The sequence below is a fragment of the Rhinoraja longicauda genome, chromosome 2 (genome assembly GCF_053455715.1).
Source record: "Rhinoraja longicauda isolate Sanriku21f chromosome 2, sRhiLon1.1, whole genome shotgun sequence".
Lineage (NCBI taxonomy): Eukaryota > Metazoa > Chordata > Chondrichthyes > Rajiformes > Arhynchobatidae > Rhinoraja > Rhinoraja longicauda.
Window position 1 is genome coordinate 5,193,096 of NC_135954.1, and position 60,948 is coordinate 5,254,043.

The 60,948-nt window shown below is 49.3% G+C and overlaps 2 protein-coding genes across 5 annotated transcripts; both read left to right on the top strand.

The window, feature by feature from the left end:
• The first annotated feature begins 15,949 nt into the window (after positions 1-15,949).
• On the top strand, positions 15,950-42,299 carry sirt5 (sirtuin 5). 4 transcript variants are annotated; one of them, XM_078426801.1, is made up of 9 exons: positions 15,950-16,142; positions 19,227-19,323; positions 27,368-27,501; positions 32,058-32,283; positions 34,797-34,884; positions 36,796-36,849; positions 38,963-39,086; positions 41,185-41,300; positions 41,930-42,299. In XM_078426801.1, exons 2-9 carry the CDS (start codon positions 19,290-19,292, stop codon positions 42,003-42,005), a joined length of 852 nt encoding a protein of 283 aa, XP_078282927.1. In that variant the 5' UTR covers positions 15,950-16,142; positions 19,227-19,289; the 3' UTR covers positions 42,006-42,299. The 4 variants fall into 4 exon arrangements, with proteins under 4 accessions (XP_078282927.1, XP_078282899.1, XP_078282908.1 ...); XM_078426773.1 differs by having other exon boundaries at positions 15,956-16,173; positions 19,194-19,323; XM_078426782.1 differs by having other exon boundaries at positions 15,956-16,142; positions 19,194-19,323.
• A 2,238-nt stretch (positions 42,300-44,537) lies between these two features.
• nol7 (nucleolar protein 7) lies at positions 44,538-60,732 on the top strand. Its single transcript, XM_078426817.1, has 8 exons — positions 44,538-44,967; positions 47,139-47,199; positions 48,838-48,893; positions 50,273-50,304; positions 54,214-54,292; positions 56,293-56,414; positions 56,502-56,573; positions 60,219-60,732. Exons 1-8 carry the CDS (start codon positions 44,759-44,761, stop codon positions 60,317-60,319), a joined length of 732 nt encoding a protein of 243 aa, XP_078282943.1. The 5' UTR covers positions 44,538-44,758; the 3' UTR covers positions 60,320-60,732.
• Positions 60,733-60,948: the final 216 nt, after the last annotated feature.

Sequence of the window (60,948 nt, forward strand, 5' to 3'; positions counted from 1 at the left end):
CTACACTTAAATAATTAAGTCCTTCTGCTCAATAAGATGACCCACAGCACCACCTTATGACAGAGGCATAGTCTTACAGCCCAGAAACAAACACTTCACTCACTAAGACTATGTTCAGCATTCATTTACACTAATCCTACACATTTCCCATTTTATTGGCCCAAAATTCCGAAACCAACTACATTCCGCCAGGCAAGATTCCACCATTTACCTGCAAACTGGGGAGAATTTACCAACCTGTATGTCTTTGAAAGACTGAAAGTGCTGGAGTAACTCAGTGGGTCGGGCAGCATCTCTGGAGAACATGGATAGGTGACGTTTCACAGAGTGCTGGAGTAACTCAGCGGGTCAGGCAGCATCTCTGGAGAACATGGATAGGTGACGTTTCACAGAGTGCTGGAGTAACTCAGCGGGTCAGGCAGCATCTCCGGAGAACTTGGATGGGTGATGTTTGGGGTCAGGACCCTTCTTCAGCCTCTGGAAGGCGACTCCGGACTGTCAAAGCCGCCACAGCCAGACATAAACACAGCTTTTTTCCACGAGTAGTAGCTCTCTTTTTGCTCTGGTTTATTTCACTCACATGTTTAAACCGTGATGTTGTATTCTTCATGATTTAATGTTTTATGCTTTATTCTTAATTGTTTACTGTATGTTCGTGTTGTTACTTGCGAGTGGAGCACCAAGGTACATTCCTTGTATGTGTACATACTTGGCTAATAAACCTATTCATTCATTCATGGGAACATTCAAGCCGTCCACAGTGCACAGATACAGGATAACGTTTAATGCAAGATAAAGTGCAGTGAAGCCCGATTAAAGATAGTCCGAGGGTCTCCAATGATGGCAGCTCAGGAGCGTTCTCTAGTTGGTGATAAGCCGGTTCAGTTGCCTGATTACAGCTGGGAAGAAACTGTCCCTGAATCTGGGAGTGTGCGTTTTCACACTTCTGTACCTCTTGCCTGATGGGAGAGGGGAGAAGAGGGAGTGACCGGGTGAGACTGGTCCTTGATGATGCTGCTGGCCTTGCTGAGGCAGCGTGAGGTGTAGATGGAGGCGATGGAAGGGAGGTTGGTTTGCATGAAAGGTTTAGAGGTATATTGGTCAAATGTATGGAGGTGGGACCAGTGTAGATAATAGACAATAGACAATACAGAATACAGAGCTTTATTTGTCATTCGGTACCGAGGTACCGAACGAAATTACATTGCAGTCACACACAAAAAAAAAAGAACACAAGACACATGACCCCAACACAAACATCCATCACAGTGACTCCAAACACCCCCTCACTGTGATGGAGGCAACAAAACTTCCACTCTCTTCCCCACGCCCACGGACAGACAGCTCGTCCCCAACCGACCCGCACAGTCCCCGCAAGGGGACGGAAGTCCCCGCGCCCGAGCCGTACCGGGCGCTGAAAAGTCCCGCGGCCGAGACGGGCGATTACCGGGCGCTGAAAAGTCCCGCGGCCGAGCCGGCGATGGAAGGCCCCGCGGCCGTACCGTGCGCTGCTAAGTCCCGCGGCCGAGCCGTACCGTGCGCTGCTAAGTCCCGCGGCCGAGCCGCACCAGCGATGTAAAGTCCCGCGGCCGAGCCGCACCAGCGCTGCTAAGTCCCGCGGCCTAGCCGCACCGGGCGATGTTAGGTCCCGCGGCCGAGCCGCACCAGTGGTGTAAAGTCCAGCGGCCGAGCCGCACCGGGCGATGGAAGGCCCCGCGGGCGATGGAAGGCCCGCGGCCAAGCCGCGCCCCGCACCGTGAGGAAGAGATCTAAAAAGGAAAGGTTTCCCCCACCACCCCACACATACACAGCCAAAAAACAAAAACAAAAACCATCCCAACATCGACACACAACAAAAAAAAGGAAAAAAGACGAACAGACTGCCAGCGAGCCGCAGCCGTTAGGCGCCGCCACACGTGGTGCAGGAGGAGGCCATTCGGCCCTTCGAGCCAGCACCACCATTCCATGTGATCATGGCTGATCATTCTCAATCAGTAATCCGTTCCTGCCTTCTCAGCTCGACGCTCCAACCGCGGACTGCGGACTTTAACATCGCGGAGCTCGCAGTTTCGGGTCGAGACCGAAGTCGGGAGCTCCAAGCTGGACGAAGTTCGACAAGACCCACCCCGGGTCTGATCGCCCGCCGCGGGGGAGCTGAGATTCCCCCCCCCTCCCACCCCCGATGGAGGAGCTTGATCGTCCCCGACGAGGAAGACCCGCCGTCGGCTGTTGGAGTCAAGATCGTCCAGTCAACGGAAGGTTAGAGGCCCCCGACCGCGGGAGGACAAAGAAGGGAGAGATTGAACTGTTTTTCACCTTCCATCACAGTGAGGAATGTGGAGGAGTCACTGTGGTGGATGTTCATGTTGAAATGTATTTTGTGTGTCCTGTTCCTTTTTATTGTTAAGACTGTATGGCAAATGAAGTTCCTCGTATGTTGTAAAACATACTTGGCTAATAAAGTATGATTGTGATTGATTGTGATCTTGGTCGGCATAGACACGTTTGGCCGAAGGCACATACTCTGTGCCATATGACTCTATGATAATGAGTCCAATGCTGAATGACATTTTGAACGATTTACGTAGGAACTATATAGGAACACAGCATAACTATATACATAGAAGTAGGGTTAAGCCATTTGGCTCTTTGCACCATTTTAGTTTAGTTTAGTTTGGAGATGCAGCGCGGAAACAGGCCCTTCGGCCCACCGAGTCTGTGCCGACCAGCGATCCCCACACACTAACACCACCCCACACGCACTTGGGACATTTACACCAAGCCAATTAACCTACAAACCTGTACGCCTTTGGAGTGTGGTGGGAAACTGAGGATCTGGGAGAAAACCCACGCAGGTCACGGGGAGAACGTACAAACTCCGTACAGATGGCACTTGTAGTCAGGATCGAACCCGGGTCTCCAGCGCTGCGAGGCAGCAACTCTACCACTGCGCCACCGTGCCGATCAATAAGCTCATTGGTGATCTTCGACCTCAGTACCACTCTCCTGTACTAAATCAAATCTCCTGGCTGCACTAATGGCCAGAAAAACGTCTCAATCTCCCACAAAATCATCTCAACGACGAGGACTTTAATAAATTATTTAAATGGAAATACAAGATCTATAAATACTGCACATTCTACAAAGTGCAGAGCAAACACGGTAGATTAAAAAAAATGCTAGCACATGACATGCACAGAGTCTCTTGCCCAGAGTAGGGAAATCGAGGACCAGAGGACATAGGTTTAAGGTGAAGGGGAAAAGATTTAATAGGAATTTGAGGGGTAACTTTTTCACACAGAGGGGGGTGGGTGCATGGAACGAACTGCCAGAGGAGGTAGTTGAGGCTGGGACTATCCCAACGTTTAAAGAAACAGTTAGACAGGTACATGGATAGGACTGGTTTGGAGGGATATGGGTCAAACGCAGGCAGGTGGGAATAGTGTAGCTGGGACATGTTGGCCGGTGTGGGCAAGTTTGGCCGAAGGGCCTGTTTCCACGCTGTATCACTCTATGACTCTATGACAAAAAAAGCAATTTGTACTCGAAATAAATCCTAGATTTTCAACATTAATTTCCGAAAGCAAAATACTGCAAATGGTGGAAATCTGAAATCCCACCTGCTCATCACCCCCATTCCCATCTGAAACCACACATCATTAAGGTTAGTTTGGAGATACGGCATGGAAACAGGCCCTTCGGCCCACCTAGTCCATGCCAAACATCGATCCCCCGATCACGCTAGTTCTATGTTATCCCACTTTTGCATCCACTCCCTGCACATTAGGGGCCATTTACACCTGGCCAATTGACCAAGGAATAGTTTCTCCCCAGCTGTTATCAGACAAATGAACCATCCTCTCATCAACTAGAGAGCGGTCCTGACCTCCCAGCTACCTCTTGGAGACCTTTGAACTATCTTTATCTGACTTATATCCTGCGCTAAAATGTTGTAGCCTTTATCCTTCGTCTATACACGGTGGCTGGCTTGATTGTATTCATGTGTTGTAGCGACCATAGAGAATGGTCCGGGTCGTCGAACCCTCAGATTGGCCAGCAAGGTCACGTGTGAGCGCGACCGTAGGGATTGGTCCAGAGAGCGACATCGCTGATTGGCCAGCGTTGTCATGTGCGCTTTTGGCGCCCGAAATGTTAGTTCGGCGAAGTCTTCGAAGAAGACAGTAAGTTTTTGATGGTTGTCCTTTACCTTGTTGTTTAACTTTGTATTCGAATATTGCGGCTGCAATAAACTTCTTCTACAACCAACAAGTTTTCGGACTCGCCATATTGGTGACCCCGACGTGATCTGGACGATCACCGACTATGCAGGAACACGACGCCTCGTTGTTGAATGCCGCGCCTGGCACACCGGAGTTAAGCGCGGTAAGCGTTCACCTTCCGTTGTTTTGGACACATTCACCGCAATCTTGGTTTGTCCACACCGAAGCCCAATTTCATATAAAGAACATATCGGCCGACTCGACGAAGTATTACTATCTCGTCAGCGCTCTATCACCGGAGACGACCACACGCGTGATGCGGTTCATCGTTAATCCGCCTGCGGAAAGCAAGTACGAGGCAATGAAGAAATTGTTACTGCGAACCTTCGGGTTTAATAGGCATGATTGCGCTGAAAGACTTCTGCACCTACCGGACCTCGGAGATCGACGGCCGTCCGTTCTCATGGCCGAGATGATGATGCTAGCCGGTGAGCATACGGATTGCCTCATGTTCGAACAGGCATTCCGAGAGAAGCTTCCTGAGGATGTCCGACTGCTGCTCACGGATTGTTCTTTTAAGGACCCCGAAGCATATGCAGCGAAAGCGGACGCGCTCATAGCGGCTAAAAACAAGTCAAGCGGTTCGATCAACAAGGTCTCGACATCAGTGACCACGCCACAGCGACATCAAGATGGCGCCGCGTCTCCCGCCAGTTCTCCAAAAGCCCGCCAAAAAGATCCACACAAGCGCGGCTGGTGCTATTATCACCTACGATGGGGTAGAGAATCCCGCAACTGCCGCTCACCTTGTACCTTCGCGGGAAATGCCTCGGCCGATCGTACATAGGGGCAGTTGCGATTGGCCAGAACCGACGCCTCTACGTCCACGATCGATTCACGGACACAGAATTTTTGGTAGACACGGGAGCCATCGTCAGTATAGTGCCGTCGACCGACCTCGAAACCAGAACGGGTAAGACAGGTCCCACCCTCATCGCGGTTAATGGCAGCCCCATTCGCACTTTCGGTATACGGAAGATGTCCCTTGTGTTAGGCCTCCGCACGTACGAATGGCCATTCATCATGTTAGACAAGCGATCCTAGGCGCAGATTTTCTCTGGGCTTTTTCACTGGTCCCTGATGTCCGCGGTAACGACCTCCGACCCTCCGCCAGCGAGGAGCCCGTCGCTCCGACAATCGCCTCCCCGCCCAGCCCTACTGTCCAGGCCGTCGTCGCGGCCCCTGACTCGTATGCTGAGATCCTGGCGGAGTTTCCAGAGCTGCTCATCCAACGTTTTGACACGCCTTCGGCCAAGCACGGCATGGTCCATCACATCCGCACCGAGGGCCCTCCCGTTTTCGCTCGGGCCAGGAGACTACCGCCAGACAAACTGGTGGTGGCACGGGCGGAATTTAGGAAGATGGAGGAAATGGGCATTGTCCGTCAGTCCGACAGCCCATGGGCCTCGCCGTTGCATATGGTCTCCAAGGCATCTGGGAGGTGGAGACCATGTGGCGATTATCGGCGTCTCAATGCTGTCACCACGGCTGTTCGCTACCCCATACCGCACCTACAGGACTTTTCGTCTGGGCTGGAAGGAGCGGTGGTGTTCTCCAAAATCGATTTGGTGCGAGGATACCACCAGATTCCGGTGCGGCCGGAGGACATACAGAAAACTGCCACGATTACTCCGTTCGGGTTGTTTGAATGGTTGCGTATGCCTTTCGGTTTAAAGAACGCGGCACAGGCTTTCCAACGACTGATGGACCGTGTGGGTCGGTGTTTACCCTTTTTGTTTATTTATTTAGACGACATCCTGGTCGCCAGCCCCTCAGTGCAGGAACACCAGGTCCACTTGCGGACTGTGTTCCAGCGGCTCCAAGACCATGGGCTCATTATCCAACCCTCCAAGTGTCAATTCGGCCTCCCTTCTCTTGACTTTTTAGGGCACAGAATTACCCCTGCCGGCGCCTCCCCTTTGCCCGAGAAGGTGGAGGCTATCCGGGCATTTCCCAGGCCCACCACAGTAAAAGGACTACAGGAGTTCGTAGCTTTGGTTAACTTCTACCATAGGTTCGTTCCGGCAGCTGCGCGGGTCATGCGCCCGCTCTTCCAGTGCCTTGCGGGAAAACCGGTAGAGTTGATATGGTCCCCGGCCGCAGAGTCGGCTTTTACAGCAGCTAAGGCAGCATTAGCAGACGCCACCATGTTGGTCCACCCGAGCCCCTCCGCCCCATGGCCCTGACGGTTGACGCCTCTGACGTGGCGGTGGGCGGGGTCTTGGAGCAGCAGGTCGGTGGCCGTTGGCAGCCCTTGGCGTTTTTCAGCCGGCAACTAAATTCGGCTGAGCTGAAGTATAGCGCATTTGACCGAGAACTTCTGGCCCTCTATTTAGCTGTTCGTCATTTCCGGTATTTCCTTGAGGGCCGCCCATTTGTAGCCTTTACGGACCACAAACCATTAACATTTGCATTTTTCAAATTGTCTGACCCATGGTCGGCCCGCCAGCAGCGGCACCTGACTGCTATCTCCGAATTTACCACCGATGTCCGTCATGTCGCGGGTAAGCTCAATGCCGTTGCTGACGCCCTGTCTAGACCTGCTTTTTCCCCTATTTCGAGGTGGATCCCCAGGAGCTTGCGGAGGCACAGCTTCTAGCGGATACCGCCTCGGCATACCAGTCCACCACTTCGGGATTGAGGTTGGCTCAGGTAGCCTGCCGGTCGGAAGGCACAAAAGTCTGGTGTGATGTTTCCCTTCCCCGTCCCAGGCCGGTAGTACCGCCCTCCCTTCAACGCCGGGTTTTTGATGCCATTCATGGGCTGGCGCACCCGTCCATCCGCTCCACCTCTGCTTTAGTAGCAGCTCGGTTTGTCTGGCATGGCCTACGGAAACAGGTAGCGGGTTGGGCGCGTTCCTGCGTTCCCTGTCAGACCGCTAAAGTCCAGCGCCATGTCCAGCCTCCCGTACAGGGGTTCGAGGTCCCAGCAGTTCATTTTTTCCACATCCACGTGGATTTGGTCGGGCCTTTGCCTTCCTCCCGGGGCTACACCCACCTCCTCACGGTGGTGGATCGGTTCACCCGGTGGCCAGAGGCTTTCCCATTGTCTGATATCTCGGCAGCCTCTTGTGCCAGGACTCTGGCCCTCCATTGGGTAGCTCGTTTCGGGGTCCCGGCAGTTATTACCACTGACAGGGGGCCGCAGTTCACTTCGTCCCTCTGGGCCGCGCTCGCAGAACTGTACGGTTCCAAGTTACAACCCACTACTGCATACCACCCCCAGGCAAATGGACTTGTAGAAAGGTTCTACCGTCAACTTAAGGCGTCCCTCAGTGCAAGGCTGGAAGGCCCGGACTGGGTAGACCAACTCCCCTGGGTTCTTCTGGGCATCCGGACTGCTCCTAAGCAAGATCTCGGTGCGTCGTCCGCGGAGCTAGTATATGGCTCGACACTTCGAGTACCCGGAGATTTGTTTCCGGACCCCTCAGACCAGCTGCCTCCAGTCCCATCAGTCTTAGCATCTCTCCGGGCACGGGTGGGTTCCGACTTCACGTCATGGGTGTCCCATGGTACATGAACCGCCTTCCCTGAAGGACTGTGAGTTTGTGTTTCTGCGAAAAGATTCCCATCGTGCCCCGTTGCAGAGGGTCTATCAAGGGCCGTTCCGGGTTTTACGTAAGGGAACGACTACCTTCACCTTAGACATGTGCGGCAGGAGTGAGCTCGTCTCGGTGTCCCGGCTCAAACCTGCACACTTGGATCCGGATCAACCAGTCCTGGTCGGCCAAACCCCTAGGAGAGGCCGACCTCCGTCAGTTCCGCTCAGTCCAGAACCCCCCGTTCCGGCAGTTCCTCCAGGACCCCCCGTTCCGGAGGTTCCTCCAAGTCCGGAATCCCCTGCTCCTGTGGTTCAGGCTGCCCCTCTCCTTACTCGTTATGGTCGCGAAATCCGGCTCCCTGCTAGGTTCCGTACCTCGGGTTCTGGGGGTGGTCATGTAGCGACCATAGAGAATGGTCCGGGTCGTCGAACCCTCAGATTGGCCAGCAAGGTCACGTGTGAGCGCGACCGTAGGGATTGTTCCAGAGAGCGGCATCGCTGATTGGCCAGCGTTGTCATGTGCGCTTTTGGCGCCCGAAATGTTAGTTCGGCGAAGTCTTCGAAGAAGACAGTAAGTTTTTGATGGTTGTCCTTTACCTTGTTGTTTAACTTTGTATTCGAATATTGCGGCTGCAATAAACTTCTTCTACAACCAACAAGTTTTCGGACTCGCCATAGTGTAGTCTTTTCTTTGACGATAGCATGGAAACAAAAGCTTTTCACTCGGTGCTAAAGTTGCCAAATATCCCATATTAGTCAGGACATCCCGTAATTTGGGCTAAATTGGTTTGTTCCATACGGGATAATCCTTATCCTGTATTTGGCCCGGACGGCGCTGTAGGTCTGGACACTGTGGGCCCGGACACTGTGGGCCCGGACACTGTGGGCCCGGACACTGTGGGCCCGGACGCTGTAGGCCCGGACACTGTGGGCCCGGACACTGTGGGCCCGGACACTGTGGGCCCGGACACTGTGGGCCCGGACACTGTAGGCCCGGACACTGTATGCCCGGACACTGTAGGCCCGGACACTGTAGGCCCGGACAATGTAGGCCCGGACACTGTGGGCCCGGACACTGGGTGCCCGGACACTGTATGCCCGGACACTGCAGGCCCGGACACAGTAGGCCAGGACACTGTAGGCCCGGACACTGTAGGCCCGGACACTGTATGCCCAGACACAGTATGCCCGGACACTGTGGGCCCGGACACTGTGGGCTCGGACACTGTGGGCCTGGACACTGTAGGCCCGGACACTGTAGGCCCGAACACTGTATGCCCGGACACTGTAGGCCCGGACACTGTAGGCCCGGACACTGTATGCCCGGACACTGTAGGCCCGGACACTGTAGGCCCGGACACTGTGGGCTCGGACACTGTGGGCCTGGACACTGTAGGCCCAGACACTGTAGGCCCGGACACTGTGGGCCCGGACACTGTGGGCCCGGACACTGTAGGCCCGGACATTGTATACCCGGACACTGTGGGTTCGGACACTGTGGGCACGGACACTGTAGGCCCGGATGCTGTAGGCCCGGACACTGTATACCTGGACACTGTGGACCCGGACACTGTGGGTTCGGACACTGTGGGCCCGGACACTGTAGGCCTGGACACTGTGGGCCTGGAAGCTGTAGGCCCGGACACTGTAGGCCCGGACACTGTAGGCCTGGACACTGCAATCCGGGGGCCACAGTGTAGGCCCGGGCGCCGCCTATCGGAGGACTATCCTACACACACGGGATAGTTTACAATTTTTACTGAAGCCAATTAACCTACAATCCTGTACATCTTTGGAGTGCGGGAGGAAACCGGGTGCTCCATCCAAGACCGCGAGAAAGTGCAGTGAATTGTGGACGCAGCCCAGACCATCACACAAACCAACCTCCCTGCCATTGACTCCATCTACACCTCGCGCTGCCTCGGCAAGGCCAGCAGCACAATCAAGGACGAGTCGCACCCTGGCCACTCCCTCTTCTCCCCTCTCCCATCAGGCAAAAGGTAAAGAAATGTGAAAACGCACACCTCCAGATTCGGGGACAGTTTCTTCCCGGCTGTTATCAGGCAACTGAACCATCCTACCACAACCAGAGAGAAGTGCTGAACTACTATCTACCTCATTGGTGACCCTCGGACTATCCTTGATCGGGCTTTGCTGGCTTTACCTTGCTCTAAACGTTGTTCCCTTATCAATAGACAATAGACAACAGGTGCAGGAGGAGGCCATTCGGCCCTTCGAGCCACCACCACCATTTAATGTGATCATGGTTGATCATTCTCAATCAGTACCCCGTCCCTGCCTTCTCCCCATACCCCCTGACTCCGCTATCCTTAAGAGCTCTATCTAGCTCTCTCTTGAATGCATTCAGAGACTTGGCCTCCACTGCCTTTTGAGGCAGAGAATTCCACAGATTCACAACTCTCTGACTGAAAAAGTTTTTCCTCATCTCCTGTATCCGTGCACTGTAATTGACTCCATTGTAATCATGTATTGTCTTTTTGCTGACTGGTTAGCACGTAACAAAAAAGCTTTACACAATAAACTAAACGGAACTGAACTGAAAACCAGGCGGTGACGGGGAGAACGTACAAACTCCCTACAGACAGCACCTGTAGTCAGGATTGAACCCGGGTCTCTGGCGCTGCAAGGCAGCAACTCTACCGCTGCGCCACCATGCCGCCCACCTCTATAAATTTAGATTCGTTTCTTATTGTCAAGTGTACCGAGGGACAATGAAAGGCATTTGTTGCCTGCTATCAAGTCAAAGTGAAGACTATACATGATTATAATCGAGCCGCCCACAGTAAACAGATTCAGGATAAAGGGAATAACGTTTAGTGCAACGTTTAGTGCCTGGGCACCGGACAGTCACGGTGGCCCAGCGGTAGAGTTGCCGCCTTACAGCGAATGCAGCGCCGGAGACCCGGGTTCGATCCCGACTACGGGCGCCGTCTGTACGGAGTTTGTACGTTCTCCCCGTGACCTGCGTGGGTTTTCTCTGAGATCTTCGGTTTCCTCCCACGCTCCAACGACGTGCAGGTTTGTAGGTTAATTGGCTTGGTAAATGTAAAAATTGTCCCTAGTGCGTGTAGGACAGTGTTAATGTGCGGGGATCGCTGGTCGGCGCGGACTCGGTGGGCCGAAGAGCATGTTTCCGCGCTGTATCTCTAAATTAAACTAAACTAAAAATATAACAGTAAAGTCCAATAAAGCCCAATTAAAGAGATAGTTCAAAGGCCTCCAATGAGGGTGATTGGAGGTCAGGACCGCTCTCTAGCTGATGAGAACACGGTTCAATTAGTTAACAGATCGTCCCTCAGTCTCTTACGCTCCATGGAATAAAGACTTGGGCTGTAAGCCAGTGTTTACAGGCTGGGACTTAGAAGGACGTGCCTGAAAGCACGTATCAGCGATGAAGCTCGCACACACACATATCGATTGCCTCTCACATAGTCTCCTCTGCCTACAGCCTCTGCTCAGTCACGGTGCCATTTTAGTAGGCAGAAACTTGCAAAACCATTGTAAAAGAAAAATAACAAAAATCTGTGAATTGATAGATGCGATATATTCTGCATTTTAATGGTATCATCACAGATACTGTTCCCCCACAACACTGCGAGAGGCATAGAGAACAGCGGGTTTTGCTTACTAAAATGGCTCCTTTGCGTACTACTTTTCAGTATAGGCGATTTCAACGGAGTGGTCCATCTTGTTCCTATAGTATCTTTGGTTAGGAGGGAGAGATAGATCAGCCATGATTGAATGGAGGAGAAGACTTGAGTCAGTCATAGAGTCGTACAGTGTGGAAACAGGCCCTTCAGCCCAACTTGCCCACACCGACCAACATGCCCCACCTACACTAGACCCACCTGCCTGCGTTTGGCCCATATCCCTCTAAACCTCTCCCATCCATGTACCTGTCCAAACACTGCGATAGTCCCTGCCTCAACTACCTCCTCCAGCAGCTCGTTCCATACACCCACCACCCTCTGTGTGAAAAAGTTACCCCTCAGGTTCCTATTTAATCTTTCCCCCTCACCTTAAACGTATGCCCTCTGGCTCTTGATTCCCCTACTCTGAGCAAGAGACTGTGCATTTACCTGATTTATTCCTCTCATGAATTGTACATCTCTATAAGATCTCCCCTCATCCTCCTGCGCTCCAAGGAATGGAAGAGCTAATCATGCCATGATACGTTCTCATCAAAATCACCGATGAAATGTTTTCAACCAGAAATGTATTCATTGGCTTACAACCCCTCTTTGCACGATTTGTGTCTGCATCTTGTACGTAAGGAAAATGGAGATACGAGGAACTGTAGTTAGAAACATAGAAAATAGGTGCAGGAGGAGGCCATTTGGCCCTTCGAGCCAGCACTGCCATTCATTGTGATCATGGTTGATCATCTACAATCAATAACCCGTGCCTGCCTTCTCCCCATAACCCTTGATTCCGCTAGCCCCTAGAGCTCTATCTAACTCTCTTTTAAATTCATCCAGTGAATTGGCCTCCACTGCCTTCTGCGGCAAAGAATTCCACAAATTCACAACTCTCTGGGTGAAAAAGTTTCTTCTCACCTCTGTTTTAAATGACTTCCCCTTTATTCTTAGACTGTGTCCCCTTGTTCTGGACTCCCCCAACATTGGGAACACTTTTCCTGCATCTAGCTTGTCTAGTCCTTTTATAATTGTATACGTTTCTATAAGATCCCCTCTCATCCTTCTAAACTCCAGTGAATACAAGCCTGGTCTTTCCAATCTTTCCTCATATGACAGTCCCTCCGTCCCAGGGATTAATCTCGTGAACCTACGCTGCACTGCCTCAATAGCAAGGACGTCCTTCCTCAAATTAGGAGACCAAAACTGCACACAATACTCCAGATCTGGTCTCACCAGGGCCCTAAACAACTGCAGTTGCTGGTTTCACATAAAAAAACACAGTGCTGGAGGAACTCAGAGGTTTAGGCAGCATAGAGTCAAAGAGTCAAACAGCGTGGAAACAGGCCCTTCGGCCCAACTTGCCCATGCTTACCATTTGTTCTCAGGCAACTGAACCCTCCTATCAACAGAGAGCTATCCTGAGCTACTATCTATGTCATTGGAGACTCTCAGACTATCCTTAATTGGATTTTGCTGGCCTTAGTTTAGTTTAGTTTAGAGATACAGCGCAGAAACAGGCCCTTTCGGCCCACCGAGTCCGCACCGACCAGCGATCCCCGCACATTAACACTATCCTACACCCACTAGGGACAATTGTTACATTTAGGAAGCCAATTAACCTACAAACTTGCACGTCTTTGGAGTGTGCGAGGAAACGGAAGATCTCGGAGAAAACCCACGCAGGTCACGGGGAGAACGTGCAAACTGCGTACAGACAGCACCCGTAGTCGGGATCGAACCAGGGTCTCCCTCGCTGCATTCACTGTAAGGCAACAACTCTATCGCTGCGCCACCGTGCCGCCCAAAGCTTTACCTTGCACTAAACGTTATTCCCTTTATCATGTATCTGTACACTGTAAATGGCTCAATTGTAATCATGTATTGTCTTTCCGCTGCCTGGTTAGCACGCAACAAAAAGCTGTACCTCGGTTATACGTGACAATAAACTAAATTAAACTCAACTTAACTAGTGTTTAACAGCCTGATGATTGCTGGGCAGAAGCCCAGGAGGGGTTGATGCTGATTTTGTAGTGGTAGTTAGTTTTTGTAGTGATGCTGCTGTTGCTTTTGTTATAGTTGTTGTAGATGTTGTTGTACTTGTTGTTGTTCTTCTGCTTCTTCTTGCGCTTGAGGCAGCAGAAATTATGTAACGCCCTCCAGGCGCTGTAGCCAGTGCAATGTGCTGTTGTCGAGGGCCGTGAGGTCTACCCCTCCACCAGGGGGGCGGAGGACAGTGCAGTCGATAATGACTGGCTGCGCTGTTTGCTGGTCTGCTCCACACACGCAGGCTGCTGATGGACGCAACCCCCAACGATGCATGTTGGCGTTGAATCGGCCGACCCCTGTGCGGAGCAGGTTCAGGGCGACCCACTCTTTGCGGGGCATGTCCGAGCCGGGTGGGGCTGTGGTGTTCGGTGCGACAGTGAATTGGGGAGATCGCGAAGTCTGTTCCCAGCTGGTTCTCCATGCTCCAAGTATGTTGTTGGAGTAGTTGCAGTTGTAGTAGTTATAGTTGTTGGAGTAGTTGCAGTTGTCATAGTGGATGTAGTGAGTGTAGTTATTGTAGTAGTTGTAATAGTTGTTGTAGTTATAGTAGTGTAGTGGTTGCTGTAGTAGTTAGACACAAAAAGCTGGAGTAACTCAGCAAGACAGGCAGTATCTCTGGAGAGAAGGAATGGGTGACGTTTTGGGTCATAGAAACATAGAAAATAGTTGCAGGAGGCCATTTGGCCCTACGAGCCAGCACCGCCATTCATTATGATCATGGCTGATCGTCCACAATCAGTAACCTGTGTCTGCCTTCTCCCCATATCCCCTGATTCCACTAGCCCCTAGAGCTCTATCTAACTCTCTTTTAAATTCATCCAGTGAATTGGCCTCCGTTGCCTTCTGTGGCAGAGAATTCCACAAATTTACAACTTTCTGGGTGAAAAAGCTTCTTCTCACCTCGAGACCCTTCTTCAGACTGCGATTTAGTTATATATAGTTGTACGTTTTATATATATATATATATGTATATACGCTATATAGTTGTTGAGTTGTTGTAGTTGTAACAGTAGTAGTATTTGTAGATGTTGCAATAGTTGTCCAGTTGCTGTTGTAGTACGAAGGAACAACGGATGCTGGTTTACACCTTCTCTCCAGTGTTGCAGTAATGTTGCAGTAGTGTTGTAGTTGTTGCAGTGGTGTTGTAGTTGTTGCATTAGTGTTGTAGTTGTTGCATTAGTGTTGCATTAGTGTTTTAAGTTGTTGCAATAGTGTTGCAATTGTGTTGTAGTTGTTGCATTAATGTTGCATTAGTGTTGTAGTTGTTGCATTAGTCAAGTCAAGTCAAGTCAATTTTATTTGTATAGCACATTTAAAAACAACCCACGTTGACCAAAGTGCTGTACATCTGATTAGGTACTAAGGAAAAAAAAAAAGAAACATACAGTAGCACGCAAACAGTTCACAGCGCCTCCTCAATGAGCCTCAAACGCTAGGGAGTAGAAATAGGTTTTGAGCCTGGACTTAAAGGAGTCGATGGAGGGGGCAGTTCTGATGGGGAGAGGGATGCTGTTCCACAGTCGTGTTCCAAATTAGTGTTGCAGTTGTTGCATTAGTGTTGTAGTTGTGGTATTAGTGTTGCAGTAGTGTTGTAGTTGTTGCATTAGTGTTGCAGTTGTTGCAGTAGTGTTGTAGTTGTCGCATTAGTGTTGCATTAGTGTTGTAGTTGTTGCATTAGTGTTGCAGTAGTGTTGTAGTTGTTGCATTAGTGTTGCAGTAGTGTTGTAATTGTTGCATTAGTGTCGCATTAGTGTTGTAGTTGTTGCATTAGTGTTGCAGTAGTGTTGTAGTTGTTGCATTAGTGTTGTAGTTGTCGCATTAGTGTTGCAGTAGTGTTGTAGTTGTTGCATTAGTGTTGCATTAGTGTTGCAGTAGTGTCGTAGTAGTGTTGTAGTTGCCGCATTAGTGTTGTAGTTGTTGCATTAGAGTTGTAGTTGTTGCAGTAGTGTTGTAGTTGTTGGATTAGTGTTGTAGTTGTTGCATTAGTGTTGTAGTTGTTGCATCAGTGTTGCAGTAGTGTTGTAGTTGTTGGATTAGTGTTGCAGTAGTGTTGTAGTTGTTGCATTAGTGTTGTAGTTGTTGCAGTAGTGTTATAGTTGTTGCATTAGTGTTGCAGCAGTAGTTGTACTTAAGTGTTTGCAATGTCACATCTGTGTGCATCTCCCGCGAGCGGCGTGCGGGACGTGCCGGCGCCGGACCTGCTGCCCCCGCTCTGCTGCCGCTCAGCGTCAGTGCCGGCTCCGGACGTGCCGCGTCGCACGCTGCCCAATGAGTCAGCGTCAGTGCCGGCACCGGACGTGCCGCGTCGCACGCTGCCCAATGAGTCAGCGTCAGTGCCGGCGCCGGACGTGCCGCGTCACCGTCAGTGCCGGCGACAGACGTGCCGCGTCATCGTCAGTGCCGGCGACAGACGTGCCGCGTCGCACGCCGCCCGGGGCGGGATTCAGGAACTCCTCTGCGGCTGCAGAGGGCGCTGCCGCTCCCGCCCCCGCCTGCAGTCTCCAAACCGCCGCCGCCGGCGCCGCCTCACCCTCAGCCGCTGCCCCGGGACGGCGAGGCACAGACGGACGTTCAGCGGGTCGCTGCTCCCTCACCAGTCGCCAGCTCCAGGCCGCAGGTGAGGAGGGGGAGGAGTGTCAGCTGTCAAGGTGATGACCGTCAGCCAGGCCGGGGCCCGGCGACTCCCTCCCCCCCCCCCCCCCCCCGGTGCAGTCTTCCTTCCCTCCTCTCCCGGTGTACGGTCCCCCCCCCCCAACTCCCCACCGTGCAGTCTCCCCCCACACACAACCCCCTCCCGGTGCACGGTCTTTCCCCACTCACCCCTCGCACGGTGCACCCCCCCCCTGGTGCACAGACCCCCCCCCCCCCGGAGCACAGACACCACCCCCCCGGTGCACAGACCCCCCCCCCCCCCCGGTGCACAGACACCCCCCCCCCGGTGCACAGACTCCCCCCCCCCCCGGTGCACAGACACCCCCCCCCCCCCCCCGGAGCACAGACACCCCCCCTCCCCCGGTGCACAGACACACCCCCCCCGGTGCACAGACTCCCCCCCCCCCGGTGCACAGACCTTCCCTCGGAGCACAGACACCCCCCCCCCCGGTGCACAGACACACCCCCCCGGTGCACAGACTCCCCCCCCTCGGTGCACAGACTCCTCCCCCCCCTCGGTGCACAGACCTCCCCCCCCCCAGCCCCGGTGCACAGACTTCCCCCCCCCCCAGCCCCGGTGCACAGACCCCCCCCCCCCCCCTTCCCAACTCCCGGTGAACGGTTCCCCCCCCGGGCACATTCTCTCCGAGTTTAATCCTCCCTCAGTCCACAGTCTCCCCTCCCGAGTCTGCTTCTCACTGTATCTCGGTACACGTGACAATAATAAACCTGAACCTAGACTGTACCTTTTGTGAAGCGTTGATGATCAGAAAAATAGGTGCAGGAGTAGACCATTCGGTCCTTCGAGCCGGCACAGCCATTCCATATGATCATGGCTGGTGCTGCTTTTCCCCCATATCCCCTGATTCTGTTAGCCATAATAGCTAAATCTAACTCTCTCTTGAAAACAACCAGTGAATCGGCCACTGCCTTCTGTGGCAGAGAATTCCACAGATTCACAACTCCCTGGGTGAAGAAATTTTTTCTCATCTCAGTCCTAAATGGCCTACCCCTTATTCATAAACTGTGACCCCTGGTTCTGGTCTCCCCCAACATCGGGAACATTGTTCCTGCATCTACCCCAAATCATTTAAGAATTTTATAGGTCAGGCAGCATCTCGGGAGAGAAGGAATGGGTGACGTTTCGGGTCGAGACCCTTCTTCAGACTGATGTCAGGGGAGCGGGACAAAGGAAGGCTATAGGTGGAGACAGGAAGATAGAGGGAGATCTGGGAAGGAGGAGAGGAAGAGAGGGACAGAGGAACTATCTAAAGTTGGAGAAGTCGATGTTCATACCACTGGGCTGCAAGCTGCCCAGGCGAAATATGAGGTGCTGTTCCTCCAATTTCCGGTGGGCCTCACTATGGCACTGGAGGAGGCCCATGACAGAAAGGTCAGACTGGGAATGGGAGGGGGAGTTGAAGTGCTCGGCCACAGGGAGATCAGTTTGGTCAATGCGGACCGAGCGCAGGTGTTGAGCAAAGCGATCGCCGAGCCTGAGCTTGGTTTCGCCGATGTAAATAAGTTGACATCTAGAGCAGCAGATGCAATAGCTCTACCTGCTGAGTTACTCCAGCATTTTGTGAATAAATACCTTCGATTTGTGCCAGCATCTGCAGTTATTTTCTTATAGGAATTTTATATGTTGCTATAAGATCCCCTCTCATCCTAAATTCCAGTGAATACAAGCCCAGTTGACCGATTCTTTCATCATATTACAGTCCTGCCATCCCGGGAATTAACCTGGAGAACCTATGCTGCACTGCCTCAATAGCAATAATGTCCTTCCTCCAATTAGGAGACCAAAATTACACACAGTACTCCAGGTGCGGTCTCACCAGGGGCCTGTACAACTGCAGTAGGACCTTCTTGCTCCTAAACTTAAATCCTTTCGCGATGAAGGCCAACATGCCATTAGATTTCTTCACTGCCCGCTGTACCTGCATGCTTACTTTCAGTGACTGATGTGCAAGCACACCCAGGTCCCATTGCAACCCCCTTTTCCTATTCTGACACCATTCAGATAATAATCTGCCTTCCTGTTCTTGCCACCAAAGTGGATATCCACATTGCACTGCATCTGCCCACTCACCCAACCTATCCAAGTCACCCTCCAGCCTCATAGCATCCTTCTCGCAGCCCACACTGCCACCCAGCTTTGTGTCATCCGCAAACTTGGAGAGGTCACATTTAATTCCCTTGTCTAAACCGTTAATACATATTGTGAATGGCTGATGCCTCAGCACCGAGCCTTGCGGCACCTCACTAGTCACTGCAAAAAATGTAAAAGTCTTATTGTTGTTGTTCATCAGCCCCAACAATGGAGCGTCTCCTCTTGTGAATTTTGACGGAGTGAAATCCATCTCTGTCGTTGTTGAAGTTCAGTGGAGGGATACAGCACGGAAACAGGGCCTTCGGCCCACCGAGTTCAGGCCGACCACTGATCACCCCGTACACTAGCACTATCCTACACGCTAGGGGCAATTTACAATTTTTACCAAAGCCAAATTAACCTACAAACCTGTAAGTCTTTGGAGTGTAGAAGGAAACCAGAGAAAACCCACGCAGGTCACGTGAAGAACGTACACACGCCGTACAGAAGGCACCCGAGGCTGGGATCGAACCCGGGTCTCTGGGGCGTTGTAAGGCGGCAACTCTATCGCCCCGCCACCGTGCTGCCCCCAATTGAGTTGTGCGGTATAAATGTTGCTTTCAAGAGAGAGCTAGATAGAGCTCTTAAAGATAGCGGAGTCAGGGGGTATGGGGAGAAGGCAGGAACGGGTACTGATTGTGAATGATCAGCCATGATCACATTGCTCGAAGGGCTGAATGGCCTCCTCCTGCATCTATTGTCTAAAAGTGTTGTTATTGTTGTAAATCGGCCCCAACAATTGAGCTCGTCCTCTTGTGAATATTGGCAGAGTGAAATCCACATTTTTCATTATTCTTTGACGATGGAGCAGGCGTGAAGCTTCCTGCATATTTTAAGAAAATATCAATGTCATTTCTCTTCCAGAATCAGCCAATAATTGCAATGATTCTTCTTCAGTTTACTACCAGGAAGCTTGTTCCCCAGGTGGGCAATTGGCTAAAGCAATCCTCCAAGCTGCTCATGGCCCAGACTGAAATGATTCGCCAAAGTTCAGGTACGTGCTTCGTTAGTGAAGAAAGTTTAATTAAGTCTGTAAAATTTATTGTGTGCAGTTTTGGTCTCCTACTTTGGGGAAGGACATCCTTGCTATTGAGGCAGTGCAGCGTAGGTTCATCTCCGAGATGGCGGGACTGTCATATGAGGAAAAATTGGAAAGACTGGGCTTGTATTCACTGGAGTTTAGAAGGATGAGAGGGAATCTTATAGAAACATATAAAATTATAAAAGGAACTGGACATGCTAGATGCCGGAAAAATGTTCCCAATGTTGGGGGGGGTCCAGAACCAGGGGCCACGGTCTAAGAATAAAGGGGAGGCCATTTTAAAACTGAGATGAAAAAAAACTTTTTCACCCAGAGAGTTGTGAATTTGTGGAATTCTCTGCCCCAGAAGGCAGTGGAGGCCAATTCACTGTATGATTTTTAAAAGAGAGTTAGATACAGCTCTAGGGGCTGGTGGAATCAAGGGATGTGGGGAGAAGGCAGGCACGGGTTACTGATTGTGGATGATCAGCCATGATCACAATGAATGGCGGTGCTGGCTCGAAGAGCCAAATGGCCTCCTGCACCTATTTTCTATGTTTCTATGTTTATTTTCTATGTAAAAACTGATGCTTGAAAATTTTATATTTCGAGATGAAAGGGTGTGACAGCGGTTGGGTATCAAGTGCTGAAGTATTGTAAAGCTTATAGATTAGTGCTGTGTAACTGTATAGCCAGGTTTCGTTTATTGTCATGTGTACGAGGTACAGTGAAAAGCTTTTTGTTACGGGCTAACCAGTCAGCGGGAAGACAATACATGATTACAATTGAGCCTTTCACAGTGCACAGATACATGATAAAGGGAATTACATTAATAATGTTTAGTGCAAGATAAAGTCCAGTAAAGCCTGATCAAAGATAGTCCGAGGGTCTCCAATGAGGTAGATAGTAGCTCAAGACTGATCTCTAGTTCTTGGTAGGATGGTTCAGTTGCCTGATAACAGCTGGGAAGAAACTGTTCCTGAATCTGGAGGTGTGCGTTTTCACACTTCTGTACCTCTTGCCTGATGGGAGAAGAGGGAGTGACCGGAGTTCGACTGGTCCTTGATTATGCTGCTGGCCTTGCCGAGGCAGCGTGATTTGTAAATTGAGTCAGTGGAAGGGAGGTTGGTTTGTGTGATGGTCTGGGCTGCGTCCATGATTCTCTACAATTTCTTGCTGTCTTGGATGGAGCTGTTACCAAATCGATAAAATGTTTTCTACTGCGCATCTGTTGACGTCCAGTTTCAAGCACTTAAATTAACCGGATGGACTCTATCTGAAGAATGTTCCCATCCCGAAACACTGGCTATCTATGTTCTCCACAGATGTTGCTTGACTCGCTGAGTTACTCCAGAACTTTGTGTCTTTTTATTCTACTCCATTATACTTTGGAGAAGTAGAGAGCATATTGACTGGTTGATCACGACCTGGTTCAACAACTCTATAGCCTGGCAACAAACAGAATGACCTAAAGTAGTGAACACAGCCCAATCCATCACGGGTACTGACCTCCCCATCATCGATGGGATCTTTAGCCGGCATCATCAGAGACCCGCACCACCCTGGCCACACTCTCATCTCACCCCTACCATTGGGAAGAAGGTACAGGAGCCTAAAAACTGTAATGTCCAGGTTCAGGAACAGCTTCTTCCCTACAGCCATCAGGCTGCTAAACACTACAACCTCCAAATAGACTTGGGGGTTATTGTTTTTGTATTTACACTATTATTGTTTGTATGTATATGTGTCGGAATATGTGCATGCATTTATATTTTAGTTATATATATGTATATATATATGTTTGTGTGTGTATATATATATATTTGAGTGGATATGTATGTGTGTATGTGAAAATTTGTTGTTTATTATGGTGTTTACAGAGTAGTATGTTCACGTATGTGTTGTGTTTCTGCAAGTAAGAATTTCATTATTCCATTTAGAACATGTGACAATCAAACTATTAATAATATTATTAAGATTTCTTAAAATGATGTAGAGCTGAAATGGTGTCCATGCACTCTGCCAGGGATGGTGGTGGAAGCAGATGCAACAGCGGTGACTCAGGGGCATTTTGCATAGGTGCGTGAATACGCAGGGAATGGAGGCGTTTGGATCATGGGTACAGATGCTCCTCGACTTACGATATTTTGACCTCACAATGGTGCAAAAGCGATACACATTCGGCACGGTAGAGTTGCCGCCTTACAGCGAATGCAGCGCTGGAGACCCGGGTTCCATCCCGACTATGGGTGCTACCTGCACGGAGTTTGTACGTTCTCCCCGTGACCTGCGTGGTTTTTCTCCGAGATCTTCGATTTCCTCCCACACTCCAAAGACGTACAGGTTTATAGGTTAATTGGCTTGGTAAATGTAAAAATTGTCCCTAGTGGGTGTAGGATGTTAAAGTTCGTTTCTTAAAACAGACAACAACATAAACAGTTAAAGGTAAACTATCATCAGACGGGAGTGGGGGGATCAGTGCTAAGGGTGTATGACCATACTCAGCACTCCCCTTGCTTCCACTCAAAGGTACAGCATTTTTGCAGCATTTGCAGCAAGAATGTTTAACACAACATTTCCTTCAAATCAATCACATTGTATTGGAACACAATATACTTGTCACCCTAAAGTCATAAACTATTTTACACAATAAGTCATTAGTCGAAGGTAAGGACCCTTATACCACAGAAGGTCCTGTTTTCACACTCCCACAAATAGTCAACAGTTAACCACATCCTAATCTTATCAAGAGCATTGTCCATCATCTTTCCCAGACATCATTCCCAGGGATAACAGGATGTTCCACTCTAGAGACTTTAAGAATTGCATAGTCTTATCCTGCCTGGTGCAATTTTGCAAACATCAGCTATTCAGGACCCAAAGTTCAGGCTCATCCTGTTCATTCATTCTACCATTTTATTATTCCTGTGGTTTCCAGGGATTGTAAGTTTCAGCTACCAGACACATCCTTATGAGCAATTAGCAGTCCTTCACCTTCAACAATATAGAAGCCCCAAAAGCATAATGGCCAAGCATCCCATCATGCAAAGTTAATAGCCATTAACTCTTTCAAGGGTAGTGTTAATGTGCGGGGATCGCTGGTCGGCGCGAACCCGGTGAGCCGAAAGGACCTGTTTCCGCGCTGTATCTCTAAACTAAACTAATCTAAACATTCAGTAGAAACCGTGGGCGAGGTGGCTATGATGTTTAGAAACAGAAACATAGAAAATAGGTGCAGGAGTAGGCCATTCGGCCCTTCGAGCCTGCACCGCCATTCAATATGATCATGGCTGATCATTCAGCTCAGTAGCCTGTACCTGCCTTCTCTCCATACCCCCTGATCCCTTTAGCAAAAAGGGCCACATCTAACTCCCTCTTAAATATAGCCAATGAACTGGCCTCAACTACCTTCTGTGGCAGAGAATTCCACAGACTCACCACTCTCTGTGTGAAGAAATGTTTTCTCATCTCGGTCCTAAAAGACTTCCCCCTTATCCTTAAGCTGTGACCCCTGGTTCTGGACTCCCCCAACATCGGGAACAATCTTCCTGCATCTAGCCTCTCCAACCCCTTAAGAATTTTATATGTTTCTATAAGATCCCCCCTCAGTCTTCTAAATTCCAGCGAGTACAAGCCCAGTCTATCCAGTCTTTCCTCATATGTAAGTCCCGCCATCCCAGGGATCAATCTGGTGAACCTTCTCTGTACTCCCTCTAAGGCAAGAACGTCTTTCCTCAGGTTAGGAGACCAAAACTGCACACAATACTCCAGGTGCGGTCTCACCAAGGCCCTGTACAACTGCAGCAGAACCTCCCTGCTCCTAAACTCAAATCCTCTTGCTATGAATGCCAACATACCATTCGCTTTCTTCACTGCCTGCTGCACCTGCATGCTTGCTTTCAATGACTGGTGCACCATGACACCCAGGTCCCGTTGCATCTCCCCTTCTCCCAATCGGTCACCATTCAGGTAATACTCTGCTTTGGCAGGTTAGGTGTGTTAAATGCATTTTCGCCTTGCGATATTTTCGGTTTGTGATGGGTTTATCGGAACGTAACCCCATCGTAAGTCGAGGAGCGTGTGTATAGGCAGATGGGTTTAGCTTATCTTAACATCATATTCGGCATGGATATTGTGGGCTGAGTAGTATTTTTCTATGTTCCATATTCTTATTCAAATAGGTTGGTTAGGGAAAATCAGGGGGTCAGGATTCAGATAAGAAAGCGTGAACGCGCGCTTGCAATGAGTTTATTTGACTGAAATCCTTTATCATTGGTGCCATTTTGATATATCTTCTCTGTGGATCTCATATAGGGAGAGAAAAGGAGTTAATGAGTTTGTTAATATTCCCTGTCAAGGCAGTGTAATCTTTGATATTTGTTTGTGCCCAGATAGCTTTCATTCCATGGTGTTTGGTAACCTGTGCTCTTGAAGCATGTTTCAATAACATTTGATGTAAAGGTCAACTCACTTTTCTAACAACTCTAGAAAAATGGCACTCCCCCTCGCCTGTGTTTACCTTTTACCAACTGTCGTTTGGGCTGCCGATCCTCTCTTCCAGCTTTCTTCCCCCCCCCCCCCCCCCCCCGCCCCTCCTTGCAATCAGTCTGAAGAAGGGGTGGCACGGTGATGCAGCGGTAGAGTTGCTGCCTTGTAGCACCAGAGACCCGGGTTCCATCCAGACAATGGGCGTTGTCAATATAGAGTTTTCCCTGTGACCGCCTGGGGTTTCTCTGGGTGCTCCAGTTTCTTCCCACAGTCCAACGATGTACAGGTCTGCAGGTTAATTGACTTTGGTTAAAAAAAAATGTAAATTGTCCCTAGTGTGTAGGATAGAACCTGTCTGTGTACAGGGTGATCGCTGGTCGGCACAGACTTGGTGCTCCGAAGGGTCTGTTTCCGCGCTGTATCTCAAAAGTCTAATGGGTCCTGACCCGAAGCGTCACCTATCCATGTTCTCCAGGGATGCTGCCTGACCCGCTGAGTTAATAATAATAATATATTCCTTTATTCGTCCCACACCGGGGAAATTTATTCCAGCACTCTGTGAAGCGTCACATATCCATGTTCTCCAGAGATGCTGCCTGACCCGCTGAGTTACTCCAGCACTTTGTGTCTTTCTTTGGTAAATCAGTATCTACCGTTCCTTGTTATTACATTAAAAGTTTCATTGTTCTGCTTTGGTACATATGACAGTTAACAATCCTGACTCTCTTGCCTTTTCAACTGCAGTACCAATCCTGATACAAGGTCTTGAATCGAAATCTAAGCCTTCTCTCTGCCACCATAATTATCACACTGCAAACATATTCAACCTTTTCTGGATAGTTGTATCCTCTGAGTTCAGTTTTATTTCTCCAAACCATCCCAATTTAAATGTAGTATTGGATTTTTTGTAAAAGATACAGTGCTGGAGTAACTCAGCGGGTTAGGCAGCATCTCTGGAGAACATGGATAGGTAACGTTTCACACAGTGCTGGAGTAACTCAGCAGGTCAGGCAGCATCTGTGGAGAACATGGATAGGCCCTGGTCCACTCGTCCCTTCCTACCCAAACCACCCCATCCCCGGGCACTTTCCCCTGCAACCGCACGAGATGCAACACCTGTCCCTTTACCTCCTCCCTCAACTCCATCCAAGGGCCCAAACAGTCTTTCCAGGTGAGACAGAGGTTCATCTGCACCTCCTCCAACCTCATCTACTGCATCCGCTGCTCTAGATGTCAACTTATTTACATCGGCGAAACCAAGCGCAGGCTCGGCGATCGCTTTGCTCAACACCGGTGCTCGGTCCGCGTTGGCCAAACTGATCTCCCGGTGGCCGAGCACTTCAACTCCCCCTCCCATTCCCAGTCTGACCTTTCTGTCATGGGCCTCCTCCAGTGCCATAGTGAGGCCCACCGGAAATTGGAGGAACAGCACCTCGTATTTCGCCTGGGCAGCTTGCAGCCCAGTGGTATGAACATCGACTTCTCCAACTTTAGATAGTTCCTCTGTCCCTCTCTTCCTCTCCTCCTTCCCAGATCTCCCTCTATCTTCCTGTCTCCACCTATATCCTTCCTTTGTCCCGCCCCCCTGACATCAGTCTGAAGAAGGGCCTCGATCCGAAACGTCACCCATTCCTTCTCTCCTGAGATGCTGCCTGACCTGCTGAGTTACTCCAACATTTTGTGAATAAATACCTTCGATTTGTACCAGCATCTGCAGTTATTTTCTTATACTATGAATAGGTGACGTTTCACAAAGTGCTGGAGTAACTCAGCGGGTCAGGCAGCATCTCTGGAGAACATGGACAGGTGACGTTTCAGGTTGCGACCCTTCTTCAGACTGAAGGATCCCGTCCTGAAACGTCATCTATCTGTGTTTTGTTTTGTAAGCTCGTAAATCAGTATTGTTTCCTAACATAATTGCAGTGTTCTCCCATTTTTGGGTTTTTGATATCTGCAAGTATATAAAATTATGAGAGGCGGAAATAGGGAGACAGTCAGAACCTTTTCTCCAGGGTAGACAGGTCCAACACTAAAGGGTATAGCTATAGGGTGAGAGGGGGTAAATTTAATGGGGACTAGATGACCCTTGGACCCTTTGGGTCCCTTTGTTACTAAAGGTTCTTTAGTAACTGAGCAGCAGGCGGAGCGGGCTGTGTGGCGGTCGGTTGCGGCCTCCACCCACCAGGCAGTGTGGACCGGGAGGCGGTGAGGTGGGGGGAGAGGAATGGGGAGAGGGAGCCACTCACCCTGGCCCCGGGCGGCCATCGCAGCGGCCAGTAGAAGGAGAGCGGCCGCAAGGCGCTGCCGCACATTCGTCCCGCCAACGGCCCTCTTCTTTGGCCCTCTGCCACCGCGCTGCACCATGGGAGGAAGGTCAGGTGCGGGGCACTTCGGGACCCGGTGCCGATCCTCCCCGGCAACCCTCGCACAACTGCGCACGCGCGGATCCAGCAGCCATCTTACTGTTGTGATGTGAGGTGAACACGCAAGTGTTAGATCAACGGGTGCGGCTGCCGGGCCCATTCATAGTATAAAGTTTATAAAGTGAATAACTTTTAAAATAGTGCAACAATTTGAACGAAACTTGCTACTGCACACCACAGGCCAATGGTGAGTAAAGTGGGCCTAAAATTGTTGTGCTATTGGCTGTATTTCGGGAACAACATACATATTATTAAAGCTCTCATCTTGTATTTATGCATGTGTATATCTATAGATATAGATAGATATACAGATATAGACAATAGGTGCAGGAGGAGGCCATTCGGCCCTTCGAGCCAGCACCGACATTCAATGTGATCATGGCTGATCATTCTCAATCAGTACCCCGTTCCTGCCTTCTCCCCTGACTCCACTATCCTTAAGAGCTCTATCTAGCGCTCTCTTGAATGCATTCAGAGAATTTGCCTCCACTGCCTTTTGAGGCAGAGAATTCCACCGATCTATATATATATATATATATAAGATATATATATAGATATAGATATATATAGATATATATATATATATTATATAAGAAAATAACTGCAGATGCTGGTACAAATCGAAGGTATTTATTCACAAAATGCTGGAGTAACTCAGCAGGTCGGGCAGCATCTCGGGAGAGAAGGAATGGGCGACGTTTTGGGTCGAGACCCTTCTTCAGTCTGGAGATAGGTCTCGACCCGAAACGTCGCCCATTCCTTCTCTCCGGAGATGCTGCCTGACCTGCTGAGTTATATATATATATATGGATGGATGGATGTGCGGGGTAAGTTTATTGCACAGGGTGATGGGAGCCTGGAACACATTGCGAGGGTGTTGGTGGAGGCAGATACGACTGGTGATATTTAAAAAGCTTTTGAATAGGCACATGGAAGAACAGGGGGATATACATCACATATAGGCCGATGAGATTAGTTTAACTTGGCAGCATGCTTGGCATGATCATTGTGTTCCTTTATCCTTTCATATGTTCCTTTCATATTTTTGTTGTGCAGTAATTAAAGTATTCTGATTGTGGGATTTTTTTCGCCCCGTTTTGTTTTAGATTTATCAGAATTTCGGGAAATCTTCGCCAAAGCCAAGCACATAACAATTCTAACAGGGGCGGGAACCAGCGCGGAGAGCGGAGTGCCCACTTTCCGTGGAGCAGGAGGTTTCTGGAGGAAATGGCAAGCCCAGGTATGTTCATAAGTCATTGGAGCAGAAATAGGCCATTCGGCCCATCAACTCTGCTCCTCCATTCAATCATGGCTGATCTATCTTTCCCTCTCAACCCCATTCTCCTGCCTTCTCCCCATAACCCCTGACACCCGTACCAATCAAGAATCTGCCAATCTCCACCTTAAAAATATCCATTGGCTTGGCCGTCTGTGGCAATGAATTCCACACGTTCACCACCCTTCTTCATCGCCTTTCTAAAGGTACATCCTTTAATTCTGAGGCTATGGCCTCTAGTCCTAGACTCTTCCCCTAGTGGAAACATCCTCTCCACATCCACTCTATCCGGGGCTTTCATTATTTTGGTAACTTTCATTGAGGTCCCCCCTCATCCTTCTAAACTCCAGCGAGTACAGGCCCAGCGCCGTCAAATACTCATCATTCCAATCATTCCTGGAAACCCAATATGCAGGAAGGAACTGCAGATAGCCAGAAAAAAGCTGGAGAAACTCAGCGGGACAGGCAGCATCTCTGGAGAGAAGGAATGGGTGACGTTTTGGGTCGGGACCGGAAACCTAATCGTCCCCGGTGCGAAATAAAAAAGGATGAGTCGCACCCTGGTCACCCGGTCTTCTCCCCTCTCCCATCAGGCAAGAGATAAAGAGCGTGAAAACACACCTCCAGATTCAGGGACAGTTTCTTCCCAGCTGTTATCCGGCAACTGAACCATCCTACCAACAATTGGAGAGCAGTCCGGAGCTACTATCACCTCCGCTCAGTCCGTCTTAACCTACCTGATCTCCCGGTGGCTCAGCACTTCAACTCCCCCTCCCATTCCCAATCTGACCTTTCTGTCTTCGGCCTCCTCCATTGTCAGAGTGAGGCCCAGCGCAAATTGGAGGAACAGCACCTCATATTTTACTTGGGTAGTTTACACCCCAGCGGTATGAACATTGACTTCTCCAACTTCAGATAGTCTCTGCTTTCCCTCTCTATCCCCTTCCCCCGTCCCAGTTCTCCCACTAGTCTTCCTGTCTCCGACTACATTTTATCTTTGTCCCGCCCCCTCCCCTGTCATCAGTCTGAAGAAGGGTCTCGACCCGAAACGTCACCCATTCCTTCTCTCCCGAGATGCTGCCTGTCCCGCTGAGTTACTCCAGCATTTTATGTCTACCTTTGATTTTAACCAGCATCTGCAGTTTTTTCCTACTATCTACCTCATTGGTGACCCTCGGACTATCTTTAATTGGACTTTATTTTGCACAAAACCTTATTCACGTTATTCATAAGGTCATAAGTGATAGGAGAAGAATTAGGCCATTCGGCCCATCAATTCTACTCCGCCATTCAATCATGGCTGATCTATCTCTCCCTCCAAACCCCATTCTCCTGCTTTCTCCCCATAGCCCCTGACACCCGAACTATCATGTATCTGTACATTGTAATTATGTATAGTCTTAGCGCTAACTGGATAGCACGCGACAAAAGCTTTTCACTGTACCTTGATACACGTGACATTATAGACAATAGGTGCAGGAGGAGGCCATTCGGCCGTTCAAGCCAGAACCACCAATGTGATCATGGCTGATCATTCTCAATCAGTACCCCGTCCCTGCCTTCTCTCCATACCCCCTGACTCCGCTATCCCGAAGAGCTCTATCTAGCTCTCTCTTGAAAGCATTCAGAGAACTGGCCTCCACTGCCTTCTGAGGCAGAGAATTCCACAGATTTACAACTCTCTTACTGAAAAAGTTTTTCCTCATGTCTGTTCTAAATGGCCTTCCCCTTATTCTTAAACTGTGGCCCCTTGTTCTGGACTCCCCCAACATTGGGAACATGTTTCCTGCCCCTAACGTGTCCAACCCCTTAATAATCTTATATGTTTCGATAAGATCCCCTCTCATCCGTCTAAATTCCAGTGTATACAAGCCTAGTCGCTCCAGTCTTTCAACATATGACAGTCCCTCCATTCCGGGAATTAACCTAGTAAACCTATGCTGCACGCCCTCAATAGCAAGAATATCCTTCCTCAAATCTGGAGACCAAAACTACACACAGTACTCCAGGTGCGGTCTCACTAGGGCCCTGTACAACTGTAGAAGGACCTATTTGCTCCTGTACTCTACTCCTCTTGTTATGAAGGCCAACATTCCATTGGCTTTCTTCACTGCCTGCTGTACCTGCTTGCTTCCTTTCAGTGACTGATGCACTTGGACACCCAGATCTTGAAGTACGTCCCCTTTTCCTAACTTGACACCATTCAGATAATAATCTGCCTTCCTATTCTTACCACCAAAGTGGATAACCTCACACTTATCCACATTAAACTGCATCTGCCATGCATCCGCCCACTCACACAACCTGTCCAAGTCACCCTGCAACCTCATAGCATCTTCCTCACAGTTCACACTACCACCCAGCTTTGTATCATCTGCAAATTTGCTAAATTAAACTAAACTGAGGAAACTTCTATACATCCGATTATCGTCTAGGTCAACAATCTGTAATCCTTCACACTTGTTGATATCCCGATAAGAAGTGTTTTATGTTGTATTAAGTAATCTATACTGCAGAACGCACATTTCAACAACATGGTACATTTTAACAACATGGTTCTTACACTTGTAAGAAGTGATTTGCAATCCAGGTATAGAAGGGTGAGGGTTGCTGTGGAGCGGCACCATCTCATAACAGTAGTGATGCTGCCCTACAGTGCCAAAGATGTGGGTTCGATCCCGACCACCGGCACTGCTTATACGGAGTTTGTACGTTATCCCCGTGACCTGCGTGGGTTTTCCCCGGGCGTCCAGTTTCCTCCCACACTCCAACGACATACAGGTTTGTAGGTTAATTGGCTTTGGTAAAGATTGTAAATTGTCCCTAGTGTGTGTCCGATAGTGCTAGTGTACCGGTTTGCATACGCCAGTGGGCGCTGTATCTCTAAACTAAACATTAGCTAATAGCCTTGCTCATGAAATCTAAATTTTATTATTATTACTTATCAGATAATAATAATAATCAGATAATAAAGTGCTTGCAAATGTTATTACTAATAATCAGATTAGGCACTGATGGCAGATTTTTAATGCCAGCAATATTTTATTTTAAAGTACGTGCTGTTATAAAACACTAAGAAATGTCTACCAATGCTGCATTTTTACCATTTTGTCTCATGGTACATTGTGGTGTTAGAAACATAGAAAATAGGTGCAGGAGTAGGCCATTCGGCCCTTCGATCCTGCACCGCCATTCAATATGATCATGGCTGATCATCCAACTCAGTATCCGTACCTGCCTTCTCTCCATACCCCCTGATCCCTTTAGCCACAAGGGCCACATCTAACTACCTCTTAAATATAGCCAATGAACTGGCCTCAACTACCTTCTGTGGCAGAGAATTCCACAGATTCACCACTCTGTGTGAAAAAAAACCATTCTCATCTCGGTCCTAAAAGACTTCCCCCTTATCCTTAAACTGTGACCCCTTGTTCTGGACTTCCCCAACATCAGGAACAATCTTCCTGCATCTAGCCTGTCCAAACCCTTAAGAATTTTGTAAGTTTCTATAAGATCCCCCCTCAATCTTCTAAATTCCAGCGAGTACAAGCTGAATTCCAGCGAGTACAAGCCGTGTTATAGGATTATCTGGATGATCTGAATTATTTGCCCAACTTGGACTGGCACCTATTTCTCTCCTCCTTCTCTACCTACATTCCTTCCTTCAGCTTCATATTGCTTGTTCCATACACCCACCACCCTTTGTGTGAAGAAGTTACCTTTGGATTCCTATTAAATCTTTTCCCCTTCACCTTAATCCCATGTCCTCTGGTCCTCGATTCACCTACTCTGGGCAAGAGACTCTGTGCATCTACCCGATCTATTCCTCTCATGATTTTGTACACCTCTATAAGATCACCCCTCATCCTCCTGCGCTCCAAGGAATAGAGTCCCAGCCTGCTCAATCTCTCCCTATAGCTCAGACCTGACAACATCCTCGCAAATCTTCTCTGCATCTTTTCCAGCTTGATGACATCCTTCCTATAACATGGTTCAGTCCGGAACTGAACGCACAATACTCTAAATGCGGTCTAAATGAGCGACTGGGCTTGTATACACTGGAATTTAGAAAGATGAGAGGGGATCTTATTGAAACATATAAGATTATTCAGGGATTGGACACGCTAGAGGCAGGAAACGTGTTCCCGATGTTGGGGGAGTCCAGAACCAGGGGTCACAGTTTAAGAATAAGGGGTAGGCCGTTTAGAACGGAGACGAGGAAAAACTTTTTCACCCAGAGAGTTGTGAATCTGTGGAATTCTCTGTGTCAGAAGGCAGTGGAGGCCAATTCTCTGGATGCTTTCAAGAGAGAGCTAGATAGAGCTCTTAATGATAGTGGAGTCAAGGGATACGGGGAGAAGGCAGGAACGGGGTACTGATTGTGGATGATCAGCCATGATCACATTGAATGGCGGTGCTGGCGCGAAGGGCCGAATGGCCGCCTCCTGCACCTATTGTCTATTTTCTATTGTCTAAATGAGGTACATTTTGCCTCTGCCCCTCCCTTCTTCCATGAACAGGATCTGGCGACCCCAGAAGCGTTTTCACGGAATCCTTCCCGGGTTTGGGAATTCTATCACTACCGGCGCGAGCTGATGCTGAGCAAGCAGCCGAACCCCGCACACGTGGCGATTGCCGACTGCGAGGCCAGGCTCAGCAAGCAAGGCCGCAAGGTGGTGGTGATCACGCAGAACATCGACGAGCTGCACAAAAGGGCCGGATCTAAAGATATTTATGAGATTCACGGTACGTGACCTCTTTGTATTCTCAAAGCCGCGATTGTAGGCATGGCCGCTTGACTGGGCGCTCAGCTTGTTATGTCCGTGTGGAGAGGAGTGTGGATTTGATTGCTTTGATAATGGGGTCGATGACCCTGTTAACGCTTCGTGGAATTCTTTGCCACAGAAGGCACCAAACATTATTCTCTTGCCACAAAATGCTGGAGTAACTCAGCAGGTCAGGCAGCATCTCAGGAGAGAAGGAATGGGTGACGTTTCGGGTCGAGACCCTTCATCAGACTGAAGAAGGGTCTCGACCCGAAACGTCACCCATTCCTTCTCTCCTGAGATGCTGCCCGACCCGCTGAGTTACTCCAGCATTTTGTGAATAAATACCTTTGATTTGTACCAGCATCTGCAGTTATTTAACCTACACCACTTTTGAGGAACAATGTACCTGCAACTCCCAGATCCCTCTGCTCTACAACACACCCCATGTCATGTATCTGTATACTGCGAATGGCTCATTGTACTTGTGTATTGTCTTTCCGCTGACTGGTTAGCACGCAACAAAAGCTTTTCACTGTACCTCGGTACACGTGACAATAAACTAAACTGAAACTGACTCCATGAAAGAGATGAGAAGGTATTTCTTCAGTCAGAGGGTGGTGAATCTGTGGAATTCATTGCCACAGGTGGCTGTGGAGGCCAAGTCAGTGGATATATTTAAGGCAGAGATAGATAGATTCTTGATTAGTACAGGTGTCAGGGGGTTATGGGGAGGGCAGGAGAATGGGGTTAGAAGGGAGAGATAGATCAGCCATGATTGAATGGCAGAGTAGACTTGATGGGCCGAATGGCCTAATTCTGCTCCTTATTTGCTATTACAGGACTCACTATTGATAAATCAAATTTAAACAAGCAGGTTATCCCCTAAAAAAAAAAAATCTTCACTGTTGGAACAATCACTAATTATTTGTATGTGCTGTAAGTTTATTCCTGGTATGGTTTTTCTATCTTTCCTCACATTTAGTTTTAGAGATACAGGCCCTTCGGCCCACCGAGTATCACCGACCAGCGATCCCCGCACGCTAACACTATCCTACACACACGAGGGACAATTTTTACATTTACACCAAGCCGGGGGATAGGGGGAGAGGGATACGATACGATAGAACTTTACAGCCAACAGTCATAAAAAAACAAAATACATAAATCTTGAAATTAAAGTGACGAATGGAAAGGATTGGAGAGGAGTGAATCTCGTTCTATCCTGTGACAGAAGGGGGAGGAGTCATACAGCTTGATAGCCACAGGGAAGATGGAGAGAGAGAGAGAGGGATACGTATAGAGTCGTTTATCCAGGGTAAGAGAATAAAAAAACACAGTGAGAAGGGAAAAGTTTAATACAAACCTCATAGACAACCTCTTCACTCAGAGGGTGGTGGGTATATGGAACGAGCTGCCAGAGGAGCTAGTTGAGGCAGGTACTATAACAACATTTAGAGAGGCACATGGATAGGGAAGGGTTAGAAGGTCAACTCCCGTATATCGGCGAGACCAAGTGCAGGCTCGGCGATCGTTTCGCTGAACACCTCCGCTCAGTCCGCCTTAACCTACCTGATCTCCCGGTTGCTCAGCACTAACTCCCCCTCCCATTCCCAATCTGTCCTGGGCCTCCTCCATTCTCACAGTGAGGCCCAGTGCAAATTGGAGGAACAGCACCTCATATTTCGCTTCGGCAGCTTACACCCCAGCGGTATGAACACTGACTTCTCTAACTTCAAGTAGCCCTTGCTTTCCCTCTCCCTCCATCCACTCCCCATTCCCAGTTCTCCCACCAGTCTTACTGTCTCCGACTACATGCTATCTTTGTGCCGCTCACTCCCCTGACATCGGTCTGAAGAAGGGTCTCGACCCGAAATGTCGCCCATTCCTTCTCTCCAGAGATGCTGCCTGACCCGCTGAGTTACTCCAGCATTTTGTGTCCACCTAAGGTTTAGTAGAATACTAGACCAAGTGGACCCGTTGGGCCCAAACCTCTCCTGCATTGGTGCAGCACCCTCTCCTGCCCTCTCCCCTCCTCTCCCCGCCCCTTCCCTATAACACTGATTTCATTGAAACTTCATCCATTAGCACCAAAGGGACGACGGTCAGTAAGGTGGGCCTAAAATTGTCGCGCTATCGTGTACTGCTTTGTGTGTAGTTCAGGAACAAACAAACAAACAAACGAGAGTTTTAGTATATAGATGGGCCAAACATGGGCAAATGTGACTAGCTTAGGTTGGCATCTTGATGGGCATGGATCAAAGGAGCCTGTGACCATATGATATAGGAGCAGAATTAGGCCATTCAGCCCATCCAGTCCACTCCATCATTTGATCATGGCTGATCGGGTTTTCACTCTCAACCCCATGCTGTACGACACTTTGACGTGAATTTTTTAACATTATTTATTCTTTCATTTCTTATTGAGTCTATCATTAGTTTATTAGTTAACATTTGTGTTATGTTTTAATCGGTATAATTTTGTTCTTTTAGGCAGTTTATTCAAAACACGTTGCACAAGCTGTAAAAATGTCGCGGAGAACTACAAGAGTCCAATATGTTCGGCGTTAGCTGGAAAAGGGTAATGACTTCATAAATCTCATATTTGTGATGCATACGGTGTCTATCTGGTATAATGAAAACAGTTCTGGGGCATGTTCTGGTATGTGTTGGACAGAGAACGGTACAGCACAAGAACACACATACAAAATTATGAGGACTGGACAAGCTTATGAGGACTGGACAAGCTTGATGCAGGAGTCTAATGTTGGGCGAGTCCAGAACCAGGGGCCACAGTCTAAGAATAAAGGGGAGGCCGTTTAAAACTGAGGTGAGAAAAAACTTTTCTCACCCAGAGAGTTGCGAATTTGTGGAATTCCCTGCCACAGAGGGCAGTGGAGGCCAATTCACCGGATGAATTTAAAAGAGAGTTAGATAGAGTTCTAGGGGCTAGCGGAATCAAGGGATAGGGGAGAAGGCAGGCACGGGTTACTGATTGTGGATGATCAGCCATGATCACAATGAATGGCGGTGCTGGCTCGAAGGGCCAAATGGCCGCCTCCTGCTCCTATTTTCGATGTTTTGAACAGGCCCTTCGACGCACAATGTCTGTGCCGTACATGATGCCAAGACCAACTCTTATCTACCTGCACATAACCCACATCTCTGCATATCCATGTGCCCATCCAAAAGTCTTTTAAATGCCACTAACGTACCTGTTTCAACCAACACCCCAGGTATCATGTTCCAGGTACACGCCACGCTCTGTGTGTAAAATAAATAAATTGATAAATGTGTGACTAAATAAATAAACAGCTAAATATGTATAGGATAAAAACTGCAGATGCTGGTTAAAATCGATGGTGGACACAAAATGGTGGAGTAACGCTGCGGGTCAGGCAGCATCTCTGGAGAGAAGGACTGGGTGACGTTACAGGTCTCGTCCAGCATTTTGTGTCTAAACAGCTTCGTAGATGTGTTGAGATGATTTTAAAGCAAGGTCTGGGTTGGATGAAACATTTCATGAACAGTTCTCTCACGGGACTGTCGTATGTTGAAGGACTGGAGCGGCTAGGCTTGTATACACTGGAATTTAGAAGGATGAGAGGGGATCTTATCGAAACATATAAGATTATTAATGGGTTGGACACGTTAGAGGCAGAAAACATGTTCCCAATGTTGGGGGTGTACAGAACCAGGGGCCACAGTTTAAGAATAAGGGGTAGACCATTTAGAACGGAGATGAGGAAAAACGTTTTTACCCAGAGAGTTGTAAATCTGTGGAATTCTCTGCCTCAGAAGGCAATGGAGGCCAAGTCTCTGAATGCATTCAATAGAGAGCTAGATAAAGCTCTTAAGGATAGCGGAGTCAGGGGGTATGGGGAGAAGGCAGGAACGGGGTACTGATTGAAAATGATCAGCCATGATCACATTGAATGGTGGTGCTGGCTCGAAGGGCCGAATGGCCTACTCCTGCACCTATTGTCTTTAGAAATTAGATCAAGCTGTGGTTACCAGAAATAAACTCAATAAATTAAATTCCAGATTCGGGGACAGTTTTCCCCCCAGCTGTTATCGGGCAACTGAATCATCTTATTACCAACTAGAGAGTGGCCCAGAGCTACTATCTACCCCATTGGAGACCACCTTTGATCGGACTGTACTGCACTTTGTTATTCCTTTTATCATATATCTGTACACTACGGCTCGATTGTTATGAATGAATGAAAAGTTTATTGGCCAAGTATGTGCACATACAAGGATTGGTGCCTTGGTGCTCCGTTCACAAATGACAACACGAACACAGCTATCATGTAATCTTTCTGCTGACTGGTTAGCACGCAACAAAAGCACCTGACAATAAACTAAATGTTGTAAATTGACAAGAAGCAGATCGAGCAGCGGAAATTACAATATTTCGATATTTCGATATACGTGGAAAATGTTGCCGTAAATGCATGTAAATCAATCTTTTATTCTCTCTTCTTTCAAGGGCACCAGATCCCGACACAAAAGACGCCAGAATCCCAGTGGAGAATCTTCCCAGGTACAAATTTCTGTGTCTTGGTGTCGAGTGACCATGGATCACTTGTGGAGCTGAACCCACAACTCTATATTGTTGTCAAAGAGTTGGTGCGTAGAATAGCACAGCACAAGAACAGGCCCTGCTGCCCACACACGAAAAGAATTAGGCCATTTGGCCCATCACGTCTAATCCCATCCATCTTTCCCCCTCAACCCCATTCTGCTGCCTTCGCCCATAATCCCTGACAACCCGCAACTAATCAAGAATCCTCCTTAAAAGCCCATTAACTCGGTCTCCACAGCCATCCGAGGCAATGAATTCCACAGATTCACCACCCTCGTCTCTTTTCTAAAGGTACGTCCTTTTATTCTGAGGCTCTGCCCTCTGGTGTTAGACTCTCCTGTTGGAATATACTGTAAATGCACAAGAAAGTAACTCAAAGTCAAAGTTCAAGACATATGATGAAAGAATGAGTCGACTGGGCTTGTATTCACTGGAATTTAGAAGGATGAGAGGGGATCTTATAGAAACATATAAAATTCTTAAAGGATTGGAAAGGCTCGATGCAGGAAAAATGTTCCCAATGTTGGGGGGAGTCCAGAACCAGGGGTCACGGTTCAAGAATAAGGGGGAGGCCATTTAGGACTGAGATGAGGAAACATTTTTTTCACCCAGAGAGTTGTGAATCTGTGGAATTCTCTGCCACAGAAGGCAGTGGAGGCCGATTCACTGGATGTTTTCAAGAGAGAGTTAGACTTAGCTCTCAGGGCTAACGGAATCAAGGGACATGGGGGAGAAAGCAGGAACGATTTTAGATGATCAGCCATAATCATATTGTATGGTGGTGCTGGCTCGAAGGGCTGAATGTCCTACTCCTGCACCTATTTTTCTATGTTTGTAAAGTGGGATGGATGCTGGACTGTTGTATGATATAAGATTGGATGAGGATTCTGCCCTTATCCTGCACTTTCCTGCTGTTATTTAGTTTAGTCTTTTAGCTTAGAGATACAGTGTGGAAATAGGCCCTGCGGCCCACTGAGTCTCCACCAGTGATCCCCGCACATTGACACTATCCTACACACACTCGGGACAATTTACTTTTATACAAAGCCAAACCTGTACATACAAAAATAGGGTCTCTCCAGAGATGCTGCCTGTCCCACTGAGTTACTCTAGCATTTTGTGTTTCCCATAGACAATAGGTGCAGGTGTAGGCCATTCGGCCCTTCAAGCCAGCACCGCCATTCAATATGATCATGACTGATCATCTAGCAGTACTCCATTCTTGCTTTTTCCCCATATCCCTTGATTCCTTTTGCCTTAAGAGTTAAATCCAACTCTCTTGAAAACATCCAGTGAATTGGCCTCCACTGCCTTCTGTGGCAGAGAATTCACAACTCTTTGCGTGAAAAAATGATCCTCATCTCAGTCCTAAATGGCCGACCCCTTATTCTTAAACTGTGACCCCTGGTTCTGGACTCCTCCAACATCAGGAACATTTTTCCTACATCTAGCCTGTCCAATCCTTTAACAATTTTATTTGTTTCGATAAGATACCCCCTCATCCTTCTAAATTCCAGTGAATACAAGCCCAGTCGACCCAGTGTGTCTTTAGAGTGTGGGAGGAAACCAAAGATCTCGGAGAAAACCCACGTAGGTCACGCGAAGAATGTACAAACCAAAGATACTAGAGGAGCAAGATGAACCACTCTGTCAAAATCGCTTATACTGAAGTGTAGTACGCAAAGTTCGTTATGCCTCTCGCAGTGTAATCAGTGTTTTGGGGGAACAGTATGTGTGGTGATACCATAAACATGCAGAATATATCTCATCTATCAATTCACAGATTTTTGTTATGTTTCTTTTTAAATGTTTCTGCCTACTAAAATGGCGCCATGACATACTACGGTTTTAGGGTCGAGTGGTCTATCTTGCTCTGCTCTATTATCTTTGGTACAAACTCCGTACAGACAGCACCCGTGGTCAGGATCCAACCCGGGTCTCTGGCACTCTACCGCTGCGCCACCGTGCCGCCCCATGTGCTGGGTAGTCATGTTCATCAACGCAAGAGGACGTAGAACTTCGTTTCCCTTCAGTCCTCGAGTTCCCAGCGTTGTTCTTTCCTCTTCCTCAGGTGTAAAGAGTCGGGGTGTAATGGTCTGCTTCGCCCCCACGTGGTCTGGTTTGGAGAGATTCTCGATTCCGACATCCTGGTGGAAGTGAACAAGGAGCTAGAGATTTGTGACCTTTGTCTTTTGGCAAGTAGATATCTTTCTTACAGTGCATCAATCAAAGGAAGGTTTTGGGAATGTGATGACTATGGAAGTTGGGGGGATTATATTGCAGTTATATAAGACGTTGGTGAGGCCACATTTAGAGTAGATTGTGTTTAGTTTCTGGGCACCATCTTATAGGAAAGATGTCACGTATATATGCATATACAGATGTTCCCCGGCTTACGAAGCTTCGACATGCGATATTTTGACTTTGCGATGGTGCAAACGACCCCTTAGCGAGCAGCAGCTCACTTCCGGCCACGTGATCGCATGCATTAAATGCATTTCGACTTACAATATTTTTGGTTTGCGATGAGTTTCTCGGAACAGAACTCCATCCATCGTAAGCTGAGCAGCACCTGTACATACACAGATACATACATAAATATATGTGAATACATGAATGTGCACACATGTGTTTGTGTATATAAGAAGATAACTGCAGATGCTGGTACAAATCATGGCTGTAGGGTAGAAGCTGTTCCTGAACCTGGAAATTACGGTTTTCAGGCTCCTGTACCTTCTTCCCGATGGCAGGAGTGGGATGAGAGCGTGGCCAGGGTGGTGTGGGTCTCTGATGATGCTGGCTGCCTTTTTGAGGCAGCGACTCCTGTAGATCCCTTCGACGATGGGGAGATCAGAACCTGTGATTGAATGGGCAGTGCCCACCACTTTTTGCAACCTTCTTCGTTCCTGGGCGTTCAAGTGGACTTTACGCACTAATTGTACTTTAGGTTTTAGTTCAATGTTCAGTGAGGGTGAATGCTTCCATAAATGTTGTTGTTCGTCCTTCGGGTTCGAAGATGACCATGACTTCACTTTCAGTTGGGGGATTGGTGACTGTGGGTCCGGAAGTGACTGGTGAGGCCAATCCGGGCCCGGAAGGCACGCCCACACGTAGGACACAAGCGGATGGGTGCTGCAGTGGAAGTGGAGGTAGCCTGGGCCTTGCGCGCGGTGCGTTTCCTCTGGGCCTCTGCTGCACGGGCTCCTGTGGTGAGCTTGCTACGCCAGGTTGGACGGTCCAGAGCAAGAGACTCCCAAGTGCTGAGGTTGATGTCCACGTCTTTGAGGGACACTTTGAGGCAGTCCTTAAACCGTTTCTTCTGTCCTCCTACTGAGCGCTTGCCCTGCCACAGTTCTCCATACAGAAGCTGTTTTGGCAGTCGACTCTCGGGCATTCTGACGACATGGCCTGCCCATCTGGCTTGGGCTTTCCGTAGGAGGGTGTGGACGCTGGGGATTCCGTCCCGTTCCAAGACCTCTGTGTCGGGAATTTTGTCCTGCCACCTGATGTGAAGGAGTCTGCGTAGGCAGCTCAAGTGAAAGTGGTTGAGCTGTTTGGCATGTCTGCTGTCGACAGTCCAGGTCTCACTGGCATAGAGAAGAGTGGTGAGTACCACTGCACGGTAGACATTCAGCTTGGTGGTAAGGCTGAGTCCTCTCCGCTCCCAAACATTCCCACGGAGTCGCCCAAAGGCAGCGCTGGGCCTTGGCAATCCTGTTGTTGACCTCAGCGTCAATGTTCAGCATTCACGAGAGTGTACTACCCAGATAGGTAAAGCTGTCGACTGCCATAAATACAGACACAGAAAGGTGGAGTAACTCAGCGGGTCAGGCAGGAGAAAGGGAATAGGTGACATTTCGGGTCAAGACCTTTCTTCAGACTAAAGGTCAGGGGAAGGGGGAACGAGAGATATGGATGGTACTTAGGGCAAATGAATGGAAGATATACAGAAAGCAAGGATGATCAAGGAACTGTGGAGCCCACAATGGTCCATTGTTGGCTGTGGTACAGGCGATAACGACTTATACAGTCAGCGGAGCTCAACAGTACGACAATAACGACTAGGGTGGGAGAGGGACGGAAAGAGAGGCGATGCAAGGGTGACTTGAAGTTGTAGAAGTCATTATTCATACCGCTGGGTTGTAAGCAGCCCAAGCGATATTTGAGATGCTGTTCCTCTAATTTACGTTTGACCTCACTCTGACAATGGAGCCTTCCCAGGACAGAGAGGTCAGTGTGGGAATAGTGTTTGGTGACCGGGATCTTACATGTGTTTTGGACCTGTTCTCTCAGGTTGGGACATCGTCGATAGTCTACCCGGCTGCATTGTTTGCCCCCCAGGTGGCGGCGAGGGGTGTCCCAGTTGCAGAGTTCAACACTCAGACCACGAATGCCACCACACAATTCAGGTAAGTGCACGTAAGTGATACTTGCAGGTAAAAAGTCTGTTTATAAAGAGCGCCAAAGGGACGCTAGCAGTCAGTCAGTAAAGGTCGGAGAGCAGGAGCAAGGACGACCGTTGGCTGAAAGCAAGTAAGTGATAATTGCAGGTAAAACTCAACGGACAGGCGACCCCTCTTGTTCCACCAACACTGTTGTCATGCATACTGAGGTTCAGTGAAAGGCTTTTTGTTGCATGCTACCCAGTCAAAGACTACATGATTACCATCATCTACCCACACTGTGCAGATACAAGGTAAAGGGCATAACATTTAGTGCAAGATAAAGTCTGAATAAAGAAAGTTCTGAGGTCTACCAAAGGTAGGTGGGAGGCCAGGACTGCCCTCTAGTTGTTGGTAGGGTGGTTCAGTTGCCTGATAACAGCTGGGAAGAAACTGTCCCTGAATCTGGAGGTGTGCGTTTTTCAAACTTCTGTACCTCTTGCCCGATGGGAGAGGGGAGAAGAGGGAGTGGCCGGGGTGAGACTGGTCCTTGATTATGCAGCTGGCCTTGCCGAGGCAGCGTGAGGTGTAGACGGTGGTGTCAATAGACTCCGCTCTGATCCTGTGATTATTATTTGATTGTTGTTTTGTTGCAGATTTTATTTTAGCGGCCCATGCGGAATCACACTTCCACCGGCGCTGGCTCGTCATGAGAGTGAAGTTATTTTTTAAGGCCACGACACCGACATTCGCAAGGAAATGAACAATTCTTTGGTCAAACGAAGCACTTTAACAAATTGTGGTGTTTTTCAATAATGAACAAGGAGTGCCACTGATTAACTGGCAGCGCCCGGTGACACCGACAACTAAATATTTTAAGTGATAAAATGATTAAAGACAAGATTCTTAACTGTTTTGTTCTCTTGGATATATAAGGTTGTTTCTGATTACTCCTCTCAGAGGATTAGTACTGCCAGTATCATTGTATTGTATAGATTAGCAAATTTCTCCACAATAAAACAACGGTAGGCAGTCCTGTTTTGTCTTTCTTGCAAGCAAAATTAAAAGTTTTACCTTAAAAGTACACCACCGGGGGAGATGGGGCATCAAAGGTTATCATATCATATATATACAGCCGGAAACAGGCCTTTTCGGCCCACCAAGTCCGTGCCGCCCGGCGATCCCTGCACATTAACACTTATCCTACACCCACTAGGGACAATTTTTACATTTACCCAGCCAATTAACCTACATACCAGTTTAAAGTTTAGAGATACAGTGTGAAAACAGGTCCACCGAGCCCGTGCCGACCAGTGAACCCTGTACACTAACACTATCCTATACACACTAGGGACAATTTACATTTATACCAAGCCAATTAACCTATAAACCTGTATGTCTTTGGAGTGTGGGAGAAAACCGGAAGACCCAGAGTAAGTGAGACGGGGAGAACGTACAAACTCCGTACAGGCAGCACCTTTAGTCAGGATTGAATCCGGGTCTCTGGCGCTGTAAGGCAGCAACTCTACTGCTGCACTATTGTGCTGCCCTGTTTAGATGGTAGTTTAGTTTTTTATTGTCACGTATACTGAGGTACAGTGAAAGGCTTTTTGTTGCATGCTACCCAGTCAAAGACTACATGATTACCATCATCCACCCACACTGTGCAGATACAAGGTAAAGGGCATAACATTTAGTGCAAGATAAAGTCTGAATAAAGAAAGTTCTGAGGTCTACCAAAGGTAGGTGGGAGGCCAGGACTGCCCTCTAGTTGTTGGTAGGGTGGTTCAGTTGCCTGATAACAGCTGGGAAGAAACTGTCCCTGAATCTGGAGGTGTGCGTTTTCACACTTTTGTACTTCTTGCCTGATGGGAGAGGGGAGAAGTGGGAGTGGCCGGGGTGAGACTAGTCCTTGATAATGCTGCTGGCCTTGCCGAGGCAGCGTGAGGTGTAGATGGAGTCAATGGAAGGGAGGTTGGTTTGTGTGATGGTCTGGGCTGCTGCGTCCACAACTCCGTAAATTCCCTGCAACGACGTGAAGGCCGGAGAATGGGGTTGAGAGGGTGAAATGGATCAGCCATGATCGAATGGCAGGTTAATCTCGATTGCCAAATGGGCTAATTCTGTTCCTATAACTTAGAATAAACTGAAATTGGAGACTGGCTTAAATAATGCTGTACAGCGAATAAAGGGACTGCAGATAGACAAAATGCTGGAGTAACTCAGCGGGACAGACCATCTCTAGAGAGAGGGAATGGGTGATGTTTCGGGTCAAGATCCTTCACACCGAGAGTCAGGGCAGAGGGAAACTGGACGTATGAAAAAGTTCAGACCAAATCTGAGCCGGCACCTTATGACCCAGGGAAGGTGGAATCCACAATGGTCCATTGTTGGCTGAAAATGTGATAAAGGCATATTTAATGGTTGCAAACAGTGGACCTCCCGCCCCTCGGGGGAGTCAGTGAGCCTCCTCCCACCGCCAGGTGGAGCAGTGAGTCAGTGAGTGGCCGCCAAGGGCCTCCTCCCACCGCCAGCGGGACTCATTGAGCGGCCTCCCACCGCCAGGGGAGTCAGTGAGCCTCCTCCCATCGTGGGGTGGGGGAATCAGTGAGCCTTCCACCGCCAGGGGAGTCAGTGAGCGACCTCCCACCGCCAGGGGGACTCAGTGAGTCTCCTCCCATCGCCGGGGGGGGGGGGGGAATCAGTGAGCCTTCCACCGCCAGGGGAGTCAGTGAGCGGCCTCCCACCGCCAGAGGGAGTGAGTGAACCTCCTCCCACCGCCAGGTGGAGTGAGTGAGCGGCCTCCCATCGTTAGGGGTACTCAGTGAACCTCCTCCCATCGCCGGGGGGGGGGTTAGTGAGGCTCCCACCGCCAGGTGGAGCAGTGAGTCAGTGAGTGGCCGCCAGGTGAGTGAGTGAGCGACCTCTCTCTCGCCGCCGGGGAGAGGGGGGGGCAGTGAGCGGCCGCCATAGGGGGGGTGCAGTGAGTCAGTGAGTGAGCGGCCTCCCACCGCCAGGGGGAGTGAGTGAGTGAGCGACCTCCCACCGCCAGGGGGAGTGAGGGAATGAATGAGCGGCCACCCAACGCCAGAGGGAGTGAGTGAGTGAGCGGCCTCCCACCGCCAGGGGGAGTGAGTGAGTGAACGGCCTCCCACCGCCAGGGGAGTGAGTGAGCGGCCTCCCACCGCCGGGGGGGGGGGGTGAGTGAGCGGCCTCCCACCGCCAGGGGGGGACAGTGAGTAAGTGAGTGGCCTCCCACCGCCAGAGGGAGTGAGTGAGTGAGCGGCCCCCCACCACAAGGGGGGGGGGTGAGTGAGCGGCCTCCCACCGCCAGGGGGCGGTGAGTGAGCGGCCTCCCACCGCCAGGGGGAAAGTGAGTGAGTGAGCGGCCTCCCACCGCCAGGGGACAGGGCAGTGAGTGAGTGAGTGAGCGGCCTCCCACGGCCAGGGGGCAGGGCACGCAGTGAGCGGCCGCCGAGGGGAAGATGGCGGCGAGGTTGAGACGACGGCGACGGTTCGGGGCGGCGGGAGTCGCTGAGGAGATGCCGGGAGAGCGGGGCCCGGGTGCGGGGGGAGAGGAGCAGCGGGGTGATGATGATGATGATGGTGATGACGGTGATGATGAGCGGCCGGATGAGGAGACGTTCAGCAGCGGGCGGGAGCGCGCGGAGCGGCGGCTGGAGAGCGCGAGGAGGTGAGGCCCGGTCTCTTCCCCCCCCGGGACCCCCTCACACCCCCCATGTTCACCCCCCCCAGGATCACACCCCCCCCAGGATCACCCCCCCCCCAGGATCACCCCCCCCCACAGGATCACCCCCCCCCCCACAGGATCACCCCCCCCCCCACAGGATCACCCCCCCCCCCCCACAGGATCACCCCCCCCCACAGGATCACCCCCCCCCCCACAGGATCACCCCCCCCACAGGATCACCCCCCCCCCCCCACAGGATCACCCCCCCCCCACAGGATCACCCCCCCCCCCACAGGATCACCCCCCCCCACAGGATCACCCCCCCCCACAGGATCACACCCCCCCCCACAGGATCACACCCCCCCCCCACAGGATCACCCCCCCCCACAGGATTCCCCCCCACAGGATCACCCCCCCCCCCACAGGATTCCCCCCCACAGGATCACCCCCCCCCCCACAGGATCACCCCCCACAGGATCACCCCCCCCCCCCACAGGATCACCCCCCCCCACAGGATTCCCCCCCCACAGGATCACCCCCCCCCACAGGATCCCCCCCCACAGGATCATCACCCCCCCCCCCCGATCGTCCCGTCTCCCCAGGATCACCCCCCCCCCCAGGATCACCCCCCCCCCCCCCCCAGGGATCACCCCCCAGGATACCCTCCTCCCAGGACCTGCAGTCTCTCTCTCTTCCCACCCCCGGGACCTGCAGGTGTCTACCCCCCCCCCCCCCCCCACACTCTCCCCGGAGCCTGGGGCCCGCGTTAGTCACTGAAAGAGTTTCCCCCCCGTTAGAGGGATCTCTACCCCTCCCCAACCCCCCCCCCCCCCCTCCTGTAATTCAGTGATACAGCTCAGAAACAGGCCCTTCGGCCCAACTTGCCCACACCGACCACAATGTCCCAGCTACACTAGTCCCACATGCCTGCGTTTGGTCCATCACCTTCTAAACCTGTCCTATCCATGTACCTGTCCAACTGCTTCTTAAACGATGGGATAGTCCCAGCCTCAACGACCTCCCCTGGCAGCTTGTTCCATACACCCCCCACCCTTTGTGTGGAACATTTATCCCTCAGATTCATATAAATTCTTTCCCCTCCTCACCTTAAACCCATGTTCTCTGGTCCTCGATTCACCTACTCTGGGCAAGGGATTCTGTACATTGTGTGTACCCTCTCCGGGGTTGGTGGGGGTGGGGGGGGGGGGGGTGAGTGTAGAGTCTGTCTCCTTTTCCCCCTGTGTTGGAGGATCTGTGTCTCCCCCCCTCCCCCGGGGGGGCTGGAGGAATATCTCTCCCTGTGGGCTTTGGATCTCTCCCTGGGTCTAGAGAGTTTCCTCCCACCGTCACTCTCCCCGGGGTTGGAGAGTCTGTCTTCCTCCCCTCCCCCCCCCTCTCCTCCTGCGGGCTGGAGGGATCTCTACCCCGGGGCTAGAGAGTGTGTCTCTCCTCACCCAGGAGCTGTACAATCTCCCCCGGGGGTGTCTACCCTCCCACCGAGGCTGGAGGGTCTCCATCCCCTACTCCACCCCCCTCTCCCCGAGGGATAGAGTGTGTGTCTCCCCTCTCCCGGAGACGAGAGGGTCTGTTTCTTCCCCGGGGCTGTAGAGTGCATCTCCCTTGTCTCTGGGTTGGAGGAATCTACTCGGTAGAAAGACAATAGGTGCAGGAGGAGGCCATTCGGCCCTTCGAGCCAGCACCACCATTCAATGTGATCATGGCTGATCATTCTCAATCAGTACCCCGTTCCTGCCTTCTCCCCATACCCCCTGACTCCACTATCCTTAAGAGCTCTATCTAGCTCTCTCTTGAATGCATTCAGAGAATTGGCCTCCACTGCGTTCTGAGGCAGAGAATTCCACAGATTCACAACTCTCACAACAAGAGATGGAGGGTCTCTTCCACTGCCCCCCCCCCCCCTTCCCTGGGACAGAGAGTGTGTCTCCCCTCCTCCCCCCACCTCCCCCAGGGCTGGAGGGATCTTTTCCTGGGACGGTCGAGTCTCTCCTGGGGCTAGCATCTCCCTCTCCCCACCCTCTCCCCAGAGTTAGAGTGGTCTCCCTCCCCCACCCCTCCTGGGGGCTGGAGGGTCTCCCCCTCCCTCGGGGGACTTTGGATGTCTCCCGGTGGGGTGGAGGGTCTCTTTTTTTAATTGTGCTTTTAAATGATTTCAGGGAGAAAGCCTTGTTGAAGGAAAAAAGAAAACGAAAAGTGGAACTGTTCAGAGAACAGAAGGTAAAAGATGTTTGATTCACTACACCAGAGGGGGGCTGGGGTTTTAATCCAAATAAGGGCTGAGAAGATGCCTTTTAAAATGATGAATGGACTGGAATGGGTCGAGTGAATTCAAAACCAGGCCCCTTAAACATTAGTAGGACGGAAATGCAGATACTGGTTTACACCGAAAATAGGCACAAAATGCTGGAGTAATTCAGCGGGACAGGCAGCATCTCTGGAGAGAAGGAATAGGTGACATTTTGGGCCGAGACCCTTCTTCAGACTGACTGTCTGAAGTACAGAATCTTTTACCCAGACATGGTTTAGGGTGAGTGGGGGGTAAATTTAATAGGAGGTTGAGGTGTGATATTTTTACACAAAGGCTGTAGGAAGTAACTGCAGATGCTGGTTTACACCGGAGATAGACAGAAAATGCTAGAGAAGGTTCTCGACTCGAAACGTCACCCATTCCTTCTCCCCAGAGATGCTGCCTGTCCTGCTGAGTTACTCCAGCATTTTGTGTCTACCTTCCCTTAAATATTAGACTTTGTGTAAGCTACGAAGTAGCACTGCGAGCTGTTGACTGTTACATTTATTTAACGCGTTGCCACTTTATTCACTGAACTCAATATTGGGAAAAGACACAGAGTGCTGGAGTAACTCAGCGGGTCAGGTAGCATCTCTGGAGAAGAGTCAAGAGTGTTTTAATGTCATATGTCCCGAAACGGAACAATGAAATTCTTACTAGCAGCAGCACAACAGAATACGTAAACATATTAATAAACAACAAAACAAAAATCATTATATAAAATATATAATAGTGAAAAGACAAAAACAATTCTCCCTGGGTCAATGTAGTTCAGTGCAATGCCTTGTCCATTTCAGTGCCTTGTCAATGTCAATGCCTTGTCAATGTCTACGCCTTGTCCATTTCAGCGCCTTGTCAATGTCAACACCTTGTCAATGCCTTGTCAATGTCAATGCCTTGTCAATGTCAACGCCTTGTCAATGTCAACGCCTTGTCAATGTCAACCCCATGTCCATTTGAACGCCTTGTCAATGTCAACACCTTGTCCATTTCAACTCCATGTCCATTTCAACGCCATGTCCATTTCAGTGCCTTGTCCATTTCAAAGCCTTGTCAATGTTAACGCCTTGTCAATGTCAACGCCTTGTCCATTTCAGCGCCTTGTCCATTTCAGTGCTTTGTCCATTTCAACGCCTTGTCCATTTCAACGCCTTATCCATATCAACGCCTTGTCCATTTCAACGCCTTGTTCATTTCAATGACTTGTCCATTTCAATGCCGTGGCAATTTGAATCATCTCCGCAGTGTAACTAGCAGCCTGTGTCCTTAAAGAGAGAGTCTGCTATAACTGAAACCCGTTATAAAGAGATGTGTATGAGGCTTGACTGTAATTACCTGTATTTCAGCAGAGGATATCGTCAGAGTTAGATTTGGCTCTTAAGGCGAAAGGTATCAAGGGATATGGGGAAAAAGCAGGAACGGGGTACTGATTGTGGATGATCAGCCATGATCATATTGAATGGCGGTGTTGGCTCGAAGGGCTGAATAGCCTACTCCTGCACCTATTTTTTATGTTTTTCGAACTGTTCTCTAAACTTTTCCCTTTATTTTACTGATTATTGAACCAGAAACGCAAGTTGCTGCCAGATGACATTCTTGAAGAGATTGCCTCAATTCCACAAAAGTACGGTAATTTATTTAACAACTAATTAGTAATTTAGGTTTGGGTTTGACCTGGCACTGCATGTGGTATCCCAGGAATGAGTGGGTTAATATATGATGATGCTTGACGGCACTGGGCCTGGTGTTTAGAAGGATGAGGGGGGAGCTCATTGAAGCTCACCAAACAGTGATTGGCCTGGATAGAGTGGATGTGGAGAGAATGTTTACCACTAGTGGGAGAGTCTGGGACCAGAGGCCATTAGCCTCAGAATAAAAGGATGTACCTTTAGAAAGGAACTGAAGATAAATTTCTTTAGTCAGAGGGTGGTGAATCGGTGAAATTCATTGTCAAGTCAGTGGATATTTTTAAGGCAGAGATTGACATTCTTGATTCGTATGGATGTCAGGAGCTATGGGTGAAGGCAGGAGAATGGGGTTGAGAGAAAATGATAGCAGCCATGATTGAAGGGCGGAGTAGACTTGATGGGCTGAATTCTCTGCCTCAGAAGGCAGTGGAGGCCAATTCAAGAGAGAGCTAGATAGAGCTCTTAAGGATAGCAGAGTCAGGGGGTATGGGGAGAAGGCAGGAACGGGGTACTGATTGAGAATGATCAGCCATGATCACATTGAATGGCGGTGCTGGCTCGAAGGGCCGAATGGCCTCCTCCTGCACCTATTGTCTATTGAATTGCCTAATTCCGCTCCTAGAACTTATGAATTGTGTGCATAGTCTACCTATTTAAATGTTTTAATTGTCATACAACCGTTTCAATCTAAAATGTCAGGATTGTCAAATTAAGATTGCAGTATTATTTATATATTATTGATATATTTTTCACATTTTGGGATGAAGGGAATTATGGGCTAGCTGTCTCATGTCTGGAAACTGTGGCAAAGCTTCAGTTACTGCAAATTGATGCTGATTTGTGCAGGGATAAACCTTTTAGGTGTCTTGTAGCCCTGTGATAAGCCTTCATCGGTCAAGGGACTGAGTGTAGAAGTCAGGATGTTATGTGTGGGAAAGAACTGCAGATGCTGGTTTAGTGGGTCAGGCAGCATCTCTGGAGAAAAGGAATAGGTAACGTTTCAGGTCAGAACCCTTCAGGGTCTAAAGAAGGGTCTCGATCCAAAACATCACCTCTTCTTTTTCTCCAGAGATGCTGCCTGATCCGCTGAGTTACTCCGGCACTTTGTGTCTATCTTCAGTGTAAACCAGCATCTGCAGTTCCTTCCTACACCATTTCCTCAAAGTTTATATCCTGTATTTATGCACTGTGGACGACTCGATTGTAATCACGTATTGTCTTTCCGCTGACTGGTTAGCACGCAACAAAAACTTTTCACTGTACCTCGGTACACGTGACAATAAACTAAACTGAACTGGTGTTTTGTTTCTTCCAGGATCGACCAGGCACCTGCTTCTTGGAAGAAAGGTAGAGAACGATACACACTCCTATCTGCCACTGCATGTTTCTTATAGAAACGTATAAAATTGTAAAAAGACTGGACAAGCTAGATGCAGGAAAAATTTTCCCAATATTTGGGGAGTCCAGAACCAGGGGCCACAGTCTAAGAATAAAGGGGAGGCCATTTAGAACTGAGGTGAGAAAAAAACCATTTTCATCCAGACAGTTGTGAATTTGTGGAATTCTCTGCCACAGAGGGCAGTGGAGGCCAATTCACTGGATGGATTTAAGAGAGAGTTAGATAGAGCTCCAGGGGCTAGCAGAATCAAGGGATATGGGGAGAAGGCAGGCACGGGTTACTGATTGTGGATGATCAGCCATGATCACAATGAATGGCGGTGCTGGCTCGAAGGGCCGAATGGCCTCCTCCTGCACCTATTTTCTATGTTTCTATGTCTCGTTGGACCTTTTACCATGCATTGTGTCACTAACTTTGTTCCCACCATTTAACAGTCTGTGACTTATTTCAAGTCAACCTACCTGATCTCCCGGTTGCCAGACACTTTAATTCCATTCCCACACTGACCTTTCTGCCCTCGGTCTCCACTGTCAAAGTGAGGCTAAACGCAAATTGGAGGAACAGCACCTCATATTTCGCTTGGGCAGCTTACAGCCCAGTGGTATGGACATTGATTTCTCTCACTTCAGGTAGCCCTGGCATTCCCCCTCTCTCTGCATCCCTCCCCCACCTTAGTCACACCAGCTTCTCGTTTTCACCCAGCAAACTGCTAACAATGGCCCGTCTTCTTTATCAACGTTATTGTTTTGCATATCTTTCCTTCGTTGCTCTTTATCTCTCCACATCAACGTCTATATCTCTCGTTTCCCTTTCCCTAACCGGTCTGAAGAAGGGTCTCAACCCGAAACGTCACCCATTCCTTCTCTCCAGAGATGCTGCCTGCCTGTCCCGCTGAGTTACTGCAGCTTTTTGTGCCTATCTTTGACTTATTTCAACCATCCATAACAATTTATTCGCAGTAAATGGCCGGGCGCTGGGGAGCGCTGCACAGCAGAGGGATCAAAGGTGGCGTCACGGGTAGATCGGGTGGTCAAAAAGGCTTTTGGCACATTGCCTTCGTCAGTCAGAGTATTGAGTGGAGAAGTTGGGAGCATGTCTTACAGTTGCACCAGGCACTGGTGAGGCCACTTTTGGAGAATTGCGTTCAGTTTTGGTCACCCTGTTATGAGAAAGATGTTGTTAAGCTCGAAAGGGTGCAGACAAGATTCATGAGGATGTTGCCAGGATCTGAGGCCCTGAGCTAAGGGGAGAGGTTGAGCAGGCTAGGACTCTATTCCTTGGAGCGCAGGTGACGAGTGATCTTACAGAGGTGTACAAAATCACGAGGGCAATAGAGAGAGTAGATGCCTAGAGTCTTTTATCCAGTGTAGGGGAAGAGCCAGAGCATGTGTGTTTAAGATGAGGGGGGAAAGATTGAATAGGAACCTGAGGGGCAATCTTTTTATTTACACACACAGGACGGTGGGTGTACGGAGCGAGCTTCCAGAGGAGGAGGTTGAGGCAGGGAGTATCATTATGTTTAGACAATAGACAATAGGTGCAGGAGGAGGCCATTCGGCCCTTCGAGCCAGCACCGCCATTCAATGTGATCATGGCTGATCATTCTCACTCAGTACCCCGTTCCTGTCTTCTCCCCATACCCCCTGACTCCGCTATCCTTAAGAGCTATATTTGGACGGACAGCAGGACAGGGATAGAACATGTTTAGAGGAAACATGGGCCAAATGCAGGCGGGTGGGACGAGTGTAGATGGGACGTATTGGTGGGTGTGGGCAGGTTGGGCGGAAGGGGGCGGCCACCATTACTGTGGGAAAAGAAACGCAGTGAAAACCACCACCGCGAAAAGCTGCCCGTCCCAACCAAGGGTACAGCTCCCACCTGGTCACAGGTATGACTGGAAGGCCTGGACGTCCCTCAATAGGCTTGGTACAGGGATGGGCCGATGCAAGACCAATGTGAGCAAATAGACAATAGGTGCGGGAGGAGGCCATTCGGCCCTTCGAGCCCTTCATGGCTGATCATTCTCAATCAGTACCCCGTTCCTGCCTTCTCCCCATACCCCCTGACTCCGCTATCCTTAAGAGCTCTAACAAGCTCTCTCTTGAATGCATTCAGAGAATTGGCCTCCACTGCCTTCTGAGGCAGAGAATTCCACAGATTCACAACTCTGACTGAAAAAGGGCCTGATTCCCCTTATTCTTAAACTGCGGCCCCTGGTTCTGGACTCCCCCCAACATTGGGAACATGTTTCCTGCCTCTAACGTGTCCAACCCCCTTAATAATCTTATACGTTTCGATAAGATCCCCTCTCATCCTTCTAAATTCCAGCGTATACAAGCCTAGCCGCTCCAGTCTTTCAACATACGACAGTCCCGCCATTCCGGGAATTAACCTAGTGAACCTACGCTGCACGCCCTCAACAGCAAGATGCTGTGAAATGGGGCTGTGCAGATGCGGCAGACACAGAATGTGAATGTGGAACATCCGTACGATCCATGCCACACCTACTAAGATGCCCACTTCTTGGTGATCAACGCTGCCTGGAAGATCCAGCGGTGGCAAACGAGAAGGCTGTCCACTGTGCAGGAGCCTGGCCCAACGTCTGAAACATCGATGATGGTCACGAAAGAAGACGGGCCCAAAGGGCTTGTTTCCACACTGCATCACTCTATGACTCCATTGCGCAGGGCTTGAAGGTCTTCCACTTTAAACAGACCTGCAGCTGACCCTTCCTTAAAGCCTTCAAGGTAGTTCTCAGAGTGACAAGGTAGCACCGCGACTCGAGAGTGTCTTTTTTTAAAACGTCCGCTATTTTCAGCAGTCTCTCGCCCTGTTGTGGCTGTCTTTTTATTTGACCCGCGCACAGATAATAGGGAGCTGTGGGATTTAATTTAAATGTCACAAATAAAATAACGGCTAATTTGACTCTGTGAATCAAATTGGGCGGAGCAGTGGAACAGCGGTAGAGTTGCTGCCTCACAGAGTCTACAAGATCACCCTTCATCCTCCAGCGCTCCAAGGAATAGAGTCCCAGCCTACTCAACCTCTCCTTGCATCTCAGCCCCTCTAGTCCTGGCAACATCCTCGTACACCCTTTCCTGCTTGACAACATCTTTCCTATAACATGGTGCCCAGAACTGAACACAAGTGTGGCCTTACCAACGTCTTGTACTATTGTAACATGACCTCCCAACGTCTATACTCAGTGCTCTGACTGATGAAGGGCAATGCGCCGAAAGCCTTCTTGACTGCCCGATCTGCATGAGATGACACTTTCAATGAACTATGCACCAATACTCCTCGATCCCTCTGCTCTCCAACACTTCCCACAGCCCGACCGTTCACTGTGTAGGTTCTGCCCATGTCAGTGCTCCCAAAATGCAACACCTCACATTTTTCTGTACTCAATACTCTGCCTGATGAAGACCTTCTTGGCCACCCTATCTACCTGTGACGCACTTTCAAAGAAAGTTGGGCACAAGGGCCTGTTTCTAAGCTGTACGACTGTTAGTCAGTGATAAAAGGTTCTTCCTTATTTATTCGCAAAACGCTGGAGTAACTCAGCAGGTCAGGCAGCATCTTAGGAGAGAAGGAATGGGTGACGTTTCGGGTCGAGACCCTTCTTCAGTCTGAAGAATGGTCTCGACCCGAAACGTCACCCATTCCTTCTCTCCTGAGATGCTGCCTGACCTGCTGAGTTACTCCAACATTTTGTGAATAAATACCTTTGATTTGTATCAGGTTGTGAATCGGAGGCATGTGAAGAGTATTGACTCTTAATGCAGTGAGATCACATGGATTTCCACTCAGCTCCGAAAAAAATGACGTGGTCTTTCAATATTTTGCTTTGTTTAAAGGTCGTGTGGCAGCTTCTGTACAGAAACCCGAGCAAGATAGTGGATTAGAAGAAGACACTGAAGAATGTATTGATATCAGGTAACTGAGTTAATCCATCTCAGCTAAGGCAAGGCCTGGCCTATAATTCAGTGAAAATACAATGTACATTCTTTGAATATGATCCGTCTGACAATACACCAGCAGAAACAAGGAACTGCAGATACTGGTCTATACCAAAGACAGACAAAGTGCTGGAGTAACTCAGCGGAACTTTGGCGGCACAGTGATGCAGCAGTTAGAGCTACTGCCTTACAGCACCGGAGACCCATGTTCGATCCTGACTACGGGTGCTGTCTGCGGAGTTTGTACGTTCTCCACGTGATCACGTGGGTTTTCTCCGGGAGCTCCGGTTTCCTCCCACACTCCGAAGACGTACAAGTTTGTAGGTTAATTGGCTTCGGTAAAAATTGTAGATTGTCCCTGGTGTGCGTAGGATAGTGTTAGTGTACGGGTTGATCGCTGATCGGTGCGGACTCGGTGGGCTGAAGGGCCTGTTTCTGCGCTGTATCTCTAAACTAAATCGCAGGTGCTGATTTATACCAAAGATAGGCATAAAGCACCAACTGTGCTCCAAGGAATAGAGTCCCAGCCTGCTCATCCTCTACCTATAGATCAGGCTCTCGAATCCTGGCAACATCCTCGTAAATTTTCTCTGCGCCCTTTCCAGCCTGATACCATCTCTCCTTCTAAGAGTTGAGTTTCAAAGAAGAGGTGCGTGCGATGGTGTTATCTAAAAGCAGGAGGTTGCAACTTTGTGCATGATGTTTAGAGTAGTTTAGTTTAGAGATACAGAGTGGAAACAGGCCCTTTGGCCCACCGAGCCCACGCCGACCAGCCATCACCCTGTACACTAGTTAAATCCTGCACACTAAAGGACAATTGTTCAGAAGCCAATTAACCTACAAACCTGTAGGAAAGAAAACTGCAGATGCTTGTAAAAATCGAAGGTGGACACAAAATGCTGGAGTAACTCAGCGGGTCAGGCAGCATCTCGGGAGAGAAGGAACGGGTGACGTTTCGGGTCGAGACCCTTCTTCTGTCTGACTCGGTGGGCTGAAGGGCCTGTTTCTGTGCTGTATCTCTAAAGTCAAAAGAAAGACAGCTGTGCCACCCGACGTATTTTTTTTTCCACGTGCCATCCCTCCGTGACTGTACAGAGCACTGTTGATCTTGAGAATGCAGCACAAAATACAGAACAAGAACAATGGCCATGTGCAGTAATCACTGGATAAAGGTCATGAGGAACAGGAGTAGAATTAGGCCCATCAAGTCTACTCCGCCATTCAATCATTGCTGATCTATCTCTCCCTCCCAAACCCATTCTCCTGCCTTCTCCCCGTAACCCCTGACACCTGCACTAGTGAAGAAGAAAAAGTGCTGAGCTGGAACAGTCGATTGTGTGCCAGGCTTGAATGTTTCATTGGAGAATATATTGACACTGACTCCCTCGTTAGGCCACGTGGAGCCAGGGTGGGGTAAGATCAAAGCACCTTCACCATTTTAATTTTTATCGGGATGCACCACAGCACGGTTTGGGAACAGCTCCATCCAAGACCGCAAGAAACTGCAGAGAGTTGTGGACACAGCCCAGACCATCACACAAACCGACCTCCCTTCCATTGACTCCATCTACACCCTCACGCTGCCTCGGCAAGGCCAGCAGCATCATCAAGGACCAGTCTCACCCCGGCCACTCCCTCTTCTCCCCTCTCGATTCAGGGACACTTTCTTCCCAGCTGTTATCAGGCAACTGAACCATCCTATCACCAGCCAGAGAGCGGTGCTGAACTACTGTCTACCTCTAAGGGTCTCGACCCGAAACGTCACCCATTCCTTCTCTCCCGAGATGCTGCCTGACCTGCTGAGTTACTCCAGCATTTTGTGAATAAATACCTTCGATTTGTACCAGCATCTGCAGTTATTTTCTTATACTACTGTCTACTTCTTGGTGACCCACGGACTATCTTTGATTGGTCTTTGCTGGCTTTACCTTGCACTAAACGTTATTCCCATATCAACACATCCTCTCCCTCTCGTAGGTGGAAGCAGAGCTATAGGGCTGTTCAACTAAAGGATCACGGTGGAACAAACCAGCAGGCTAAGAAAGCTAAAGCTTTCATGAAAGGCCGTCTCTACGGCCGCAAGAGCAGAAGAAGCACCGGTAACTTTAGTTTTATGTTCAATTCCCTTTTCTCCCTCTTCCTTCGCCCCTCAACAATTCTTCTGATGGTTTTTTTTCTTTTTGCAGTCAATGAATATTTCTCGTATCAAAATAAGAGAAGCCAGAAAGCTGCGATGCAATTTATCATCCCATCGTGGGGTAAGTAGACATGGACGGGCACTGTGGGCACAGTGGGTCTGTCGGAGGGGATTTTGTGCTACATCTGTATCCTGCATTTGCCTTTACGTAGATGAGCATGGACACAAAATAAAACAGCTCCTACATCAGTGGTGAGTCTATCGAACAAGCCGGTTTATTGAAGGCCTGAACACTGCACAAGGGTAAACACTCCGAGAGAACCCAAAGTGTTTCCGAGATTCACAGTACCTACAGCATTTTATATTCTCATCACACAATGGTTACAATACTTACCGAATAGCAAAAGGCTTGGATAGAGTGGGTGTATTCAAGAGAGAGTTAGATATAGCTCTTTGGGCTAACGGAATCAAGGGAAATGGGGAGAAAGCAGGAACAGGTTACTGATTCTGGATGATCAGCCACGATCATATTGAATGGCGGTGCTGGCTCGAAGGGCTGAATGGCCTTATCCTGCACCTGTTTTCTATGTTTCTATGTGGAAAGGATGTTTCCAATAGTGGGTGAGTCTAGGACTGGAGGTCGTAGCCTCAGAATAAAAGGGCGTGCCTTTAGGAAGATGAGGAGGAATTTCTTTGGTCAGGGGGTGGTGAATCTGTGGAATTCTTTGCCACAGAAGGCTGTGGAGGCCAAGTCAGTGGACACAAAATGCTGGAGTAATTCAGTGGGTCAGGCAGCATCTTGGGAGAGAAGGAATGGGTGATGTTTCAGGTTGAGACCCTTCAGAATGGTATAGATAGATTCTTGAGTGGTGCAGGAGAATGGGGTTAGGATGGAGATTGATCAGCCATGATTGAATGGCGGAGCAGACTTGATGGGCCGATTGGCCTAACTCTGCTCATATCACTTATGGCCTTGTGGATCTGAAATAAGTCATTCGTCTCAATAACCTTTCATCTGTGTCTTGCCCCAGAGTCATCTTTAACCTTACGTTTCCTGTTGATTTGAACACCTCTCTTCCATATCTAACAAATGGCAAGAGACCCATTTACAGGGTATTTCAATTACTCTCAGTCTGGTTTACAACCTCTGTTATTCTATCTAAGCTGGCTGTGCTGAGAGCTAAACACACTGACATGTCTAATTACTGTCTAAACACTGTCTGTTGGCCATTTCCCCATCCTGTTTCCCCAGTACGTGAGCTTTAAGGTTAAACATACTATAACCTACTCATCTTACTTATGATTGCCAACAACAAGCTTCTAAAGGTGGATTCATGCCATTTTTTTGTAGTTTAGAGATACAGGGCATCAACAGGCCCCTCGGCCCACACCGACCAACGATCCCCATACAACAGGCCCCTCGGCCCACACCGACCAACGATCCCCATACAACAGCACTAACCCACACACGAGGGACAATTCACAATTATACAAAGCCAATTAACATTCAAACCCTGTACGCATTTGGGGTGTGAGGGGAAACAGGAGCACCTGGAGAAAACCCACGTGGTCAATAGACAATAGACAATAGGTGCAGGAGGAGGCCATTCAGCCCTTTGAGCCAGCACCGCCATTCAATGCGATCATGGCTGATCACTCTCAATCAGTACCCCGTTCCTGCCTTCTCCCCATACCCCCTCACTCCGCTATCCTTAAGAGCTCTATCCAGCTCTCTCTTGAAAGCATCCAACGAACTGGCCTCCACTGCCTTCTGAGGCAGAGAATTCCACACCTTCACCACTCTCTGACTGAAAAAGTTCTTCCTCATCTCCGTTCTAAATGGCCTACCCCTTATTCTTAAACTGTGGCCCCTTGTTCTGGACTCCCCCAACATTGGGAACATGTTTCCTGCCTCTAATGTGTCCAATCCCCTAATTATCTTATATGTTTCAATAAGATCCCCCCCTCATCCTTCTAAATTCCAGTGTATACAAGCCTAATTGCTCCAGCCTTTCAACATACGACAGTCCCACCATTCCGGGAATTAACCTAGTGAACCTACGCTGCACGCCCTCAATAGCAAGAATATCCTTCCTCAAATTTGGAGACCAAAACTGCACACAGTACTCCAGGTGCGGTCTCACCAGGGCCCGGTACAACTGTAGAAGGACCTCTTTGCTCCTATACTCAACTCCTCTTGTTACGAAGGCCAACATTCCATTGGCTTTCTTCACTGCCTGCTGTACCTGCATGCTTCCTTTCAGTGACTGATGCACTAGGACACCCAGATCTCGTTGAACATCCCCTCTTCCTAACTTGGGACAATTTTTACATTTACCAAAGCCAATTAACCTACAAACCTGCACGTCTTTGGAGTGTGGGAGGAAACTGAAGATCTCAGAGAAAACCCACGTGGTCGTGGGGAGAACGTACAAACTCAGTACAGACAAGCCCCCGTAGTCAGATCGAACCGGGTCTCTGTAAGGCAGTAACTCCACCGTGCCGCCGCATTTGTTCTCACAGGTTCAATTCTTGTGGTGAAAACAAATTCTCCAACATCAGGGTGGCGCAGCGGTAGAGTTGCTGCCTTACAGCAAATGCAGCACCGGAGACCCGGGTTCGATCCTGACTAAGGGCGCTGTCTGTACGGAGTTTATACGTTCTCCCCGTGACCTGCGTGGGTTTTCTCTGAGATCTTCAGTTTCCTCCCACACTCCAAAGACGTGCAGGTTTGTAGGTTAATTGGCTTGGTAAATGTAAAAATTGTCCCTAGTGGGTATAGGATAGTGTTAGTGTGCGGGGATCGCTGGTCGGCGCGGACCCGGTGGGCCGAAGGGCCTGTTTCCGCGCTGTATCTCTAAACCAAACTAAACATTGTCGGAAATTGTAGTTACCTCTTGTCCAAAGATTATACATTTCCTCCTCAGGTTAGAACAATGTTTTTATTCAGTCTGAAGAAGGGTCTCGACCCGAAATGTCACCCGTTCCTTCTCTCCAGAGATGCTGCCTGGCCCGCTGAGTTACTCCAGCATTTTGTGTTTACCTTCAATTGAAACCAGCACCTGCAGGTCTTTCCAACACAGGTTGCATCGCAGGTTTGGTTTGGGAACAGCTCTGCCCAAGACCACAAGAAATAGCAGAGAGCTGTGGAGGTAGCCCAGTCCATCTCACAGACCAGACTCCCCACCACTGACTCCATCTACACCTCACGCTGCCTCAGAAAAGCAGCCAACATAATCAAAGACTTGTCCCTGTCCCACCCCGGTCGTTCCTTCTCCTCGCTCCCGTCTGGCAGAAGGTACAGAAGCTTGAAAGCGCGCACCACCAGAATCAGGAACGGCTTCTTCCCCTCTGTTATCAGACTTCTTCTGATGGTCCTTATATAATGGTCCTTCCATTAGCTAGCCTCAGAATAAAAAGACATTCCTTTAGAAAGATGAGACATTTCTGTGTAATCAGAGGGTGGTGAATCTGTGGAATTCTTTGCCACAGAAGTCTGTGGAGGTCGTCAATGGATATTGTTAAGGCGGAGATTGACAGATTCCTGATTAGTGCGGGTGTCAGGGGTTATGGGGAGAAGGCAGGAGAATGGGGTTAGGAGGGAGAGATAGATCAGCCATGATTGAATGGCAGAGTAGACTTGATGGGCTGAACGGCCGAATTCTGCTCCTTGAACTTACAAACCCACAATCTCCTCCCTTTTGTGGTGGGTTCTTGTGTGGTTATAGGTTATATTTTCTTATTGTTGGCAATGTGCTTTTTTTAGGAACAAAGAAAAAACAAAAAGCCGATAAGTATCGCAAACAGTGGCTGCAGAAACACTGTGCGGCTGGACAACGAGAGGGTGGTGTTGCTGAGAAAACGTGAAGTCCACACTGACTGGTGGAGAAATGAAGCAGCAGGTCTCCAGAACATGGAGCCAGACTGAGCAATGATGTCCTCAACACATGTGTGCGGGCTGCAGCTCTCTGGGACAGAGACCTTTCTGTACAAAGAAGAAATGTTCCTGCCTCACACAATTTATACTTTCCATTAAATATTTTGTTGCTAAATCTGTACCGGCTCGGTTTCACCTGCGGCTATTAATTTTAAGAAAATGCCGTCAAGGCTTTGTGAAACTCTTTAAAAATGTATGTCTCATTAAAAATGTATGTTGGTTCAGTTTAGAGGATAGGTGTGGTTGCAAGAGGATTAAAACAAAACCGGTTGGCACGATATTGCTTTGCATCGTGCTAAATCTACAGGATAAGATCAGAGCCATTGATTTATCTCAAATGGGAGGATGTGCTGGCGTTGGAGAGGGTCCAGAGGTGGTTTACCAGAATTTTCCCGGGAATCTAGTGTACTGGGGACTAATCTAGTCCCAGGGTATGTGTAGCTGGGACATTTTGGCCCAAGTTGGGCCGAAAGGCCTGTTTCCGTGCTGTATGACATGAATTAGTGGGTTGACATATGATGAACATTTGACGGCACTGGGCCTGTACTCATCGTTTAGA

Coding starts and splice junctions, on each gene's coding strand:
- sirt5 (XM_078426773.1), top strand. CDS start 19,212: ATGATTCTTCTTCAGTTTACTACCAGGAAGCTTGTTCCCCAGGTGGGC. Junction 34,885..36,795: donor TCGGCGTTAGCTGGAAAAGG/GTAATGACTTCA, acceptor TCTTCTTTCAAG/GGCACCAGATCCCGACACAA. Junction 39,087..41,184: donor TTTGTGACCTTTGTCTTTTG/GCAAGTAGATAT, acceptor CTGTTCTCTCAG/GTTGGGACATCGTCGATAGT.
- nol7 (XM_078426817.1), top strand. CDS start 44,759: ATGGCGGCGAGGTTGAGACGACGGCGACGGTTCGGGGCGGCGGGAGTC. Junction 47,200..48,837: donor AACTGTTCAGAGAACAGAAG/GTAAAAGATGTT, acceptor TTATTGAACCAG/AAACGCAAGTTGCTGCCAGA. Junction 48,894..50,272: donor ATTGCCTCAATTCCACAAAA/GTACGGTAATTT, acceptor TGTTTCTTCCAG/GATCGACCAGGCACCTGCTT.